The sequence below is a fragment of the Arachis duranensis genome, chromosome 2 (assembly GCF_000817695.3).
Source record: "Arachis duranensis cultivar V14167 chromosome 2, aradu.V14167.gnm2.J7QH, whole genome shotgun sequence".
Lineage (NCBI taxonomy): Eukaryota > Viridiplantae > Streptophyta > Magnoliopsida > Fabales > Fabaceae > Arachis > Arachis duranensis.
Genome location: NC_029773.3, coordinates 80,002,176 through 80,067,073, shown reverse-complemented (window position 1 = coordinate 80,067,073; position 64,898 = coordinate 80,002,176). Strand labels below are relative to the sequence as shown.

Sequence of the window (64,898 nt, the reverse complement as noted above, 5' to 3'; positions counted from 1 at the left end):
ACTAATGGTAACTAACTTCTAAAGTATGAGAGTATGAAAAGTATGTGGATTCCCCTTCAATCCTTGGCTTAAATAGCATCAAAAATGAGTTGGATTGGGCCCACAAGGCTTCTAAAATCGCTGGCCACATTTTGCTTCAAGTGGACTAGGTGGCAGCAACGGCGCGTGCGCGTACTTTGCACGTGCGCGCCACCATACTTGTAGCAACTATAGCAAATCTTATATCGTTTCGAAGCCCCGGATGTTAGCTTTCTAATCCAACTGGAACCGCATCATTTGGACCTCTGTAGCTCAAGTTATGGTCGTTTAAGTGCGAAGAGGTCAGCTTGACAGCTTTCCGGTTCTTTCATTTCTTCATGAGTTCTCCAACTTTTCATGCTTCTTTCTTCATTCTCTTGATATAATCTTTGCCTCCTAAACCTTAAACCACTTAACAAACATATCAAGGCATCTAATGGAATCAAGGAGAATTAGATTTAGTTATTTTAGGACCTAAAAAGCATGTTTTATGTTTTCACTCTTAAGCACAATTAAAGGAGAATGACAAAACCATGCTATTTCATTGAATAAATGTGGGTGAAAGGTGATAAAATCTCCTAAAATCAATACAAGATAAACCCTACAAATGGGGTTTGTCAATTATTGACCCTCTACTCGTGTCATCTGTATATATTTGTTGTTGAGCGTTAGTTTTCTTCTCATGCAAGTAACCATATTTTCTGAGGGTTGCGCTTTTTGATTTTGTGATTTTGTTTTACCTATCTTTTAAGACTCCTAGTATATTATATCTTATTATTATTATTATTATTATTATTATTATTATATATATATTACTTTTAGAGGTCGTAATATCTTGTCACTTCAGCTTTATGATAAAGCATAAGATTCTGTGTGGTAGGGTGTTACATTATGGTATCAGAGCAGTTTATTCCTATAGAGCCTGAGGACGGACTGATTGTACTTCTGTGCATTCTCTGTGTATGTGTCCATGTACTATTAGGATATCTAACTGATATATGTGGCATAAACATTCATGAGCATGTATTTGGGACTTAAAGTACTAAACTTGTGATATTGAGACTGATCAACTTGATATCACTTGTTTGGTGTGTATAGGGACCAGATGTCGACTCACGGACGCGGACACGGGCGAGGTAGAGGAAGAATAGGAAATGCTATGCCAGAAGCAATAGGGAATAATCCTAACCCTGTAGACTTCATAGCTGCCCTAGGGAATATGGCCGCGGCAATGCAAGCGACAGCCGAAGTCCTAGGCAACCAAATAAATAATGGGAATAATGGCAACAACGGCGATGAGGGTCCTATTATGCTTTCTTCCTTCCTGAAAGTTCATCCTCCGACCTTCAGAGGAACCTCGAACCCTACCGATGCGGATAAATGGATTCAAGCCATTGAGAGAGCATTACAGGCTCAGCAGGTTCCTGAAAAATAGTGGGTTGAGTTTGGAACCTACCAGCTGCAGGGTGAGGCTCAGCATTGGTGGCAGGGCATGAGGTGTATTCTGCAGCCTGATGGAGTTGTAATTTTTTGGGACTTGTTCCAAACAGAATTTTATAAGAAGTACTTTCCCAGTTCAGTAAAAAATGCTAAGAAACTTGAACCGCTTCAGTTGAAACAAGGCCAGATGACTGTTACTGAGTACACTAGTAGGTTTGAGGAATTGTGTCATTTTTTACGGATTTGTCAAGGCACTCCTGAAGATTTTGCTGAGTGGAAATGTATCAAGTATAACGGAGGCCTTCGAAGTGATATTCTGAGCTTTGTTGCACCGATGGAGATCAGGGTGTTTTCTGAACTTGTGAACAAGAGTCGAATAGCTGAAGAATGTGTGAGGATCACAGCCGTGGAAAAGAATGATAATCAGGAGTCCCGCCGAAGAGATCACCATCAGAATTTGGCACCAAGGAGTCAAGAATTCAAGAGGACTAAGAACTACCGACCCAATAGGCAGCATAAAAATAAGCAAGGTCTGTGTTACCGGTGCGAATCACCCGGGCATCTAGTTAAGGACTGTCTTAGTCCACGTGGTGGAAACACATGATGCAGATAGATCACAATCACCAGGTTAAGGTAATTGCAATGATTGAATTTAAGGAGCAATGTAGCATTCTAGGGTATCATAATAACTTATAGCCTAGAATAGGAAAAGTGAAATGTCAAGCTTAGTGTAGGACTTAGAACCAAACCAAATCGTTCTGAGTAGGGTATTGCCGTCAAAATTTGCAGAGTTCAGTGAAGTTTTTGGTTGGTGTTGGATGAATGATCAAGACTCCTAAAGATAAGTGAATCAGAGGCATAGGGCGATAGTTTGTCCACGTAAGAGGGTCCAAGGTGACGGTGGGTTACAAGAAGGAAGAGGAAGATAACAACAGAAAGACTTTCGATAATCAACTTAATACCGTTCAATCTAAAAGACAATTACAATATCACTTTTGTCAAATCATTCGTGTACTATGGTTACATCACAAGTCAGTAGCCCAAGCATTCACATACTCATTACTCGAGCTTATTTCAACACTATAGTTGGTTATTTGGTAGCTCTCCCGATTCTACTTCTTAGTTCATAGTTTTGTTTAAATTTGGAAGCCCTGTTAACAATTAGAGTTGATAATTCTTTTAGATTACTCAAGCCCTCCATGCTTTACTACACATTTTAACTTAAATACAACTGTGTGCTTGCTCTCGACTCACACACGGCCAGCTTTCACCACGATCAATCACGAATTCGCCCCTTACAATGCCATAAAACAAACCAGAACCAATCTTATCCCGAGCCTATTCGCTAATTCCCAACCTTATCAGCTTTCGTCATTTAACCATACAAAACAGATATAAGTAACCCCCAAAAATTTAATCATATTATACCAGATGCCCTTTTTCATTCCTTGTAAACGCTGTTTAGGCGGTGTGAACGTTTTTTAGTTGATGTCTTCTCAGAAATTTCCTCGAGCTTGGTAAACATCTAGTATTGTTTCTAAATATAGCCGTCTAGGCGATGACTCATTGAGAGCAAAGCTTTTAAAATACGGAAGATGGAATGTGTAGTATACCACAAGAAGAAGAGATCTGGAACTTTAATTTTGCCTACCATACTGTCTGTGGTTTAATCGACGCGTTAAGATGTACTGATTACTTAGAGGCCCCAATATAACAAGTTTTTGAACTTCGAGAGAAGAAAGCGACCTTTGTGTCGAGGTTCATCATATCTGAACCTAATGATACACTAACCAAGGATTTAGGATGCGGGGGGATGCAACCTTATGGTGCCATGACAACGCCCCGGTAGAAAGACTTTTAGCAGTAATTGAGGGATTTAATACCGTTAGGTAATTGTGAATCAAATGACGAAAATCTATCCACCTTTCACCTATCGGAGGAATAATGACCAGGTTATACATTAAGGTGGCGCGGTACGTTAGTCACTTCGGTATTAACCCAACTCCAAAAGATTTGACAACCTAGGATCTAAATTGAAAACCAAAATAATAGAGAAAAGGTTAGTGAAACTCAAACTACGATTTTAACTACGTGATCCTAACCAAATGATTTAATTGGAAGTGAAGACATAGATAGTTAGAAAAAGAGAAGTTGCACTTTTATAGAAATTATCTCGACGAGGTTAGGAACGGTGAGCAATTGAGACCAAGTGACTAAAACCAAGGAGTATTGATTCGAAAAGAGATGACTACCCACACCTCTTTTCAGATAACTGAATCTGAATTTTGAGGACAAAATTCTTAATTTGGTGGATAGGATGTAAACCTTGCAAAATTGGCAAATAATTAACTAAAAAATTAAATTTTAATTAGAAAATTAAAAATGTAAATCTAATATTAAAATAGGATAGAACTCTTCAAAACGAGAATTTGACACCAATTTCAAAAAATTGGCCCAAGATTGGGCCGAACGGATCGAACCGGTTGAACTGGGCCCAAAATGAGCCCAAGGCCCAATTTAGCCCATTATGCCTTAAAGGAAGACAGCCCCTTCTCTCTTCAACTTCATTCACGCTGAAACATTTCAGCAAAGGGGGAAGAACATGTATTAAGTTCACAAACCATTGGCTTTGATTAAATTCCAATAACTTTTGATTCGGAGCTCTGATCGTCGCAACATTTGTAGCCACGCGTTCGCAGCGACGAGCTCTACAAAGCCCGGTACCTTTCAAGGTAAGGAAATCATAAACTCATCTTCTATTCTCTGTTCTTTAAATCTAAAATGTTAGGGTTTTTGGTGTGGTAAGATTTTGGTTAAATTGATGTTATAAGATCAAATTGACTTGAGGAATTGGTAGGCTTTGGTTTGATTGAGGCACATACAAGGTAAGGTTCATCAACCCTAGCCAATTTCAGTTCTAGTATGTTAGATTGTGAATTTTGAGTATGTATGGTGATATATGTGAAATTAGGTGTATAAGTGTATATGTTGGAGCTTGAATTGTGAGCATTGGAACTTTGTGGAGGTTGGATATTTGAGCTTTGATGATTTTGGGGGCTTGAGGGGCTGTGTTGGTTGTTGTTTCGCTTTGGACAACACGCGAAAATCGGCCAAGGTATGCTTTAGGTTTCGCGTATTTAATATATAATGTTCTGCGAAAACTTAGGCTAGATGACCATAGGATAAGAATGAATGTATGAGGGTGTAAATTGCTTAGTGCCTTGTTGATAACTATGAACCAAGTTGAGTATGAATTTGTTCTTTAATATTGAGAATGAAAATTTGAATGTTAAATGATGATTTAATGATGGTTGATAAAATGATATTAATGAATGTGTATAGATGATGAATTGTTGAAGGTCTTCATGATATAGTTGTGGAATTATGCATGAGAATTATTTAGAATTGAGGTATGATGGATGATGAAAGGATGTAGAGTTGTGTTGTAGTGGTATTACATATGTTGTAACTTGTTGGCTCTGCTGCGAATGTTTCAAAATGAATTTTGAAATGGAAACAATTTTAAATAATTTAGTCCTATTATTTTAACGTCATAAAATTTCAGAGTGGTTGGACTTATGGTTTTAAAGATATGAATTTTTGAAATACGATGCGTTATGCAATAAAAGCCAGATTCTGTTTTCTTAGATCAACAACTTTGAGAGTTTATAACTTCTGATTATGGATGGATATTCAGGTGCAACCAATTGGAGGTGAAAATTAATTATGTTTATCAGATGTGATTTAAATTTCAGGGCTGTCCATATTTTAATGAGTGAGTTATGGGACTTGGAAGAGGACATGTTCATTGGCTTTTAAAATAGAATTCTGCAGAAAGTTACTCAACTTCCAAGTTCCATAACTCCTTCATTAAAAATGGTTTTGACCTGAAACCAATTGGAAAAGAAACCTGGATATGTTAAGTTGAACCATATTAATTTTTAAGGCTATTGAATTTGATTATTTTATATGGAATTTTAGATATCATATGCTGCTGCTGTTTTCTGGTTTCAAAGCACTGCAGAGTAGTTAGCAATTCTCCTCTGTTCTTGAGGCTAGTTAAATCAGAAAATTATGATTTTTGGGTTTTTAGAAATCTTATTCCGAGTTGAACGTCTGGATATAAAGTTTGCCCAATTCCGAGTTCATTTGTTATATTAAAAACAGAAAAGAAAATAGAGTGTCGAGGATGTCTTACTGATAGTCATGGGTCCGAAAGTCAAAGATTAATCTTCGTATTATGTGATTGATTTAATGTTAGAATTGTAAGAACCAAGACTTTTGAAAAGTCTTATTTTGAACTAATCCCAAATTATATATTTATTTATAGTTTTAGTTTTAGAAATTATTCTTATTGAAAATAATTAAAGGCAATTAATTGGATTTGAAACAAATTAAGGTTTTTAGCCAAATTCTATACCTATGAATTATTTTCCTATTTATGATTTAAAGTTCTAGAAATTTAAAAATAATGAGGTTTGGCTATTTAAATTAGAATTTTTTTAATTTTATAATTATTGAATTATTTTCTATATTTAAATTATAAAGTTAGTAGTTAGAAAATAATAAAAATTTTATATGATTCGATTTTAGATACTTTATATTTATATCATTTAATACTTTAAGTTAAAAGTAAAAAAAATTAATTATATTACCATATATTTTCAATTAGAGTAATTGATTGAGAATCAATTAGTATTATTATACAACAAATAATATTTTAAAATAATTTTAAAGATTTAATTGAATTTCAAATTACGACGGTAAGTTTTAATTTAATTAAAATAAACCTAAATTAATCCTAAAATTCCCAAAAAGCCTAACCCTAACCCAATTATACTTAAAATCACTCCCTGCACCCAAATGAAAACCCTAGCCCCTATCATTTTCCTTCCCTTCCGCAAACACAAACACTATACAAAAGCAACCTCAAACAAAAAGAAAGAAAGAAAACGTTGAGGGAGCTCAAGGAAAAATGGAGAACAGAGAGGGAGACAGAGGACGAGGGAGAAGAGAGAGGGAGGAACGGTGCCGCAGGACTTGGTGCCGCCGCTGCCATCACGTCGTTTGGAGAGGAAGAGTCGCGTCTGAGAGAGGGAGAACCAGGAGGAGCGTCGCGCAAGAGGGAGGTGACTCCTTGTTGTCACGGTGCTTCCATGGCCACCGACGCGCCGCCGTTTGAGTCGCGAATAGGGGAACGCGCGCGAAGGAAACCGTCGCGGAGCTGCCATCGCCGCCGTGTTGATGGGCTTGCCGTCATTCAGCTCGTGCGGCTGCTGCGTGTCGGAGCTCCTCGCCGCCGCTGCTAGCGCTGGAAACCACCTTTCAAGCCTGTATCTGTTGGTAAGCCCCAACCCTACTTCAGCTTCTTCATCTATTAAGTTTACCTTATCGTGAGAGTTGTTGCTGCTGTTGGATTTGCCGCAGGGAGGAGTCCGAGCAAGAAAAGGAAGAAGGTGGCGATGGATACCTCCGATGCTGCTGCTGTTACTATCGGTGTTCCGGAGCTTGTAGTTACTGCCGTTTTTAGTGATGAACCTTGTTGTGTCCTTGTTGCTGATTGATTGTAGTGAGAGACGTTTTAGCCATTACTTTTCATCCTGGTAAGTTATGGGTAAGGTCGCTTTGATTCTTCTTTGTGCCATTTTATTTATGCAGCTAGTTTTGATTCGTTTTATTTACCAGAGTCACTATTGTCATATCTCGGTGCTGCTGCCCTTGTTTGGAACTACTGAGTGTTGTCTCCAGTAGCACTATTCTTCCTATTTTGATTTCAACTCCTTTAATTCTGAAATTTATAATGTTTTTGCCTTTATCCTACTGCTATTTGGTTTTCTTGTGCTACCCTTACTCTAATTACAGAAATATGTTTCCATTCTAGCCATCGTTGATTTATCTATTGCAAAGTCATAATTGATAATGGAGCTGCTAAGATCGCTGCTGCTGCCGTGAATTGGGGATAAAGGGGATTATTGAGTTAAATTCTGCGATTGATACATCGAGGTATGGGTTTTTCCTAAAATTTATTTTACATTACAGAGTTGTTATAAATAGATATTAATGTGAGAAACATATACTTGTGATTATGATTGTCTTATAAATGTGGTTGTTTGCTGGACTGAATGACTAATTGCTTGATTGTTTGAGTAGTTTGTGATTGCTGAAAAGAAATTAGTTTGAAAGGTTATTTAGTTGATTATTATGAAAAAATGGCTTTCTTGGTTTTGAAGCTATTTTTGATAATGTAAATGAATCAGCTTTAGAAATGATTTGGAATATGAAACTGAATTAATTTTGGAAACGGTTTAATTTTGAGTTAGTCTGACTTTATAAATGATTTAGTATTTGAGCTGGTTTGACTCTAAAAAGAGATTTATTATTGGCACTGATTCACTTTGAAAACAATTTGATATTGGAACTGGTTGAATCTTGGAAATGAATGAGATTTGGGAATGGTTGAGAAAAAGGTTTGAGAAATGTTTGGATGGGACCCGAAAAGGGGTGGCAGAATCCGAGTTTTAGAGGAGATGTTGCCGAAATTTTATAAAATTAGAAGTTTCATTTGAAGTAGTTATTTTAAAATATTTAATTTTAAGTATTACATGATTTAAGATTACTTCATTTATCAAAGGAAGAGTTATGTTTTGGATTGGGAATTATTAGTGAACGGAATGAAAAGAAGAACGATGAAGATTTTCTTTGAAATATAGTTTTTGAATGAATTTGGAAATGAGATTTGGATTGACGAATGATTATGATGTTGAGAATGTTGAGATACTCTGTTGACCCTACGACGTAAGTGTGACCGAACACTATATAAATTCCCGAGAATGTAACCTCCATTGAGCAATATTGATTATTTGAGAAAAAGCTATGCATAGACTCTTGGGGATGCACGTCGGGGACAGTCTAAGTTCAATTCAGACTTGTCTAGTTGGCTGGATAACCGACGGATGAGCCTCATCAGCTATAGGACAGGCATGCATCATATGCATTTGTATGCTTTGTTTGGGTTTGAACTTGTTTTGGTTTGCCTAATTGCTAAACTGTTCTTAACTGCTACTTGAACTATTTGCTATAACTGCTACCTAAACATGTGCCTTCCTTGTCTGTCTTGCCTGTGTTTGTCCTGGCGTGCCACATTTGAGAATGAACTTTGGTGCTGAATTAATGATTGTGTTGTTTGATTGCGTGGCTTGTTTCTGATTGAGATTTTCTTATAAAGAAGGAAATGTTTCGAATTTCTGAAAGATTAAACATTGTTTCTTTGAAAAGGTTTTGAACGATTACCTATTGGTTTTTAAAAGATTCATAAGGCAATGATAATCACTAAGTTTGAAAACAGTTTTCTTATTAAATATCTTCTTATGAAAACTTTGAAACTCCGTGGTGAGACCGTGTGGTTAGGTTCTCACCCCCTACAGCTTTACCTTTTCAGGAACCGGATGAAGAAGCATTATGAAGAGTTATCATGTGTTTGGTTTATATGTTGTTGTATTAATTAGATTATTTTCTTCCCTCGTCTTTGTTATTACAATTTTATAAGAGGGATAGGAGTTGTATGTTTTATATGTATATATTATATTATAAGATATTATGTAAGGAGTCTTGTATATGAATCTATGCCCGCTTGTTTTTTTTTTAAGATAAAGTATTTATTTTTCGGTTTTAAAAGAAATTAGCGTGTCGAGTCACAGGCTCTTATTTTAATATTAAATATATAAAATAGCCGTAATACTCCTTGCTATCAGAGTGGCACAGCCGAAAGCATGACATTCTGGTAGTGAGGGTGTTACAAGAATTGGTTTGGTCGGGACCTGGAAAGGGTAAACGTGTTGAATTATAAGAGAATGATTTGAAAGCTAAATGAATACATATTGCTATGGCTATAAAGAACGAATGTAAGGAAATGATGATGATAAGTGATGAGATTTGAGAATGATTGTGTGTGACTGAAATGGTCAATATGGCAAGTTGAGGACGGAAGTTCCCTTTCTTGTCGTGATGCAGATGTGGGAAAGGTAGAAAGGCACTCTCCTTCGTATTGTTTCTCCCACATTCTTCCTAGTTGCAAGGTGGAAAGGAACACTCCTTCAATGTGGAAAGGCACTCTCCTTCGTGAAACCTCCAGGAGTAGATGGAAAGGCACTCTCCTTCATTTATGATCCTCCTAGAGATGCGCAACCTAGAGACCAATGTCTGGGTTAGCTACTAGATGTGTCGGGTTCTGGCAAAGTAACCAACACGTGAGCTCACGGCCAATAGGATAGACATTCATCATATGCATATGTGTGCTTTGTTTGCTATGCCTTAATTGGGAATGCCTAATTGATTATATTCTGCTAATTGTTGTAGTTGTTACTTGAACTACTTGTTTTCTACCTGTGCTTGCCTTGTCTGTTTGTTTTGTTTATGCGAATCATCAGAGATGTAGGTACGGAGGAAAGATGGAAATGTTAGAGTTAAGGTTAAAGTTTAAGCTAGGTTTAGAATTCCCTAGAAGACCATCCTTTTTATGATTTTTGTTTAGTAATTTAAGCTTTATAATTTGAGAGTTGGCGTTCTAGGATTGCTTCTGGCATTCTCATGACCTTATATATTATGTGCGTGGCACCTTTACCATGCTGAGAACCTTCAGTTCTCATCCCATACTGTGTTGTTGTTTTCAGATGCAGGTCGAGCGGCATCTCGGTAAGCGTCTGAAGTTTCTGCGACGAAGTGGTTTACTTTGGAATCCCCTTTTGTTACTTTGATATATATATATATATTCTTAATTATGTATTTTGGGTATTTGGGATACTCGTATATGTATATGAATATTCTCCGGCCAGCCATGGCTTCGCAGGCTGAGTTAGAAGCTTGTTATTTTGTATTATTAACCCTCTACTCATTGCAAGTAACCATATTTGTTGTTGAGCTTTAGTTTTCTTCTCATGCAAGTAACCACATTTTCTGAGGGTTGCACTTTTTGATTTTGCGATTTTGTTTTACCTATCTTTCAATACTCCTAGTATATTATCTCTTATTATTATTATTATATATATTTTACTTTTAGAGGTCATAATACCTTGCCACCTCAATTTTATGACTTAAGCATAAGACTCTGTGTGGTAGGGTGTTACAAATTGTAATAACAGAAAATTTTGAATTGTGTAGTAAAAATTTTTTGTACTATATTCATAAGTTTTTATGCTATGTGCAAAAATTTTTATGTTCTATTAATAATTTTTTGTATATTTTAACAAAACTTTTTGTGTTATGTCGACAAAAAGAAACACGGAAGAAAAGAAAATAAGTATACAAATGTTATGTGAATGATTTTTGTTTGACTTGAACCAACTTAATTATACTTAATTATTAAAACTTAATTATACTTAATTATTAAAACTGCTTATACAAGTAGCATCACTGGATTTCTAAAATATGATTTAATCAAAAAAATAATTTTACTATATATAATCCAAATATAACTATCGGTTGTCTTTACCTTTGCAAAAAGTAATTTTACTTAAAAAATCTATACTCAAACTTTTTGCGAAAATGCATCGATCAGAGTTAAATGATTTAATTAATTTAAACCCATATAACGAACATGTTGTTGATATAGTTTGCAAAGTGACATGACTAAGTTTATTTGGAAAGTTTTGATGATAAAAGAGAGAAATTGAGGCACAACTGGAAGAGATTTTGTTGATTCACTTGGTGAGTTTCATGGAATTTCATTTTTGGTTTAACTAAATAGATGTATAAAACATTTTGGTTGTATATTTATGGATATGTAGCTTAGCAAATCATTTTGGTAATGATTACAGGATGACAATAAAAGTAAGAAGGATCTTGTAGAAATTTATGAGGTCTGTATTGCTTTTTGCTATTTTCAATTCTTAATGCCTTGACATAAAAAATTGACCATTAGTTACTGTTTTTGCTTATGAACAGCAAGAGTGTGTTGAGAAGAAAGACTTCACTTCTACACCATTGTCATTTAGAGATGAACAGAACAGTACAACAGGTGAAAGTTTCAATTGCTTTGCATTATTTTCTGCTTCCATTACTTTGTAATTTTTTCTTTTTTTCTGAATTTTGATGTATTCTTTTTTTTTGTTTTCCATGGTATCCCTTGTCACTCTCTTTCTTCTTTTTTCCTTTTTTTTTCAATTAAAAAGCTGCCTTAATTTTTGGTTAAATTACACAGTTAGTTCCTACACTTTCAGTAAAATTGCAAATTAGTCCCTACACTTTAAAAGTTTATAATTGAGTCCCTAAAGAGAATTAAAATTTACAATTTAGTCCCTACCATTCAAAAAGTGTTTGATTTAATAGAATATTCTCAACATATTCTCTATTTTAAACATGTAAGCTGCACATGTTTGATAACAGGGACCAATTTGCAATTTTAGTGAAAGTATGGGGACCAACCGTGTAATTTAACTATTTGAAAATGACCAAAAACTCCCTAGACTATCTGAACCCACCTCGCTCCTCTCCAGCTCTCTGACTCTCACTTTCTCACTTTCCGAATCGATACCCCAACTCCAACACTCTCTGTCTCTTACCTCTATGGGTGTTCAAATCCAAACCGATCTAAATTAAACCGCTCATCCAATCCAATCTAAACTGAAAATCGATTGAAACCGCACTAATTCGGGTTTGGTTGGATTTTAATTTTTGCAAACCGCTAGATCAGATCGGATTTCGGATCTACTTTCACAACCGATCCAATCCAATCCAAACCACACAATGTGTTATAATATTATTGTTTTATTATTATATTTATAATTATACTTATAACATATTCAATCTGTTATACATTTTTATATTTTTCATGTATTATTATTTAATAAATATTTTATGTTCAAAATGTGATTTATTTATTTTAACTAACCTATAATTTTATTTCTATTGTTATGTTATCGTTAGTTTTTTAAGATATTGTTAAGACTTGTTATGTCATTGTTGGTTATTTAAAATTTGATGTTGAGACTTGTTATATACATAATTTTTTTAATTTACAAAACTGCAAATTCAATCCAATCCAAACTGCTCAAAATTGGATAAGATTGGATCAGACTTTTTAAAAAAATCATCCAATCCAAACCGCACCGCGAACACCCCTACTCACCTCGATTCACCGTTGTCATGCCGGATCCACCGCATTTGTGCTCACGGGTCGGGTCTCGCCTCTTTCCTCCAACTCACCTCTCTCATCCAACGACTTTTTCTTCTCTTCCAATCCCGATACTGAACACCGATAAATGAAAGAGAACAATTCCAATCCCAAACATGCTCAAAGCAAACAATTCAATGTCTAAGAAAAAAATAACAACAAATCAACATAAAAATAGTAACTCAATTTATCGGTGAATCCGATGCGCGGCGACGGAAGCGAGAGGCACGTCAATGGTGAGCCGAGGTGATAAAGAGCACTGGGGTTGGGGTTGGGGTACCATTTTGTAAAGTGAGAAAGTGAGAGTGAGAGAGCTGGGGAGGGGCGGGGTGGGTTCAGATAGCTTAGGGAGTTTTTGGTCATTTTCAAATAGTTAAATTACACGGTTGGTCCCTATACTTTCACTAAAATTGCAAATTGGTCCCTATTGTCAAACATGTGCAGCTCATATGTTTAAAATAGGAATATGCTGAGAATATTCTATTAAATCAAATACTTTTTGAGCAGCGGGAACTAAATTACAAATTTTAATTTTCTTTATGGACTCAATTATAAACTTTTAAAGTGTAGGGACTAAGTTGCAATTTCACTAAAGTGTAGGGACCAACTGTATAATTTAACCTTAATTTTTTACTCAATTTTGACTAGTGGAGACTCCTGTAGAAAAATTTAGAATATCTTAATCACTGCATAATTTAATTTCAATTTAGAATATCTAAAAATTTTAATAGTTAGTGACTAGGGAGAGTGACATATTTGATTTATTAACACTGTAAAATGATATCATATTATCTTGTAAGTTGATGCATTTGGCTCTATATTTCTCATATATCTGTGTGGTTTTGATTTTGAAATTTTGTTGTTTCCAGTGCAAGATATGGAGTATGCATTTTGGGCTCACGAGTACTTATCGACGGAAATATTCAAAGGGGAACCAAAGAGGTGTGAAGGGTTCAGATTCAGGAAGACAATACTGACTGAGAAGATAGATATAGGGCCGGACGAAGTGTGAGTGATGATGGAAGAACTTGCAGCTGATTTAGAAAGGGTTTGCATTAAGAATGAAGTTTCAGAGTCATTTTTTAAGATGTTTCACCGATTATAATATCATGCAAATAATTCATGAAAATTAATAAAAAAAATTAATTTTTTTTATATTTTCTTATTTTCTCCATTTTTTATTAATTTGACAAAGGAATAGGCCACGCTTTGAAAGCATGGCAAAAGGTTCTAGCGGGCAAGCCACGCCTTAAAAGTGTGGCCATATCTCTCACTCTTGGCATGCTTTAAAGGCGTGGCCATATCTCTCAATCTTGGCACGCTTTAAACGCGTGACCATATCTCTCTCTCTTGGCACGCTTTAAAAGCGTGGCCATATCTGGCATATATGCTATACATTTACGCGTGGCGATCTTTAAAAGTGTGGCAAAAAATAAAGCGTGGTGATAGGTCAACAAAAGCGTGGCGATAGTGCAACCGATACGCATGCACATGTGAGCCTTTCAAAAGCGTGCCAATAGCTCAAAACGCGTGGCAAAAAGCTATCGCCATGCTTTTTTTAACCTTTCGCCACGCTTTAAAAGTATGGCAAAATCAATATTTTCTTGTAGTGCAAAGAAAATCAGAACCAATAAAGATGTTAGCAAAATGTTGCAGTGAAAAAAAAATTATATCCTAACATTCATTAAAAAAGAGAACAAAAATAGTTATCAAGTACTAAACACATCCCTTGACAAAACACGATTAGAGTAATGACTAATGAGTGATAAGAAAATTACAACTAACACATACACTGTAAGAAAAAATTGCATCTTATTATAAATTATTCAAGTGTATACAGCTGACAAATATCAGAGCTATAACTAACTAAACAAGCACACATGAATAAGTTCAGCAAATTCAAGCAAAACAAAACCAAATGAACCTCAATTAAACTAAGAAATGAACCGAAATTACTTAATAAACCAAAATAACTTCATGAAACGAAACTAAATGAACCTTAATTAAAATGCACCACAACTACTGCAGTTTCATTCGATGTCATAGTTATAGAGAGAGAAAAACAAGAAAAAATTGAATTAGAGAAACTCGATCTATTAAATAAACCAACTCAATCCACTAAATCCTAAACTAAACTAGTAGAAATGCGAGAAATGCAAGAAATGTGAAGGAGAAAACTGAACATAATGAACAAGTAGTTTTATTAGTATCTTAAGGAATCTATATTATTCTATTTTTGTGTTTTTTTTATGATCTCAAACGCAACACTGAATTTTCCTGTAGTTTTTTGAAAGAATTTTTTGAGAGATTTTGAGAGAGATTTCAAATTTCCTTATTATTGCAATTTTGAGTAGAAGATATAAATGATTTTTCATATTAGAATTCGAAGCAAGAGGTAATGTATGTTTGGGGTTTTGGGTACATACTCCACGCTCATTCAGTAAGAACGATTTTCATTGGTATTAGACCTACTTAATTAGATTTAAATGACAATAAAACTTGAATATATAGTAGATCTAAAATTTTATATATGTATGGATCATTCTAATAAAAATTAGAACTTTTGAGTTATCAAATCTTGTTATACTTGTTATATGCGCCACTCTTTTGTTTTTTTCTTCTACGGTATATTGCTTTTATCGTCTTCTTTCTTTTGCGCATTTTTTTTTTGTGTATTGTCGTCTTCTACTCTTGTACCTTTTATTTTTTTATTTCTTTATGTATTTTGAAAATTTTATGAGAAAAAGAATAAATAAGAGCAACAGAAAAAAAAGAAAAAAAAAGAAGAAATGTATTTTTAAAAAAAATTTGTAACGCTACAATTTTTTTTTTAAATAAACACAAATATTTTAAGAGAAACATATAAAACAAACGTATAAATTTATTAGAGATAATAATATATAAAGTTTGTGACGATAAATACATAATTTTTTTAAAGATAAATTTTTAAGAGAAATATAAAAAATAATAAACACATAACTTTTGTCTATAATAAATACAAAACTTTTATGACGATAAATAAATAAAAAATTTAAAAGTAAACGCACAACTTTTTGAAGAGAAATATAAGAAGCAAACGTAGAAATTTATTAATGATAAACGTATAAATTTTTTTACAATAAACATAGAAAATTTTAAAAGTAAACACAACAAATTTTTTTAAAAGAAATATAGGGGAAAAAACACAAACTTTTTGACAATAACTTCAAAAAAATTTTAATGATAAATACAAAATTTTTAAAGCAACCACACAGAAAAACATAAGAAAACACTACAATCTTCAATGTAAACACACAAATCTTTTAAGAGAAAAAGAAATAAATACCGAAATTTATCAGTGATAATCACATAAATTTTTTAAATGTAGACACATAAATCTTTTAAGAGAAACATTGTAAGCAAATACATAATTTTATGACGATAAACACGAAATAGTTTAGGTGTTGTTCAAGCTACGTTTTTGTATTATCCAACTAATGTTTATATGCTTTTTCATTTGATTTTTTTATTTGTGTTATTCAATAATTAAAAAAGCGGCATCATTCAAAATAATTTTTATATTATTTTGCTTATATTTCTATTTCTTAATTAAAATTTAAGTGTTATTTTTCTATAGCATTCAATTAAAAATATGTATAATTTAAATAATTGATGTATTATATTTCTGTACAATTTAATTTCAAAACTTGTTTGCTTGAATGAATTCCTCAATTAATAGCAAATTTCAAAGGAACAAAAAAAATGAAAAAAAGAACATTTGATTATTTGAATGAAACAAGAGAATTTGAGAATAAGAAACAGGAGAAAAAGTAGAGAGAAGGTATTGAGTATTTTAGTTTGTTCTTTATTTGTGTTTTGTACTTTGGTTTGTTTTTTATTTGTGTTGAGTATTTTTGTTTTGTTTTTGTTTCTTTTCCTAGCCTATAATAAATTCTATTTTTGTGTTTTTCAAAAAAAAAAATGGATAAGAAAAATGATATTCTTATTTTTAAAAAATTTGGTGAAATTTGGTTAAGAAAATCATTTGGTCATGTAGTAGTTTTGTGAAAATATATTAGTCATTGTAGCAACGGTTAACTCATGTAATATTAATGCATGGCTGCATACATCTTTGGTCGAGATTTTGATTTCTACTAGCGTTGATGTCCATGCGGTACGCATCAAAATACCTAAATATAATATAATGTACATTAAAAATTATATACATTCAACATCCTTGTGAAAAATTTTTTTGCAGCAGCTCTTTATAACACTAACTTCATCCCCTCTATTATGTATATCGTCCTTTAGTGTTTTACAAAGAAGAGAAGTTATGTTTATTTGAAGCATTGATCTCCATGAGTTTGGATCGATATGCACTTGAGAGGGATTACGCGAAGAGAAAGTCTAGAGAGTTAACACTTTTATTAAAATTTGACCAGCATTTAATCATAAAAAAATTGAGTAATCTTACAGTACTAGATATTATCTTATACCATTAAAAATATTGATAATTGCTAATTAATAATTATATATTACAGATTCTACTAGCTCCTAACACTTCTCGAAAGGAAAAATGGGAGAGAGAATTTAATTCAAAGCCTTCCCAAAAAACAAAATTCTTCAATACAAAATCCTCCATGAGTTTAGACTATTACTTACCTAGAAAAACACACACAACTAAAAATCCGACCATCATTAATAAAATCTAGTAATTATAGAATTTTTTTAAATAAATAAAATAAATATTAAATCTATATATATATAGATGGATGTTGAAAATTTTGAATATGTCTTGAATTTCACCATCCAGAGTTATCAAATGAAGTGAGAGTAAAATAGAGGGTTCTGACATAAGAAGTTGCATCTTTTCATCGCTTAAAGACCCATTTACAAGCTGCCATGAGCATTGTTGATATGTGACAAGATGTATTGAAGCAGATCTTCAGGAGAGATTATAGCTGAGAACAAGGACACGATGAAAACTATCATCACTAAATAAACCTCAAAGCACATGACTCTCTCATAATTCTAACCAAAGCAATTTGCTTCCCCACTTTTTATTATCACAATCTCTTGAGTTGATCCTTGTAGTTTTGAATTATCTCGAAAAACTTTACCATTTTGACTCAATACATTTTGCAACTTTAGATTATATTAACACTATCAACATGTGAGAGGTAAGTGAACAGTGAGCTATCATAATCGAATATCAAAGTAAAAAAAGGTTAAATATTTCACCCGGAGATCTATTTTTGGAGTAATTACAAGAATTCATTTGAGATTTAAGCATTTTATGACGATTGTAAAATTATAACCTACTTGCAACTTTAATGGAGAAATTCAATTCAATTAATTTAGTGACAAAACCTACTCATAACTCAAACCATAAACATCCAAAAAAGTGTTTCATTTTTTCCTTCTTAGTTGAACATAGAGTATGACACGAATAGCTTATATATGATGAGATAGAAAAGACAAAACTTTGGTAATTAAAGTTTAACTATGATGTAGAGAAGCACAGACATTGCACACGATATTTGACCACTGACGCGCAGACACACAAATTTTAAATTCCGGATACTGTATATATAAAAAATATATAGTATTTTTTTAGATAAATTGTATTTATTGATATTAAAATATAGATTAATTTCAACTATTTTATTAATATTTTTTTAATTATATAAAATATTTAAAATATTTTTATTTTAATAAATAATAATATATATTATTTCTAAACTCGTTTTAAAAATACACGTTAAAAATAAGACTGGACACGTTGACACATGATAATATTTAGATGTGTCCAAATATATCCGAAGAAGAATTTTTTATTTTTTCTTAAGACATTGTTGGATATAGAAGACCTATGTATCAACGAATGTGAATGAATATCGTGTCCAAAATATATCAAATACGTAAATATGACAACTCAGCAAAATATCTCTAATTCATAGACACAAATTTGAACATGGGTCTTCGTTACGAAAATTTTTCATAACATAAGAAAAATCATTCAAACTTTCAAAAATGTGACATTTAATATTAGGTTATAAAAATTTGATGAATTTAAACTTAGATTAAGCATAACACGATACAAATCAAGTCGCGTTCTTTAAACAATTCAAAATATAAAAACTCGATAGATATATTGTCGAATTTTATAAGCAACAAATACAAAGAACACTACACTTTTAATCACTATAAGAAAAATGTTGAGTACTATCGAAAAAATGAATAAAATCGGATGGTAAGTTAATTATCGTCGAAAACAATCAGACGGTATAAATCTCGCTGGTAAATATTTACTGTCAGAAATTTTTTGTCCGACAATACTGGCAGATTTTTTCGACAGTTTGATGGCGCAAAAAAATGTTATTTCACGCACTATTACCGTCGGATTATTCTTACGTTGAACGGTAATGTCAATTTTTTTTTAATTTGAAATAAATGGTCAATTTTAATTTTAAATTTAAATTTTTTCACATAATTAGTGGTCAATTCATAAATAATAAAAAAGTTTTATTTAAAATAAATAATACAATTTTCAAATATATTAAAAGTCAAGTACATCAAATAAATACAATGAACCAATAAAACAAAAAAAACTAATAACTACAGATCCAAGTAGTCATCGTCGTTGTCATCAGTCCCGTGGTCCTAAGTCGGCGGCGTAGAAAGCGGTGATGTTCGTATGCCACCAGCAAGGTCGATGCCAGCGGCGCGCATCTGGGCTTTGTACACCTCGATCTGAGCCTCCATACGCTGCATCCAGTCTAGCAACTCCCTCCACTCCAGCTTGAGCTCATCCGTAGACGTCACACAGGTGAGGATCTTCTGATACCTCTCCCGATAATTGTTAAATTCCTGAGCCTGGTGCTGAAGGCTGCGTTGGAGCTCCTGTACCTGCAGCATCAAATCCACGCTTTCCTTGGGCTCGACTGGTGGTGGAGCCTAACGACGGCCTCAACATGGAGGTACGGAGGCTGCTAGCGAAGAACAACCCCATCCTGTATATGTAGTTCTTGTACGGCGCTGAGGCGGTCTCACGCCAATCCGCATCGGAATCAACAATTGAAGCTACAGAGCCATTGGTAAGGTCCTCTCCACTTTGCTGAGACTGTTGAGTCGCGGCCTTTAGTCTATATGTGTAGGACTCCTGTGTAATTAACACAAGTTATTGTGATTAGTACGACAGATATACAATTAATCTCTAATAATTTTTTAGCAGAAGATAATCAGATTTATGTTTACTCACATAATAGTCCTGAGTACTTGAACGTCTCCGCCAATATCGCCTCACAATCTAATGACTTCAACTACACATGTTGCATTGGAATAATATGATTAGGATACCTAGTAATGATATACAAAGGAATATAACTATGTTATTAACAAAATTACAGTCACTTTACATACTAGCCTAGCGTTAGTCTTCATGAAGGTCGCTGAGCCATAGTATACTTGGACGACCTGACCGAAGCTCTGTTAGCTCTGTTGGTGAGTCGTCGATGCCGGAACTCCATTACAAGAAAAACGTTGAGTACCGTTGAAAAACGAATAAATAAAGAGCTGATATGTTGATATGCTGCAGAAATGCAATTTTTTACCAAAACTTTAAATGCACATAAATTTTTCGTTAAAAATCATTTTTCAACCATTTTTGAACCGTTGGAAAGATCAATAAATAAACTTTCATAAAAATATATTTTTGTTAAATTTTTAACTCTGAGGACCGAGTTTTGGCCTGCCAAAATTGACCAAAAATTAGTTTTTGCCCAAAAACAAAATTTACCAATTTTTCCAAAGATTCACAAGCCATATCAATTTCTACTCAATATAATATCCTCAATCATCCCAATTCACTCATTTGATATCAACCAAGTTCAAGCTTACTTAAATTACCTATTACAACTCTAAATTCTCATTTCAACATCTTAACTCAATTCCGCTATTCTAACAAATCATTACCTCATTTCACATATTCGATTCCATAATTACCATTTCAAGCTCATGAATCAACATTCAATACATTCACCAACTTACCTTTTACGGCCTCCAGTCCAAATTTACGGCCTCTGGCCCAACATTCATTAATTCAATTCAAATCAATATTTCAACAATTTAACAGTTCATAATTTCAATCGACAATTCATACCGCATTCTCACAACTCATAACAATCAATCACCAAATCAAAATCAAATCCAACACTTCATCATTATGACACATCAAATCATACAATTCAATCCTATTCCTAGGGACATCTAGCCTAGGACTTCATGTCACATTACATAGTATTTAAATGAAACTTAAACCATACCTTGGTTGATTTCTCCCAAGCTCAAAACACTAAGTCTCAGCCACCAAGCTCACATCTAACTACTCTAATTAGCCAAATCAACTCCAATCAACACCAATTACAATCAAATATCATACATTACTAAAAATCAATATTGGGACTCACAATTTCAACAAACCACAAGGATTTAGAGTTACCTTACCTTGCCCACTGAGATTAGTGATGGAACCCAACAGTAGCTCATAGTAGAGCACTCCTAAACAACCAAAATTACAAGATTTTTTCAAAAACCAAACTAAAAACGCAAAACTAGACAAAATAGGAAATTGGACGAGAAATACAGAGTTTCTTACCACTTTGTTCGGATAGAATCGAAAAAAGTTCTGATACGAATGTTTGGCCACAAACAGCTTGTTAATCGGAGCTCTGAATCAAAAGTTATAGAGGATTAAAGTTTGTAGAATTAAGGTTTGTGTTCTTCTTCTCCTCCCTTCTCTATTTCAGCGTGAATTTCACAAGAAAAGGGATTTGAGTGTTGAAACTTTGCTGAGTTAAGGGATTATATATGCATGTGGGCTTAGGCCCACTTTGGCCCAGTTCACTCTTTTTAGCCCGTTGATCTAATTTTATGCCAAAATATTTAAAATTAGCATATAATTCATATTTTAATTATTTTTATCTCGCCAAATTATAAATTTCAATTTCTTAACTCTCTTCACTTATAATTAATAGTCTTTCTCATAGTGTCGGACAGATTTAAGCCGATATTGCTAGTTAATTTACCAATATGCATTTTACACGTTTATTTTTTTCAAAATATCTACATCTTCCCACTCGAAAAAATTCACTAAATTCAATTATTATCTTTAAATTCTCAAATTCCTAAGTTTTAATTTTTGACCCGTCTAAATGCATTTTAACTATTTTAATTCAATGATTAATTATTTAATTATTTTTTTTATAATTTTATCGAGTTTTACATTTAATAAGGTGGAGGGATACCAAATAGAGTTTGAAGAGCTGACTAACCATGTATGTGAACTCAGCAAGAATTGGATCGTCTCACTCTTCATAGCTGGGCTTAACGATACACTCAAATATGAGTTGCTATTAGCCAAGCCCAATGCCTATATGCAAGCAGTGTCCATAGCCAAGCTCCACAAGCAGAAGAATGCAACATTCTAAGCTCAGACCCGAACCACCTCCAAGCCCGCCTCTTTCTTTACTTCACCAACATTTATAACATGGATGCGAAACATTATTGCTTCATTTATAACATGGTCTGATTTGGAAAGAGAAGTTTTTTTTACTTATATTAACGTAAACAAAATTAATAGTATATACTAACGGAAGCGGTTCTCGTATTCTGTTATATTTAGCGGAATGTGATATTTCATCTATGTTGATCATTTAGATATAATATAAATTATTTGAACGTTTAAGATTTTGGAAGCTTTTTTTAAGTGAACATGAAGAGAAGAAACTTATGGTGGACTTCAAATCGGCTATGTAGTTGAAAAGTATTGAAGTTTATATATTATTTTATTTGACTATGTGCAATAAAGCTTGGTGTCATGGTGTGTTTTTGGCTTTTCGCGTGATCTTGAGCATACAGCCGAGTTGGCAATTTGTTAGAAATAGGCCTAATAGGCATATTTGTGTAATCATGGAAGAAAACAATTTTTGGTAATCATGGAATGAATAAGAAATGATCCTAATTGAATGGAAAGAATAGTATACATGTAATTAGATAATTTGTTTTTTAAAAAATACAGCAATGTTCCAAAAAAATAAGAGATGAATTAAATTATGCAAAATACAGTGATAGATAAAATAATATTTTTGATGAGAGAAAAAATTGAGTGAAATTATCATGAAATCGAACTATTTAAATGCATATAAAATTTGTATTCATTTGTTTATTGTATATTATATGGATGAATTATTTGTGGGGGTAAAGTTGAAATTTTTTTTAATGTATTATAAAATGAATAATTGAAAATAATATAGAGTTCTTTAATATTATGCAATATTTTCGTATTTAGGACAAATTTAATCGATCATCAATAAATGAAAAAAATCACTCTGAATCATTTGAATAAAAAATATATCTCTTCAAACTTTAAATTAAAGTACTATGATTTCTGTTGGTTATATTACTAAAGGAATTATTAAATTGACAAGTTCATATGAAATAATTAGCGTTGATTTATACGGTTTTGAAAATTGTATAATTAAAAGTAGTTTAATTATTTTATTAGTTTCTATAATTTTATCAAATTTATAATTAAATATTTATAATTTATAATTTAGTCTTTATAATGCTTTTAATTTTGTAATTAGATTATTTTTATGTTAAAAATATTAAAATTAATAGAATATTATTTTTAAAAAATATGTAATTAAAGATCTGATTAAGTTCTTAACTATGAATACTTTTAATTTACGAATACCTTTATAACAATCAAATTATAAATACAGAATAATTAAACTATTAAAATTTAAAGAAATATACAATAGAATAAAAGATTTGAGACAACACATACTCTCAATTTATATGGAATTTATGTTTAAAATGAAATTAAGATTTAAAATTTAAATATTTTTAGTCTAATTCAAGAATCGTAATTCAAACCATAAATTTTGTGAAACTCATAATTTAAAATTAAAAATGTAGTTAGTTTTAAATTAAAATAGGGGATATTATTAAAAATTTTTTGTCAGTATTTTCAATTATATTTTATAATGAAGATATAATAATAAAGAAATGTAAATATTTTAAACACAAATTATATTTGTAACAAAACCAAAATTTCAAAGCGAAAATAAGTAAATAACGTATTTCTGAGAATATTTTTTTTGAAATAATGTATGAGTCTATGGTGATCACTTAGCCACAAGCCACACACTAACACCCGTTTTAAGCCACTAGGAATTAGAACTACTCTTTGTTGATATTTTGTCTCTGCAACTAAGGTTATTTTTATCCTCTCAACATCTATGTAAATAGGCTAACTTTTCGTATCATGAATAATACCATATTCCGCTTTTTTCCTCAGGTATATGTGATCATTTTCCTATACTATATTTCATTTACTTGCATATAAATAATTGAAACTTATTACTCATTTTAGTTGAACGACATGCTTTGTCTTCCCGTGATTAAGTTTTTTTTTTCCCTTCAGTACATCAATAAAATTATTCAATGGATTAAAAAAAAAAGCATACGGTTATATAAGGAGTGGAATATCAAAATAGTAATACCTCTTATTTTTGGCATGGGATGTTATGATCGTTGAAGAAAGAAAGAAAGAAGAATGGACTAGATAATATTATGTACTCTCTTAGAGACAAAATTATCCTCAGACAGAAAGTGTATATATTGAAACTTGTCTTCTAGCTGAGTTGCAATGATATTCATTCATTCATAAGCTGACCACCCACATTATTTGGAGGCAACAATCTCTATCCATTTTAAATCAAGTTAAAGAGAAGAGGAGATAATAATTTAAATTTATCTTATATCTTCTTTTAATATACGAGATTCAAATATTGTGGGAGGAAAAAAAGAGAAAAGAATTGCTTTAGCAATGGACTCTTTATTGTCCATTATTCTCCCTTAAAAATCTCTTACATTTATCCTAGTTATTATTTGAGACTAAGCAATAAATACTACTTTAGAATAAATCTTCACATTTAAGTCATGACCTAATTAAGTTTATATTTAATTAATTATTTTAAATTCACGCGTGTATATTTATGGTCATAGTTTCTTTTTTTAAATTTGTGCATACGGATTCTTTTTCTTTCCTTCTTATTTTTCTTCTTCTTCTTTTTCGTTATCTTTTTCTCTTGTTATTGTAATCACCAACAAAATCAATATTTTGCTAACAATTTTATTAGTTCTAATTTTCTTTAATGTCATTATTAAATAATTTCGGTTCATTTCTTAGTTTATTTGAGGTTCATTTGGATCCAAAAATGAATCCAGTGTCTTTTCGTTGATAATTGAATGTTTTTACTACTTGTTCAAATCTGAACTAATTTCGATTCATTTGTGAATTAACTAAGGTTCAATTGATACTACTGTTAAGTATTGACCAAATTTTTTATTCCTTAAGAAATTTCAGTTCATTTCTTTTGCCTCGCTTGAATTTGCTGAACTTGTTCATATGCGATGATTTAGTTAGTTTTTGTTCAAATGAACTAATTTTGGTTCATTTGTGAATTAATTGAGGTTTATTTGATACTACTGTTAAGTATTAATCAAATTTTTTATTCCTTAAGAAAATTTGGTTCATTTGGTTTCGTTTCACTTGAATTTTCTGAACTTGTTTATGTGTGGTTGTTTAATTAGTTTTTGTTCAAATATGAACTAATTTCGGTTCATTTGTAAATTACCTAAGGTTCACTTGATGTTGATGTTAAGTATTGACTAAATTTTTTATTCCTTAAGAAATTTCGGTTTATTTCTTAGTTTAATTTAGGTTCATTTAATTTCATTTTACTTGAATTTGCTGAACTTGTTTATGTGTGGTTGTTTAGTTAGTTTTTGTTCAAATCTGAACTAATTTCAGTTTATTTATGAATTAAGTGAGGTTCAATTGATGCTGCTTTTAAATATTGACTAATTTTTTTATTCTTTAATAAATTTCGGTTCATTTCTTAGTTTAGTTTACGTTCGTTTAGTTTCATTTTACTTGAATTTCTCCTTCTCATTTTCTGCTTCGTCTTCTTCTTTTTCATCTTTTTTTCTCTTCGTCTTCTCCTTATTTTATTTTCTCAAAATTTTTTTTGATTTATTCTTTTGAAAAGAATAAAATCAAGAAGAAGAAATAGAAAAAGAAAAAGAAGGAAGAGAAAATAGGAGAACATTTACATAGTAGGAGCATGTATTCACGCTCCACTAATAAAACTATTTTTTGTTGAGTTTTGACCAACTTAATTGGATTTAGTTGACAAAAAAAAACTTAAATATGTAACATATATACTCATAAAAGATTAATATTTAAAATTAAAAACGAAATGTGAACTGCTTGCCTTTTAATTCAGTAGTCAAAATAAAAGCATTAAATAAATTAAATATCAAAGTTTATGTTGTTTATATTCATTTTTACTAATTTTTTGTATATTAGTACAAGTTCATTTATATAAATTGTAGAAATACAAATATATTTTATTTAATAAACAAGACAAATAAACATAAAATTTTACAGAATATTATTTTGTTAAAAAAAGAATACAATGATAAAAAATAGAATCATCACTTCTATATTTTACTAATCATTTATTCTTTTAAGAACTAATAAACTATATGCATACACTAACAGTGATTAGTTTGAGTAGAAGATACTCATTCTCCTTAACTAGTGATCAATTTGAATTCAGAATAATGTTAACAGTGTAAGTCAAATTCTATGTAATTGGTTTGTCAATGCCTCTATTATACGTTGTCTTCTCCTGCGTCATTTTTAGCGGTGCTATGGTCATCAATTTCATCAGAAGCTTGATCTGTTTGAATAGTACAACCAAATAGCTGAAAAGAAGCAGTCCCAGATTTGGTTGAGTTGCTGTTAGGGGTCAAACTAGACTTGTTATGTGGAGATAAGCTTTCAGGTTTATGAGTGTCAACATAGCATTTAACCTTGGTCTAATGTTATTCTCAAAGGAGTTAGCAATAGACAGAGGAGGATTAATCGGAAAAATGGGACAAGTAGGTGCAGAAAGTAGAGGATGCCTGGCTCCCTGAATGCTAGCAGGAAAAGGGGTGCCATAACTACTCATCAACAATGTTTGATTCAGCACTCCCATTGCTAAATCAGGAATAGCAAGTCTTGTCATGGAAAAGGAGGATTCTTCCACTTCATGACTGAAAATTTTAGAACCGTCTGCAGTTCTGAACTTTTTTGTTGGGGGAAATACTTGAGGAAGTGAAGGTGTGCCAGAAAGAAACTCCACCTGCCATGGACTAACGGGACTTACATTCTTCAAGATTTCAGATTCATCCCATGTAATCTATAATATTATCAGAAAAGGAAAAAATAAAAAAGCTAACATCAGCTTCAAGAAAAGATATTAGGACCGAATTTTCATTCGTTAGATATATTATTTTATCATCTCAAAAGAAATAACATTAAATAGATCTATTTATCATTAAATAATTCTCAATCAAAATCTATTAAAAATATATGACTCACTCGCTCACATAACAGACCAAAACAACTCTCCTTTCTTTTTCTTTTTCTTTTCCCTTCACAAAAGGCCAAGAAACTCTCTCGTATTTTTTTTTTTCTAGTTAGCCACCAAAACAATCTCAGTAAAAATTCATCCATTATGCTATATAGTATATACTCAAGTAACAAACTACAACAACACACAAACAAATTGCTGACACACTATAACAGACCAAGAAAATGGTTCTTTCTTTCCAATTTTTTTGTTATTATTATTTATTATCATTATATAATTACTATTAAACAACTGTCACGTTAAGATTGAGAAATCAAGAACACACCACAAGAACACACCACAAGAAATCATTAGATAAAAATTTGGTATCATCTACCAACTCTTAATTATCAATTTTACGTAAAATTGATTGCAGTTGATTTTCTACCTTATTTCTTTCATTCCATTCTTTTTCTTTTTTCTTTCTTGCAAATTCTCATTCAAAGTCCATATCACGACCGTCCTTAAAATTAACGCGATTATCCATTTTGATTCCCAAATTTAAAATTAGCTATAGTAGTCCTCTAAATTTAAGTATGGACACCAAAACAATTGATTTAGATCTCCATCATTTCTTCTCCTTTCATATACAAAACAACTTGTTTGGATGATAACGACCTCCTTTACTCATTATCCAGCGTGGCAGTAAGGGTGCTATCTCAGCACTCTATTTATCCAGTTATCGCAAAATTAAAGAACTACATTAATGTACGTACTTAAATCTAAAAGACCATTATAAATAATTTTAAATTTAAAAAAAAAATGAATAATCTTGTACAAATGAGGATTTAGTCTCCATATCACTATATAAACACACAAATCAAAATTCACAAAGCGGGCAAATGTTATACCTGAAGCATGCGCCAAGGAGAACCGCTCCATGGTTGAGCTTCACCGGGAATAGTAACACCAGAAACTGTTCCCTGAAACCAAGTCATCCGTGAAGAATCGTAGTTCTCTCTAGCCATCTTCACTCTCATCCCAACACTGCAGAGAATACCGTTCATCTTCACGTCTACATCCTCTGCCTTTACCACAAACTCCCCCCAACCCACGCTTGGATAGTAAACAACTTCGAACGGCTTGTTCTGGGCCGCCAGCTCCATCGCCTCCGCCACTGAAGCCGAACTCACCCTCCCCTTCCCGTTTCTTGCAAACCCTTCCATCATCACCTCTTCATCTTCCTCTTCTTTTTCCTTTTCCCCCTCGTCCATCCCAACGATCTTTGATAACCAATCCAATCCGCCGTCTGAGATACCGTCGTCCGGTGACATATTGCGACGGATTCCGACAAACATCCTGCCATCGGAGTCCTTCATGAAGACCACAGTATCGCCAGAGATAATCTTCTTGCTGTTAACGAACTTGCTCCAGCCAGAAGTGAAGAGGTGCCGTCTCGGCGTCCCTCGGTAGATGTGGCGAAACTCCCAAACGGCGCCGTGGAGGTCGGTTATGCGAAGCGTCTGCACCGGCGGGTCCTCTTCAAAGTTCAACGGCGGGAAGATCAAGTCCGCACAGAATCTCGGCACCGAAAACCCTCCGCCATTGTTCGCATCGGACCGCGTGAGAATCTTGGCGTACGACTCAACCTTTTCATCGTCGCCATTGCCGTTGCCGCTGCCTTCGGCGGCGACGGCAGGTGAAAGAAAATCCTGAGCGGATCCATCGGTGACAGGAAGGAGAAGAATCTTGAGGAAGACCTCGTCGGTGTTAGGGTCCGCGAAAAAGTTGACGGCGGCGACACGGCAAGGGATGACCGGCCTGGAGTAAACTAGAGGTGAAAGGTTAAGCGGTTGCGAAGCAGCTTGGTCGATGTGTCCCTGTGGAAAGTAGTAAACCCTAGAGTTCACTACTGGTGCGTGCGCAGAGATTCCAGCACATGCACGCCAGAATTTGGCCGGAATAGGTGTTGGCCTCGGCGGCGATGATGAGGACGGAGCACTACGGCGAGGCATGGCTGATTGGAAGCAAAAGTTAGTTGCTAAAATGGTATGAGTGTTTGTGAGAGTGATTAGTGTGTGTTTTTTTGAAGCAAACCATGCAGCCTCTAATAGCTACGACCTTGTCATAGTCACTGTGTGTGGTTAGTTAGAAAAACACTCACCAAATCAAATTAAATTGAATTTTGAAAATTAAGTTAAATATTCTTCTGATCTATCTTAGCGTCTCTGTAGTTACGGTTTTGCCCCCTGTCTTGGAATGGGAATGTCTATGGTCATCACTGCTAACTAATCATTGATTACTTCTATCATTTGTATGTGCGTTTTTACGTTTTAGTTAGTAGTAATTAAAAACTCTCTTTTATTTATATCCCTAATGAACATGGCTTAGTTCGTTTGGAAAGACAAGTTTTCATGCAGTTCAATTTGCAAAGCAAGTTGATGATATTAATTAATTGCATTCATTTCAACCTTAATACTACTATGTGTCTATGTTACTACCTTCTTGACTTCCCATAACAATTACTCAATTGTATAATTAGAATTTATATTTTCAATATTTATATAGGAATTGAAAAATAAATTTAATTAGATAAATAATCGGATAATAATGATTGTTACGTTAGCATGGCTGTTAAAGAAAGAGTAATAATACCAGAACAACCATCCTTAATTTTCGTTCCGGAAATCTCTCAAGTCTGAACCAAATTAGTAATAGATAAATAATATTAACGGTAACAAAAAAAAAAATATTAAGAAAAACGTCATCAGACAATCCCAAGCCAGGTCTATGAAGTTATTTTTTATGTATTAATTATTAAATTAATTTGAACTACTTATACTTTAAATCCTAAATAAAATACAAAAAAGTTTTCAAAAGGATAAAAACAAAAAAGAAATTAGACCATAAGAAGGAAATTAGACTTTATCCTAATTTATAGATAGATGCCACAGATTTATAGATAGAGGAAATAACATATTAAAATTTAAATTATTGTCATCCTATGATTCCTATCTTATCATTAATTGTTAAAAAAGTTTTGACTGAATTAATTTTTCATGTATTAAATTAATTTGAACTTAAATTTTTAATCACGTAATAAAGTAATACAAAAATATTACAAAAGGATAAAAACAAAAGAAGTTAGACAACAAAATAGATAATTTTTTTGCCTAATTTAATGATAGATGTAACAGATTTAAGCGTTGCATCCCATGTTGGTGTTGAACCTCGGCTCACAGTTGTCCTCCTTGTCAATTCCTCTGCTTCAACCTCGACAAATGTCTGCAAGTCCTTGTCATTCAATTTTTCTTCCAAGTAGCCATTTTGCGGCTCAATTTTATGGACATGGAAGGTTTAGGTGTGATCTGTTTAAATATAGATTTATGGCGTACAAGATAAAATTGTGGAATAGCTTTTTCTGAGTCTAAGGTAGAACAATTCGGATTATGCGAATTTTTTTGTCATAAAATTTTGCTTCACAAATCACATGATCCGATTTGCAGCTAGAGAAATTTGTAATCTAAAACGTAGAATTCAGACCCTCCATTTTACTTGTTTTGGATAATTTTTTTAACGCTATGGAGGATCAAATCGAACAGTATCATTTGGTTTTTTTATTTTTTTTTGAATCCGGTTAAGCTAATCGAACGGTCCGATTTTATTTTATGGACATATATAAAAGTGTGTAACTTAGAGAAGAGATCTAGTCGCGTATTCTTCTCCTTCTGCAACGTCTTCTTCTCCTTCTTCAACGGCTTCTTTTCCTGATTTTTTCTTGCTGTGTTTCATGAAACCAAGAAATTTATTAGTCAAGTTCATATTTTTTTTAAGTGACTGAAAAAAATGAGTGACAAAGTTTTATTAAAAGTGTATTATTTTGGTCAGATTTTGTTACAAACATCTGAAGGAGTGAAATTTGTTTGTGAAAATCCATTAGATGTTGTTATTCCTTTCACAATCTCCTTTGAAGAACTCAAAGGCGTGATCTATGAAAAGATTGACTGTGAGAGGACAAGAAAAATATCTTGTATTCTGTACAGATATCCCATAACGATGTTTGGTGGAATATTTTATGGGAAGATTATAATAGTGACAGTGAAGAAGAGTTTGAAAGCAACTACGAAGTTGTTGGACCAAACGGAAATGAAGATCAAGGTGACAGAACTATGGCTCCAAATGTGACAGAGGTGGCAAATGCACTCGCAAACGAAGAGCCGTTTGAGGAGCCTTCATTCATGCGAGTTTTGGATTTGGAAGCCATGCATGTAGCGGAGTTTCCGGAATATATGAGTGCAGGTACGTAGTTTCTGGAATATACTCAATTGGTATTTGTTTTTGTGTATATGTTTATTTATTTAAGTTTAAGATAGTAATTTTTTTAGTTAGTTATCGATTTAGTTAAGAATAAATTAGTTTTATTAACCATTATTTAATCATGCGTTGATGTCATAGTTGTCAGAATCGAACCGGTGATCGAACGGTTCAGTTCACTAGGTCACTGGTTCAACCGCTGAGTTAGTGGATGAACCGGCTGACCCAGTCCTATGTAAATAAAAAATAAAATATAGTCAGAAATTTAAAATCAAAATTCAAAATACATTCGTTTACTAGCATTTTAAAAATATCAAGTGACTTTAAACCAATATGGAACATGAACAATAAATATTTTATTATTTTTACCTTGTCATGAATGTTTTTATTTTCTTTTTATATTAAAGTAACTGTTTTTTTTATTTTAATAATTTATTAATTAGTTTATATCTTTTATACTGTTATATATTACAAGTATTTATTAGCAAATAATATTAATAGATATGATATGATTATTAAAAAATAAGTGAGTTTGTAATTATTGTTCGCACTGGTTTGATGCCTTGTACGGTTCATTTACCGGACCGGACCGGTTAGGGTCCGGTTCAATAGGTTAGACGGTCGATCTGGTCGGTCCGATCCGGTCCGGTTTTTACATCTGAGGCTAATGTGATTATTTTGTTTAGAGTGATATAATAACATGATGTAAGGTTTGGATTTATATGATACTTGATGCAGTAAATATTGATTTACCTTTATTTTCGGTGTTTAAATATGTGTGTATTAATTTTTTTTTGTATGGTGGCTGTCCCGTCAGAAATTTCTATTGTCGCAGATGGTGAATTTGCCGTTGGTATGGAATTCAGTCCCAGGGAAGCTGTTATTAAGGCGATAAAAGAGTATACCATACGACGAAGCGTAGACTACCAGGTGTATGAGTATGAGCCGTTGACATTTTATGCCAAGTGTAGACAGTATGGGTCAGGGTGTGATTGGCTTATCAGGGTTAGTATGATCAGTAGAAAGTACTGTTGGGTTATAAGGAGGTATAATGGTAGTCACACCTCCATGCGCCTTGTCCAGATTCTGTTCCTGATGAGGTACTCCCTGAACAAAACCGAACTGTCGCCTATACCTATCGGTAGCATGCCACTCAATACATTCGAATGACACCAACGGCACTGTAGCGCTCTAGACAACTGACTGCATGTAGATTTCGGCAGGAATGATGTTCGGATCCACGCGATCCACATCATAGGCAACCCACACAAACTGGGAAAAATAAAGGAAACTCATGATTACAACCCGCATAATAGTAACAATAACAATGCTTTATAAGATTTACCCATACCCTAAACCCAAAACTAATACTTCTTTAATGAAAACACACCTGGCCTTCCTGAAGTTCATCAAAGGCCTTCCTAAAGTGAGCTAGCGTCAGATATCTATATCGTCGGTCACCACGCTCCCAGTTACGCCACCTAATACAATATATTTAATTAGCTCAACTGAGATTCTAAATATCAAGATACGGGTATATTGTAACATAATATTACCTGTTTGCTAGCGAAAAATTGTGGGATTTCCTAGGAAGCGGCGATAGATATGGTAGTCGGATCCAAGCCCAACCAAGCAAAAGTGTTAGTGGACCATCGATTTTCTTACAGTCAAAATGAGATACCCTGCATAACACCTTGTAGAGGTGTGCTAGGCATGCCGATCCCTAATTGTACTGTCCAATACTGCCAAAATCACGAAGCAATGGTAGAAACTTCCAGTGCACACCTGCCCCAGATTTATCCCCAAACAAGATCGTCCCAATCAGCAACATAATGTGGCACTTCACATACCTCTGTATGCTGTTTTCATCAGTCAATTGTAAATTTTCTTTTAGATCCCGCAACCACGCCAGTTTTATGCAGCTTCCTCTACAGTCCGACTTACGCAGTGCAACTCCAAATTGATGCAAACACTCCACTCCAAGGCTTCAAAACTACTCATTGTCATCCCTGTTACTGGAAGACCGTCCGTTAGAAGACCAAGAATTAGAGCCACATCTTCAAGAGTCACGACACATTAACCAATGGGAAGGTAAAACGTATGTGTGTCTGGGAGCCACTGTTCGATTAGAGCATTCACCAGTACTTTTTGACATTGGACTATCCCAATCTGAGATGCATGATAAAAACCAGTCACTCGTAAATGCTCCTCCACCCTATCGTTGTACCGATCCGAATGAACTGGGTGGTCACATGTCAACATTCTTAATTTCTACAAAAAACTTAACAAATTATTAGTCAACTCATTAACAATTACTAACTTACTACTAAAAGATAATAATTTTTTAACCACAGCAACTAAAATAATAAACTCCTACCAAAATTAAATAACTGTCATGATTACAAAAATTTGCACAACTAACTCAACAAAAAACAAATTACTTGAAACCACACAACTATCATAATTATTTTACTAAATCCTTATAAAACAAATAACTCTAACTTCTAAAATTAATTATTAATCCTTAAAATTATTCATAACTAACTACTAATAATAATAATAACTAATACATAAATTCCTAATCAAAATTCTCAACAATATTACAACATCTAGAATAATATCTAATATTAATTAATTATTTACTATTATTTAAACATATTTGTCTCAATTATAAAAAATAATAATAATAAGTCTCATTATATGTCTAAATTCATTTTCTAACAACAATAATAACAATTAACTTGCTAACAATGATAATTATAATTAAAAAAATTAAAATATTCTCAAAATAAACTAACATGCTTTGAAGATAATACTACTAATCATTCAGTACTAACAATTTCTCACAACAACAATAACATTTAACTTCATTCATAACAATTATAGTTAATAATTTTAAAAGAATTTAAAAAAAATTAACGTTGTTTTCAATAGTAATTATAATAAAAAATATTAAAAAATTTCAACAAAAAAATATTACGTTCTTTATAAAAAATCCCTATCATTCTATTTACATTTTAAAATTCAACAACTAACAAGAATAATAATAGTTAATTTTCTAGCAATAATAATTATAATTAAAAAAAACTTACAAACGTTTAAAAATACTAATAATCACTCTATTTATATTTCTAAATTGCATTTCTAACAATAATCATACTAATTAAATTTCTAACAATAATAATTATAAATATAAAATATTTAAAAATTAAAAAAAACTTACATAACCAGGATGATTAAGATAATGTATAATATGAAGCTTAGGTCGATCTACATCTTTAATTTTGTGTTTCTTTGACATTTTTACTTTGCTTCCACCATGCAAAGCTTCGAAGAATGGAGAAATGAAGAAGAAGAAGCGTGAAAGTGAAGCTCAGAATGAATGGTGAAAATGATAACACGGATGGTGAGTGTGGAGCTATGTTGGGTGCAACACCACCATTTGGGGAGAAGCGTCTGTGCGACACGTGTCCTCCCTGTCACAACACGAACCGTGCGTTTTGCCAAATGCAACTCGGACCGTCCATTTTAAAGAACACAATTTGCAGAGTCCAAATTCTGGTTCCTCTGATCCTATAACGAGGTGAAACACCTCTTCTCCCCATACACGAATCCAACACCTCCTTTGATTCCATATTCAAATTAAAAAGCACCATTTTGCTACCTTAAAGATGGACTTCCCTTAAAGCAATTCCTAAAAAGTTTGTTTGCCGAAATCATTGTAACATATATAATTCCTTCATGGTTTTAATCAGGATGTCAATTGAAAGTTTTTACTGTATAGAAGTAAAAGTACAATTGGAATGAAATATCATGCTTCATTGGAGGAAGTAAAAGAGAAAGTTAACAAAGGAGACAAAAATTCTCATAACATATTCCAAATACTGAGTCCGAGATGAAAAACGAAATGAAATATGCCAAAAATGATAAACATGAACTTTTTCAAAAATAAGTTCTCTAAGACGCACTAGCCAAAAAAAAACACTGGACACCTCCGTTCTGCCATTTTCAAACGCAATTCCAGTTCTCACCTCAGATTTTGATAAAAAGGAATACAAAAGAACTTTTTCATCTAGAATTGGCGTAATCATGAGTTGCGTAAAAATGTGAATGATTAGATTAGTAAAGAAAAATGATTTAACAAACAATTGGTGGCTCCAAACATAAGGCATAAACGTTTAGAAAGGAATTTTCTTTAAATATGGGCATAGTCTATTATATATCTCTAATTTTAGAGTCAAAATATGTCATATATTACTCTTTTATTACAATTGAAATGAAATATTTTTTTTTTTAAATTAAAGAATTTTTCTTTTTTTCTTACTAATTTTACAACCAAAATGTGCTACATGTCACTCTCTCATTATAATTAAAATTAAATCCTTTCTTCTAAAATTAAAGAATTCTTTTCTTCTCCTTACTAATTTTACAACCAAAATGTATCACATGTCACTTCCTCATTACAATTGAAATCAAATATTTTCCTCCAAAATTAAAGAATTCTCCCCTTCTCCCTCTTCCTTTCTCTATTTCTCTCATTCCTTCAACTACTCTATCTATTTTATATATTATTATCAATATCAATGATTAATTACTAATTTGACAATCAAAATGTGTAACATAACATTCTTTAATTGCATTAAAATTAAAATTAAAATATTAAAATTGAAATTGAAATATACCTAATTACCTATATTATGTATTATATATTATTATCTAATTTAATAATCAAATGTGTCACATGACACTCTTATTAAAATTGAGAGAAAATATTTTGATCAAAATTAATAAACTTTCTTCCTAAATTTTCTCATCTACCTCTCTCCATTTTTCTATTACTCTCTATTTTTTACTCTATATATAATTTATATTATATATTAGTAATTTGACAAATAAAAATATGTCATTTGATATTTTTTATAATTAAAATAAAAAATTTTCATTCAAAATTAACAAACTCTCACTCTCACTTTCATTCTTCATCTTTATCTTTCTCTCTCTTTTCTCTCATTCTCTACTTTTCTATCTTTCTTTTCTACACAAACAATTAATAAAATAATATAATTTAAATAAAAAATATCATTGTTATTATATACATAATTTTTTAGTTTTTTGTTTAGTTTTAAATTTTTATCGCTTATCTTTCTAATTTATATTTTTATTTTTTTTAAATATTTATTACATATAATTTTGAGAGAATACTAATATTATAATTAAAACTTAGAATCAAGATTCAATTAGTTTAAAAAAAATTAATTTTGAGTTAATTTTATAATTATTAGTATAATTTTTTATGCTAATATCTAATTATATTTTTATATACATAGAGAAAAAATATTATTTTTAAATAGCAAGTATAAAAATTAATTATTTTTATGTGTGAAACAGACTTAATAATTAACACCTAATTAAATATAAAAGTATACACGTTAAATTATTTTAAATTTTAGATAACAAATATTAAATTTAATTATTAATAAAAAATTAGACTTTTTCATTTAAAAATAGTAACTAAAAATATTAGTATTTAATTTTTTATCTACATATATTTTGGTATTCTTAACTAGAGATTTTTGTCAATTTATGACTTTTTTTATAAAAGTAGTTTGATTTTATAAATCTTTTGTGCTATTTATAATTTATAGTATCAGAACAAAATAGACCATAATTTTATTAAATTTATATTTCCGTAATATTATTACTGATAAAAATACTAGTATTTTATAGTTCTCACAGGGACAAGTGTTATTACTTGCTTAAAAAATCAAACTTGCTTATTTAATTGTTTTCGTATAAATTGTTTCATTTTATATATATAGCTTAGTGCCTTAGAATCTTAGAGAAATATAGATAATGCTATTTGACATACGTCACCCTTGAGATGAAGACTATTAATCATAATTCGGGTAGTTCCAATCAAAACCCATGTTCAAGATAAGGACACAAGAAAAAACAAACTTAATTAACCTCAGACTTATATGCAATCATATTAAACCAATTTGGCTTACAAAATCAAAATAAAGTGGCACCTAAGTGATCTAGTTTAGCAAATTAAATATATAGAATCCAGGCGCAGACAAGGAAAGTTTAATGCACCTCAAGGAGTTTGCGTTGAAACTCTGATACTAGAAATAGAAAAATTATTAATTAATTAGTTAATCAATAAATAAAATAATTAATTAAGAGGCCAAAAGGAAAAGGGAAGAGAGAGAAGGGGTCGTTACTTGGATAGTTGTCCAAATAGTAAGTGCAAGGAGAAGCAAATTGGAGAAAGAAGAAACCCAGCATGCAATGAAGAACAGTAAAGCAAGCAAGAATGGGATCCGAGGCTGAGTCACATGGCTCAGCAAATCGAGTGCAGCCTCTTCCACGTTCATCGGAATCAGTTTTTTCTTGCCACCACTACTAAAGGGGAAGTGCAAGAAATGAATATGAATATTAATATTGAGTAAATAATAAGATTAGTCCCAAAAGATTATTCAAATTTATCACCAGAAATTTAGAGTTGATTTGATCTGATTTTATAAATTTATCATATTAATCGCCAATTATGATTACTAGGTGTGTATTATAGTGTCACTTAACGTGTTACATCAATAAATTTTGATGTTGTTAGCAACAGAAGAAAGGAAAGGAATAAAATGACTAACTTAAAATTTTTTAAAGGACAAATTTAATTAAAAAAATCTTTTAAAGACTAAGATAGGATGAGGTGGCAGCAACTACCTTCAACAATCCTTCCTGGATTCTTTGGCATTCCACACAAGAGATAGAGAAAAATATTTTCTTTCCTTGAGTATTACAAGAAAAACGCTGAATATCGTCGTATTTACTGTCAGAAAAAAATTAAAATCTGATGATAAATAAATTACAGTCGAATTTACCATTGAAATAAATCAGACGGTATAAACCTCGCCGGTAAATAGTTACCGTCGAAATTTTTTTATTCGACGGTAATTACCGTCGGATTCTATGACGGAATATAGTCACTATGAAAACAAAATTTGATGAGCGTTACCGGCGAATTTTTTTCGACGGTAACGTTTGTGCCAAGACATATTTCACCTGTTAACTTATCATCGAATTAATCCAACGGTAATTCTGACGGAAGAAATTTTAAATTTAAAAATAAATGATAGGGCTATTACCGTTGGAATATTCTGGTTGTAGTTCCGGCGGTAGTGTTTTATTTTCTAAAATAATCTTTTTCTATCCATCTATAATATACCCCTAATAATTAATAATTGAAATACTGCGTTAAACCTGATTTGAAATATAAAAAAATTAACTTAAAAATACGAAATGGCTTGGAATTGAATGAAATATCTAAAATAAAGCTAACTATATTACATTCTCCGCAAAATTTCTTAAAAAAAATACATATCACAGAACTATATTTACATTAATTCTATTCAGACTCATCATCTTCTTCCTCTGATTCACCATCCTCATCTACCGAGGTAGTTTCCTAATGTTCATTGAACTCATCTTTCTCTTCTTTGTCACCATTGACCCCGTCTTCTTTTTAAAAATCGTCATCCTCTGGTGGAAGTGTGTTGGCATCTATTCCAATATCAATGATGTCATCACCCATAGTAGCAGACCAAAGGGTGATTGGCTCACCGGTATTAACCACCATTTTCGTAGGTGTTGGGTCGTCAATCTGGTAAGGTTCTTGACCCTCTGTCCTATCATCAGACTCGATGCGGCCTCTTGACTTACTCTTAACCACAACCACCCAACTAGACTTGCATGAACCGAATAAGGCAAATAATATAACGGTCATGCATTTTGAGGTAGAATAAAAGGATCGTGCCTATATTTCCTAGTTACATTAACTTCAGTCATATTGTAGTCCTTGTTCTTTTGTGTTTCTTGTCGCAAACTTGGATTATACCATTCACATTTAAACACGCATAACTTGTATGTAGTATTGTAGTGCCATATAAATACTCTAATTCAATTATGTTGTGCAACACACCAAACCAATCAGAGTGACCCTGCCTGAATCCCCATGAACCCAAACTTTGGTGTTATCTATTTTCTTTCTAATTAACCACTGTAAGGTAAGGAACCAATATCCATTAACAGTGTACATCGGGTAGCTAGTGGCCTTATTCAATGGGTCCCAACTAGATGCAACTAGTTCCGAATCTGTTGTATTAATTAGCTACATGCTGATATATTCTCTAAACCAACGTGAAAAATTGTTTAATGAGGTATCGGAATTTGCCTCTTGGAATAACATATATGATTTAGCATAGGATAAAAAAGTTTTAGTCATATTAAGAAGTTAGTATCTTACTGATTGCAGTATTTACCAAGATTTAAAAAAATTCACATGAGGTATGGTAAAATTTGGTCACAGTTAAGCAACACATGCAAATATGTAGCATCGATTTCTTTCGACTCTAACCAGTAGTCACTGCTCGCACCCATTGCAGCTCCTTCTGGTAAAAAAATTGGGTATATTGTTCTACTTGACGAGGATTCTCCCCTCTCATCGTTCCTTGCAACCCTTGTTCTACGTAACTCAACATGAGACTGAAAATAGAATGAGAAAAATGCAGATGTTTCCTTAATTAGCTAGAATTGCTTCGCAGATGCTACCCCTCAGTCCAAGCTTTGTTCTTTACCGTGCACTTGAATAAACCATCCTCTCAAATAGGTACATCCACCTAAATTGAACCGACCCACATAGTATTGCTTCATACGGTAGGTGGACTGTTAAGTGTTCCATAACGTCAAAAAAGGATCGAGGAAATATCCTTTCTAGCTTATAAAGTATGATGGGAATGTTCTTGTTCATGACTGTGAGGTTGTGTTTGCTAAGTTTCATAGCACATAACTCTCTAAAGAACTCACTTATTTCTGTGAGGGGTTTTCAGATGTTGGTTGGAAATTCTCTAAACGCGACAAGAAGCAAAGACTCCATGAAGACGTGACAATCATGACTCTTTAACCCAGTAAGCTTACTCTGTGGCATGTTTGCACACCTGCCTAAGTTAGAGGCATAACTATAAAGAAATCTTAACCCTCCGATCCACTTACAAACATTTTATCTCTACTCTTTCATTAGAGCTAACACCGCCTTTGGTTTAGCCCACTGCCCGTTATCAAGTCTCTTTATATTTATATCTGGCTACCTGTAAATGTCAATAGTGTCTAACCTAACCTTATCATTATCCTTGTTCGCTCATCGTTTATTATTGTGTGCATGATATTATTAAACACATTCTTTTCAATGTGCATCACATTAAGACAATGTTAAATCAAGTTGTCTTTTCAATAAGGCAACTCCCAAAATATATTATGTTTAGTCGAATTATACTCCCAGCAATATCTCGGAGGTCTCAGACCTGCCCCGTTATTGACGATCCTTGGGATTCTAAGTACATATTGCCAAACTTGCTTACCACCCAACCTCACAGGTGCCTCTTTGTGTTTAGTTATATTCTTTATTTTTTTTTACGAGTCCCTGTTGCGCCAAAAAGAAATCAAAGTTGAGGAATCTTCAATGGCAATCAAACCATGAATTCTTACCACCATTCGGCAATCAAAATATTTTCGTATCCTCCATACAAATGGGACATTCTATTCTGCCCTAAGTGGACCAACCTAACAATATGTTGTATGTAGGAAAGTCGTTAATGGTCCATATCAGTGCAGCTTGTAGTTGAAAGTTTCTCTTCGTCGAAATATCATACGTTTCTATACCATAGATTTATTACTACTTTAACTTATCCACCAAGGGCTGTAAGAAGACATCTATTTTGGCCTTTGGATTGCTGGAACTAAGTATAAGGCAAGTTAGGAACATGTTTGGATCCTTCATGCACATTTCAAGACTCAGGTTATAAGGTGTCACGACTATAGGCCAACAAGAGTACACATTACCGAAATTGGAATTCAGTGCGAACCCGTCAGAGCATAAGGCTAGTCTAATGTTTCTGGGATCACTCGCAAATGTAAAATAGACCCGATCAAACTGCTTCCAAGCTTCTCTGTGTGACGGATGCATCACGATTCTATCATCTCTCTTGTTGTTATTATACGAAGTCATGTGAGGGGCCAAAGGCATCGATGCATACAACCGTTTCAGCCTAGAGATTAAGAGCAAGTAGTGCATCCGTTTTATTGGAAATCTCTTTAACCGCTTTTACCAATATGTTCGCTCTCGACTTGGAACCTCAGTGATCTACAAAATTTGCACTCAGTTAGGTCTGCATCCATCTTATAGTAAAGCTTACAACCATTCAAATAATAATCAATTTTCACCGCATTTAGACCCAACTTTGAAACTAGCTTCTTTGCTTCGTAGTGGTTTTGAAGGATGCCAATGTACTGACAAGTACCAGTTCATTGTAAAGGATGATCCACTTATTAAAGGATTATTTTATATGATTTGACTCAGACTTAATATATATTCATCATCCTAACACATGCAGACAACTTTGAATGAATGCATCCCTTGTACAAAGGTTTCGCAGCAGATTCTAACAGATGATAAAATGTCTTCGCCTTTGAGTTAGGCTCTTCTTCAGCCTCTTCCAATTTTATAACACCTGTTGTATCACACACCATCTCGTTGAATCTCTTTTGGTTAGCCTCCCATGTTATTTCATCCATGTTTAGGTCTCTCACCACCCGGACCCTCCTTGATTGACAACCAAACCTATTCAAATTAGAGGTAGTATGGTTAATTTCCTACTCGTCCACTTCAACTTGTTCCGTCCAAATCTAATACCCATCCTTAAACCCATTACAGTAAAGGTGAAGTGTTATGTCCGCAGGTCCTAACCACTAAGTCAGCCAACACTTTTGACACAGATTCCTAGATACTTCTTCAGACCTAAATGGTTCCACGCTGAAGACATGCGTGACAAACGCGTCAACCCTGTCAAAAAATTCTGGTTTTAAATCCCTGGCCACCGTTATTCCCCTCATATATCCATAGACGATGACTTGGAATCATATCAAAATACTCACCCAAGAATTCAATGAACAACACAAATTATTCAATTTTTTAGAAAAATTGACAGAGTGTACCTTGTAATTAGACTCTTTCGCCGAATAAAATTATCATTTTCTGAAAAACTAAATATGTTTTAAACAATTTAAACAATTTATAATAGTTTTCACATAGAAAACAGCTGGAGGCATAAATTATAACATACACGCATTCAAACAAAACATCAAAACCTAACTGTTCTAGTGCGCAATCCCTTATAAATCCACAATTTTTCAGCAAACAAGGGTTTCGAGAAGGCGCCAACATGCGACCTTCTCCCACTTTTGTCCTAAAACTCTATCTTAGGAAAAGTAAGTCTGACTTAAAATTTAAACGTTCATTATTTTCAGAGATAGAAAACCAAACTGGAATATTACTATATTCACAACAAAGAAAGCAAACTCCTACTGATCTCAGAGAGAATATCATCGTCCTAATAAAATGGACAATGTATCAAGTTCACAAGCTGAAACTAATTTGAAAGAATAAGTAAATTCATTAGTCTAATTAATTATAACCTAATTATAATTTCACCACACTAACAAGAGATATGTCAAAAATAATCGACATAAGTTTAATCCAATTGAAAGAAACTCATTCACTAAACTCCACTAAAATCTTTCAACAACTCAAGTACTCTTAATCTCACCTTATTTAATCTACTCTAACATTATTTAATTTTTATATCCACAATATTGAAATACAACAAACTCTAATTACACACTTCATTAAACAAAGTTTGCCACTGATTTAAACTAAACCCTAACAAAATGCTAAAGTCACAAATTAATATGTAAAAATGAAATAATTATACCAACAATAAATCTGATGATAATGACTGCAGGGTCAGTCTAACGTGGTGGTGACAGAAGCGGCAGTGACGACAACATGAACGGCAACCATGGTGGAGGTGGTCACATAAACAGCAGCAGAATCAACGACGAATATTAAATAATCGAAGATGAAAAACAAAAGCTAAATCAAGAGAAAACAGAAGCCACAATAATAGACACAGAAAAATAGAAAATAAAAATAAGAGAAAAGATATACCTACAATGGAGCAACAATGAAAGGCAATGATCGTATGTTTTCGAGCGATAGACCAATGGCAGTGCAAGTGGCGGAGGTGAAAGTGATAGATCTGGAGATCTGGTAGTGAAAGAGACCGAGTGAGAGTGGTGACTAAGAGTTGGCTGTGAAAATGAGATCGAGACTAAGATCAAAATCAAGATCTGAAAATTGTATGCATGCGCGAGAGCAATGGCGATGGAAGTGCAGCAGTTACAGCTCGACAATGAAAGAAATCGAGCGAGAGTGGAGATTGAGAGGTTCTAGTGTGTTTGAGAGATCGAAACGAGATTGTCATTTGAATAGTTTTTGTGCATGTGAGGTTGGCGGAGACACAAGTGCAGTGAACGATGGTACTCAACAATGAGCTACGGTGAGCGGCAGTGTAAAGTATGAGAGTGAAGTGTGATTGGGATACGATGAAAAAAAATAAAAAAAAATTATGTATACTTGTCAAAAAAATTATTTTAATAAGAACAATAGTGGCAATAGTATTATGATTATTAAAAATTTATCGCTAAAAATTATTTTTTATGTAGTGTGAGACTAAATTAAAAAAGCAAGCAAAATCTAATATCTAATATAAATTAATGCAAAAATTTACGCTGCAATAGAAAAGTGCTTTATGATCTATTTTCTATAATTAGCCTAAAGCTACAACATTACAATTAGGGGGTTTGCGATATGGTTTGAATCGGTTTTGAGTAAAAAATTTATTCGATTCGAAAAATACTAATCAAATGATTTCTTAAAAAAGAATTGATCCAATTCGATCTAATTTTAAGATATTTGGATTAGATTGGATTTGTGATTTTGTAAATTAAAAAAATTAAATATATATAACAAGTCTCAACATTAAATTTTAAATAACTAACAATGACATAATAAATCTCAACGATATTTTAAAAAATCAATGATAACATAACAATAAAAATAAAAATTATAAGTTACTTAAATAAATAAATAAATCACATTTTGAATATAAAATATTTATTAAATAATAATAATAAATGAATAATATAAAAATGTATAATAATTGAACATGATCAATTTTTAATTTAAATTAAATAAAATAAATAATTTAATTTAAATTAGTTTGGATTTAAAATTTTGAACACTCCTAATTACAACCACACTTTCAGTAGTGACTAATGAACGTGATTTAAAATAAGTTGGCGGTAGAAGTCGGTCGTCACTCTATATATATTGCTTTGAATTTTGAACTTATTTGAGTCAATCTTATGGCCCATAATATACATATACGATCGCAACTATGATGAATCATCATGAAATTTCTTGCACTCTACACCGACATCATTATTGCCGACAATGTATCCTTTTAAAATGAAAATTTGGAAGGAAAAAATATCTTGTTTTTAATCGTAAAAAATGTTGTTTTGTAATTAACTTGTGTTAATGCGAAGTCATTTTTATTTTAATTTACTAAATATAGCTGTTATAATTCTTGTGAAGTCAATAAAACTTTATTTAAAATATCTCCAAAAAAGTTAGTTTTAATAAATGATTTTTAAAATGTCAAAACTTTACCAAATCATACCTATATAATTAGCTCATTCTAATAAATATGCTGTCTTTCCTTCATTCCTTCCTCTCTTTTCTCTTTGTTATTTATAACATAACTACATAACTATTTTTAGAGCATATGTTGGCTAAACAAATCATTCATTCCTCTCTTTTCTCTTTTCTTCATTTTGCTTCATATATAGATTCATCAAACCTTAAAAGTTAAAACGATGGAGGCCACTTTGTAGTGTCTCACCAAACTAACAAAGCTTGTATATTAACAAATGACTTCATAGTAGTCGTGCATCGCGTGCAAGTATATTATAGGGCCACAAACACGTACACTCTTGGCGTTTCAGCATTTCAATCGAGTAAACTTGCATTCAAAGTCAAGAATAAAGAACGGTGGGGTAAAGTTACACAAAACTACTCTCAAGGACATCCCTTAGCTAGAAAGAGATTTATGTAATATTTAGAAAAAAAAAATAGATTAATTTTATTTGTCTTAATCAAACTGTTTTATGAAATATGAAAAACATAGGCCACGGCTTCATAAGAATTAAGTAGATACTAATTAATTATTCTTCTTTTATTTTATTTTATTTTATGTTTATATTGATTATGTTTATTGATCAAACATATAGTTACTAAATATAAGAATATAATATAGTAGCTATAGTTTTCTTATTAAAGATATAATTTTATAAAATCAACGTGTCAATATTAATACTAGCTAATGTATAATTTTATTTAAAGATGTTAAGAATTCGATCAACTTTCAGTTTGAGAAATATAAAAGATAATAAGTTAATTTATCCATTGTTCAACCAATCGAGTGTTGATAATCCATCGATTTTTTAGTTTAACTAGTAGTTAACAGTAGCTAGTACTCTCTGTGATAGTATTTGGTGGAGAGACAGATACGAAAAGATTGAGACTGAGATGTAGAGACTAAGAGACAGAAATTAAAATAAATTTTAATACTATAAAGTGAGAGACAGAAACTGAAATAAAAATGAAATTCTAATTTAATTTGCACAAAAGATAAAATTAGAATTAATTAATTGAAATGAAGGTATTTTAGGTATAAAATTTTATTAAAGTTTTAATTTTCATCTCTAAAAATTTTAGTCTCATGTGTTCCTACTTTTTGGAGGTACTGAAATACTGAAATTTTGGGGACAGAAGAGACAGAAATTTTAGTACCAGTCTATAAACCAATAAATATGATATTGAGTCTCAGTCTCTCAATCTCTTCTGTCTCAGTACTTCAAAACAAATACTACCTATAATTCACCTAGGTCCTAATCTAGTGTTCAAACTAGGGGTGTGTAAGATCTGATTCAAAATTCGCTATGGACTCAATTTATTTTGTTAGATTTGGGTTTGTTATTTTTATTTAATTAAATGTATTTTCAGGTAGATCCAATTTGATTCGAACACATATTCTATAATTAAAATACATATTTTATAATAAAATTAGTAATTGATCTTATAGTTATAACTAGATTTAACTATGTCTATAAATTAAAATTCAAACTTAATAATAAACATGGCTTATCTTCAATTAGAGAGAATTTCGCTGATAACAAATTCACTCAGAAATAAACTCAAATGATGATCGAAAGATCAGTAAATATCTCAACCTCTCTGAAAAGGTAACATTCTATAAATACTAAACCCTAACTATATAAAAGGTATGCTATTCACTCTAAGTAATATTATACTCATCTTCTACTCTTACTAATGTGAGTGTTGGAGTGTCTTTGCAGAAGTCCGCTTTGCAGAAGCCCACGCGTCGTCGTTTCTCTTGAAACCGATGTATACCTCATCCATCTCAGGCGAAGGAAATCTCAATCCCTAAACAAGATAAGTTATATATCAAGGCCGGCTTACCACGTAGGAATATTTAGCGCCCACCATAGGTCACCAACAAAAAGAACAAGCCCTTCCAAATTTCCTCGTAATACTATTTAATGGTACACAGTTTTACTTGCATATAGGGCTTGTTTGGATGCCATTTTTAGAAAAGATATTTTTTTTAATGATCTCTTTTCAAAGGATTTTTTACAAAAGTAAAATAAAGTGATTTTATGTTTGGATATCTTATGTAAAAAGATCTTTTATCTATCAATTATGTTTGAGTAAAATAAGATAAAAATATTTTTTTATTCATTTATTATGTGAAAAATATCTTTTTTTTTTCTAAGAAAAAAAGATCTTTTAAAAAAATATATAAATTGTAACTTCTCAAAAAAAATATTTTTTATTTTTCTAGTACTTTTATTTTTACTATTAGAAATTTAGCAAACACACTAAAAGATAAAAAAAATAAAAAAATCTTTTTTTATCGATTTAATGACACCCAAACAAACACATAATGCATCTTTGGCTCCCGAATTTTCATTAGAAATTTTGAATAAGCAAAATTGTGCAAGCATTTGAGTAAATAACGAAATTAATTTTATTATTTGATATATAACTAAGAGACTGATTATATACAATCCAAACAATCTAAACCAACTTACAATAAATTTCTCTCATTTTTGTTTACATTACTATTGCTATAATTACTATCTTGTGCTGATTACTCGGTGTTAATTCATGTTTTTTATTCAAGCTCTTTCTTCATTTTCTTCAATTATTTTACTCCCAAAATAAAGAGATTCAGTTTTAACTTTAACTGATGAATTCAAAACATGTGTTTATTATACAAAATAAAAAATATAAAATTAACTTAAAAGACAATTGAGAGGCAAATAACCTTAACATATTAAATTGACAAGTTATATACTACGGTGAAACAATTTGTAAGCATAACCTAACCAACTTATATAATTCTTTTATTTTAATTTTCAATACGACATGACCTCTTATAAGATATACACTAACCTATATACTTGAACCATTCTACTTTTATGTATCTTACCATTTCATATACCAACCTTGGACATGCTACATTTTATTGTAAATGATCAGTTTGTATTTCATTTTCGATTGACTTTGTTTAAGTATATCTCGTACTATTGTTTCTACCATACATTTCTACGCCAAATTTTATATACAGGATATTATAATCATGCCGACCAAAAGAAAGTTTGGCAGTGGTATAATCAATCTCACCAAAACACAACCCCAGCAACAGTACACCATGCGGACTATAACTCAGACAATTTGCACCTTCTAACGACCGCTCGACACCAAAATTGATATACAAAGACTAGCCTAAAGGTGCATTACAGATAAGCTTATACGTCAAAACACGGTAATGTTCTCTCCTTTCATTAATAATCTTTATTCTTTTACTTTCAATCTTTTCTATTAAATTTCATTTATCATTATTCTTCATTGATCTATAAGTTATCTCATACACAACCAAATCAAATCACTATGTCACAATTTTCAAAATCACATATATGTGATTCAGTCACCGAATCTCTGACCGAGATATACTCCCTCGCAAAATGCTCACGTTACCAAGTTATATATCACCAATTCTTTCCAAACCAAAACAAACTTACAATTCAGATAGTCAAATCCAAAAATAAATTATAAATCCATTAACATTGAGTCAACTTCTCAGGCTTATCTAAAGGGATATCCAAATCCATTATTTAATTCAGTTCTCCTTACCGAATTATAATTCGGGTTTTAAGTAAATTGCAACTTTTATTCCTCTATTATCTGATAAGCAATTTCAGATATTATCCACAAACAAATATTTTAATAACCCAAACAAATATCTAAAACGACTACTAGTCCAATGATCGATTAGTAATAACATTCAAATTGCAACAAACGGCTTAATCAACTAATCAAAATTGAGTTATACTTCGGTTTTCAAAAGCATAAGCTACTAAACTATCTATTATTTCCAACAAACTGACATCTATAAGTTGGAATCATTTTAAATAACCTGACACTTATGAGTCAGAATAATTTTAAACAAACCTATCTATAACTTCGTACAACTCCCATGCATATCGACATCGTCTACGCTATACCCAATCCCAAACCGACTTATTATGTCGGCCCATCAATTTACCAAACAACTCGGCAGGTCAAGCTTGGGGGCTGTGATCTGGTAGTTATAACTCGATCCAACTATGCCTATAAAACGGAATTCAAACCCAATAATAAACGTGGCTTATTTTCAGTTAGAGAGAATCTCCCTGATAACAAACCTACTCAGAAACTAACTCAAATAATGACCGAAAGATCAGCAAATATCTCAACCTCTCTGAAGAGATAACATTCTATAAATACCAAACCCCAACTATGTAAAAGGTACGCTACTCACTTTGAGTAAAATTATATTCATCTTCTACTCTTACTAACTTGAGCATCAGAGTGCCTTTGCAGGTGCTCACCGCTGCCTTTTCTTTTGAAGTCGACATATACCTCATCCGTCTCAGGCAAAGAGAAGCTCAATCTCTAAACAGGACGAGTTATATATCAAGTCCGGCTTACCACACAGGAACATTTGGTGCGTGCCCACCGTGGAGTCGAGTTTTACTTAACTCCAATATCGTCTTTTCTGTCCGATTACCTACCCTCTTTTGCAGATTTTAATTAATGGTAGAAAAGCAAAATAATCCACCTCTTTAACTTCCTACTATAGAATTATTAGTGATCAAGGAATCACTGAAAGCAGAAATTTAAAAAAATAACTGAACTCTTGAACCAATGCAAGGCAAACAAGGTAATAAAAAGGAGAACCAGAAGAACCTTGGTTATGGTGATAACAGTGACGACCATACCTTAAAAATAATGATTGCGGTAGTAGTCACTCCAAGGTCACCAACAAAAAGAATAAATCTTTTTAAATTTTCTAGTAATATCATCTAATGATACACAGTTTTAGTTGCATATAATGAATTTTTGACTCTCGAATTTTCATTAAAAATTTTGAATAAGCACAATTGTACAAGTATTTGAGTATATAATATTTTTAAATTTAACCTTTAAAAATTATATTTTATTAATTTATTTATAAAATTTACAAAAGTATATATATTTAATTATATTTTAGATTCGTTTAGAATTGGATTTAAATTTATAAAATAGATCGGATAAAATATTAAAGTTGGATTCGGTCAAACAAAATTTGGCTTAGTCCGATTATGCACATCCCGAGTTAAATCCTGATATCCGTCATGTTTTTGCTAACACTTTTGGTATGTGTAGTAAGAGATTTATGAAAAACCTTACAAAAAATAATTAAATAAATATACTACTTTCTTCGGATTATTGCACACTCCACTCTAATAATTTTCCGAAAGGAATGAGTACGATGAGCCTGAAAAGTGCACTTTCCAACTGTGACGGCAAAGAAAAGCGAATTTTTCAAGGCCTAAACGTGGTTGGCCGGTGAAGTGTCGAAAAATAATTTCTTTCTAGTATTAATTGGAAATTAAGAACATATTTAATGTTGATTATGATATCTGTTAATATGGTAAATAATTGGTGTTATGATCGCATAAATAGATAGGTATGACTTAAGTATAAATACCGTGGATGATAATTCACCATTTAATTATTTTATTGAGTTTGTGCATGATTTATTTTTTTATAAAAAAAAAATTGGAGACAAATTACAATATAAGTAAGTCAACTTTTTTTATTTTTTTATTTTAAAATTAAAAAATTAGAGTAATAGAATTATTTTTAATTAACAAATCTATTTTTTAACTAATTAACTAAAGTTAGCTTTATTCCTAGTTAATTTTTTTAGCGAAACTATTTTGATAATTTTTCTAATCTTCTATAATACTTTGAGCGTTTGAAATTTATATAGCTCAAAAGAATATATTTTTAAGTTATTCATAATAATTTATTTTTTAATATAATTTTAAAGTATTAAAAATTTATAGTATATAATAGATAATTTTTAGAACAAGCACTAAATATATTATTTTAAATTAAAAATATTATTTACATACAAAAATAAATCAAATTATCATATATTTGTATACACTATACATACTGATTTACACATTTTTTTAACTAAATAATCAATTATTAGAATAATAAAAATGATTTAAAATATCAAATACATAAAGCCATTTATATGCAGTGACTAATTTTTAGTGTATGGGCGGGTATCATGATTGCTTTTAAATTATACAATAATTTCTTTGTCATAATCTTTGAATCTACTCACAAATCACAATCCACCACAACCGAAATATTCCACCAACAAAGTCCTCAACCTCTGTCCCCAAACTCACACTACAAATACCCACACCTCACTCCCCATAACACATGATCACATTTCACAAAACCCCTTAATTAACAAAATTAAGGGCACCCCAACTAGTCACATTAAGAGTAACTAAAATAATTTGATAATAATGGAGGGAAAAGATGAAGATGTGAGAGTTGGAGCAAATAGGTATAGAGAGAGACAAGCAATAGGAACAGCAGCACAAGCAGAAGAAGATGGGAAGGACTATAAGGAACCACCATCAGCACCATTGTTTGAGGCTGGTGAATTGTCATCCTGGTCCTTCTACAGGGCATGCATAGCTGAGTTTGTGGCCACGTTTTTGTTTCTCTACATCACAGTGTTGACAGTTATGGGTGTGGCTAAATCCAGTAGCAAGTGTAACACTGTTGGTGTTCAAGGGATTGCTTGGGCTTTTGGTGGCATGATCTTTGCTCTTGTCTATTGTACTGCTGGAATCTCAGGTCGGTATATATTATTATAGGTTTAATTATCTTGTGGTTCTTATAGTTTATCAAATTTATAATTACGTTTTTTTATATATATTTTTTTAATTAAATTGTATATTATTTTTAATTTTGTAATTAGATCTTTTTAATCTAAAAGATATTAGATTTAAATGAATATTTTTTTATAAATCGAAGTATCTATAATAAAAAATTTAGCTAAAACTTTGACTGCATATTTTTTTAGAGAAATATTTGGTTAATTTTAATGTTTTTTATGTAAAAAAAAGTTAATTATAAAATTAAAAACAATGTAAGAATCTAATTGACAAAAAAAATATAGAGATCTAATTATAAATTTAATAAAACTATAAAGATTAACAGAATAATTAAATTATTATTATATTATATATATCATTTCTAATTAAACCTCATATATTGTTCTATATATATACATGCCTAAATCTACTTCATATTTTGCAAATTTTATGTTACTTCTGACAATAAGTAAGGAAAATGTGTTTTGGAGATTTTTCAAACATTTTAAATCATCATTTTTGCTATTATGTTTTTAGATTATGATTTGCTTTTTCACTCTAAAACATTTCAAATCTTAGTTCTTATATGTTAATTAGACCTTGTTGAGTATCCGTAAACCATAACTCTTAATGTTCAAATGACATTATATTATATTACTCTAGATGAAACTATATGTCATAGTATAAAAAGCCTTATGATGAGTAATGAAAATTATTTTTCTTAGTTTTTAACAAAATTTATGAAGACTTAAGGCATTATTATTTCAATAAATATAAAATGTTTTCTCAACAACTACTCAAACCATTTAAAAAGTAATAAAGTTCGGAAGTGTAAATTTCATATACAACATATTATATACGGTACAAAATATCAAAAATTAATTATGAAATTGGATTGATTTGGATGTAATGTATTAAAGTACTAAAATTAAATTAATCAATTATATGATTTTAGAATTTGAAAAATCATGTCAAATCATTCAATAAAAAAAATTTGACCATGCACGAAGTTCTGATTTTTATTTTTATACCTTTTTATTTGGTATACGAAGTTCTGATTTAAATCTTCTTTATATGTTGTATATCAAATTCGTAATTTATATTAAGTTGAAACTATTTCAAACATATAAAATCAACCTTTTTTCACAAACATAAAACTAGTTCTCTAATAATGGATGAGAATGTTTATTAAAGCATGAGGTATATATATATAATTGGTTGGTGATGCAGGGGGTCACATAAACCCAGCAGTGACATTTGGTCTGTTCTTGGCGCGAAAGCTGTCACTAACAAGAGCAGTGTTCTACATAATGTTTCAGTGTTTGGGGGCCATTTGTGGTGCTCTGGTTGTAAAGGGGTTCCAGCCACACCAATTTGAAAGGCTTGGTGGCGCTGCCAACTCTGTTAGCAGAACCTACTCCAAAGGTGGTGGCCTTGGTGCTGAGATTGTTGGCACTTTTGTTCTTGTTTACACTGTTTTCTCTGCCACTGATGCCAAAAGAAATGCCAGAGACTCCCATGTTCCTGTAAGCATATACTCTTTATAATTAAATTCATTAGTAATACTAATACATATATAGATATTTATATACCTCCTCTTCTCATTTTAAACTTTTACGATAAATAATTTTAGTTTTATGATATGAGATTAAAGGTTCGAGTACCTACAGGTCTATATTTCGATCTTCGTTGACCCAAAAAAGATTTTTCAGTATAAAAATAGTTTAAGTGAGTGTTTGAATTTAAATCTCACCTGTATATATAATTACATATTGGTTAGCAGTATTTATATTTATAATAAATTAGTCATTGATTTAACAGATTAGAAAATACCATAAAAATAAAAGATTACGTAAATTCAAAAAGAAATTTTACGCAAAAGACATAACAGATATACAAGTATTTATGTATATTTTTTTATTAACTTAAACTTTTAGAATACTTAGTTTCATTACTTCTATTTATTTTATTTTGGATTAATTGCATGCATTTTGAAATAATTGGTCAGATTTTGGCACCATTGCCTATTGGTTTTGCTGTATTTTTGGTGCATTTGGCTACAATTCCTGTCACTGGAACTGGCATCAATCCAGCTAGAAGTCTTGGTGCAGCCCTTGTTTATAACAAGGACCAAGCTTGGGATGACCATGTGAGTCTTCTACCTCAATTTTTTTTTATTGATTTTCAAATTCTATCATTTACTAGAAATTTAAAAAATCCGCTTTCAAGGAGTATAATTTTTTCACTTCCATTGGACATTTAGACCATATGTTAAAACTTTTTATATAGTACAAGTGGCAAATAGAAATTTATTGTTGTTATTTTTTTTTAAAAAAAGACAATTCCTCACATTATTAATCATGATGATATTTTGGTGCAGTGGATCTTCTGGGTAGGCCCCTTCATTGGGGCAGCACTTGCAGCTTTGTACCATCAAATTGTGATTAGGGCCATTCCCTTCAAGTCAAAGTAATCCATCATGCAACATTATTAATTGGCCTGAAATAATATTAATAATAGTAATAACAATAATAACTGGTTTAATTAGTCTTAAGCAGGATTATTATATATTCTGATAAAAAAGATATATGTTCAATTCCTACAACTTCCACTATATATATATATATATATATATATGGATTTCCGACCACTTTTATTAAATATAATTTATATGTATGCTCAATACTTATAGTATATGTAAATGGTGCATTCAATCCAAGTTATGGTTGTGGAAATGGTGTCGCATGATTTATATTTTGTTGGCTTAACATAAATCTCTGCACATTGCGGAATTTGATTGGATAAATAATATGCTCAACCGTATTATTGTATAATCAATGTGTTATGGTATTGAATATAACTAGCCCTATATATTATCTCTTTGAAATTTAATTGATTATCTTTGAGATAGCTCAATTGCTAATCTTATAATGACTTAAATAGTATGTATGTATAAACATGATATTAACCGAAGAAATGCAGTATTATTTTACATATACTTAATCTTCTACTCTAGAATTGTTTCAGAACACTTCAAAAGAAAACATATGGACCAATTAGCTATCTAAAGAGTATCACCAATTCGTTGCAAATTATTTGCTAATATGATAACAAATACATCGCTTAATTTGTAACTAATCTGAAACATCATTTGTGGCAATTTCATTGCTACTCCAAAACTATTTTTAATGAGAAAATAAAAGTTTAAAGCAGTCCCTAATTAGCTAAGCACAAAACTAAGCAAATACGACATACGTTCTCGCATAGCAATTAATTTAAGATGCGTGGATGAGAAAGAAAAACTATACAGGATGAGACATAAACATAGAGGAATAAATTCTCATAATGTTTTTTTTTTTTTTTGAAATAGTGATTTTTTAGATAAAATTCTAGGCACTATATATAATGATTTCTGTGTTATTTTCAATACTAAGTCTGTTATCGAAGTGCTGATGTGATCATCTTTTATCACACGCTGAACAATTTTAATAACTAAGTGACGTAGATTCATTTCAATTTAGACTTAATTTAGTCTTTTCCCAATTTATAATTCTAATTCCATTGTACAATGCGTTTTCTCTTGTGTTCTTCATCTTCTTCTATAGTTCATGATTGTTGACCAAAATCCAAATTTTATCAAATATTAAACAAAATTTAAATAAATAAAAAATTAAATGTATACTTTTTTTTCTTAAAGAAAACAGAGAACTGCTAGAACTCAGAGGAAGAAAAAGATAATTGCAAGGAAGAGAAAAAGAAGCAGGGAAAACTAGAAGGAGATGACAGCAAAAAAGAGAATGACAGAAACAACCACTTTGAAAGAAGAGAGGTGGAGGTGGAATCAGAAGAGATAAATTGAGAGAAAAAGAAAAAGATATAGAAGATCTGGAAGGAGGAACTTGGATATAGAAGACATGAAAAAGAGATAGAATGGATCTAAAAGAGGAAGAGCGCAGTAAGGTAGCCTCGACAGCGGTGTTGAGATAGAGTGTGGAGGAATGTGCGTTCATGAATAGACGGAAGAACGCGATGGTGCACGACAAATCGGACTGCGACATTAAAAGGAGAGGAAGAGATGACAATTGAGTTTTCATTGGTGCAGATAAAGGAAGGCAGAGGGAGGAGGATAGTGATTAAAAGGAAGAGTTGGTTGCTAAATTTGAGAGGAAGAAGAAAAAAAAGGTTCAAGAAGATGAGAGGACAAATTTTGAAAATTTAAAAATTAAATAAAGGTAAAAGAGTAAAAAATTAACGTCTCATCATTTATATCACAGTGTCTCAACTATTTAGATGTAAACAAATTTAATGTCTCCGTATCTTTCTATGTCCATAAAAAATATGTATCTCACCAAATCAAATAAGAGACATGTGTTACTATGTCCATATCGACATCAACCAAATGCTACCTACATGAACATTTACTCAAAGAACGATATATTACTCATAAAAGCAAGGAATAATTATTGTATTGGTTCAATGGTTCAACAAATTCAATCATGATTAAACCGAATAACTGTTTTATAATAAAATAATAAATAAACTATACATAAATGTAAAAAATATAATTATATTCTAATATAAATTTTAAAATATCATCCAAATTAAAAAAATTACATCAATTAAAATGTTATAATTTTTTACCTACAAATTCAAAAACCAAATAATAAAAAAATCTAAATATTAAATACTAACATTAAAGTTTGTCATCAATAATTAAAATCTACAAAAAAAATTACCGCATATTTACTTATAACTAAAACTAATTCTAATAACCAATAATAATACAACACCATAATTAAATAATCAAAACACAACACACAAAATACAAAAAATTAAGCTGCACAAAACACAAGAATACAAAATATAGCATAAAAACAACAATAAAACAAACAAATAGCACTGTAAAATTAAAAAATAGCAACAATTAGCCGTAACAATAAAAAACAACAGCCAACAAACTATAGTTTAAATAGCATAATTTTCCTATTTTCACTTAGAAATTTCGGATTCGAATCTTATTCCTAATTTAAAAAAAAAAACAAGAACAAACAACAACAACTAGAACTATCAATAACAGACAACAACAATCAACAACAACAAGAAAATAACACTAAAAATTAAATAAAAAAAAATAACATTTGAACAACAAGAATAGAACCATCAAGAACTAACCAAATGAACTAAAAAAAAAAAGAAAAAAGAAGCGACTATAGAGAACTACCACTACCAGAAACGAGCAACATAGAACTCGATGGAGGAAAAAAAAAGTGATGATGAAAAAGCAGATGCGGACTTGGACAGGTGGTGGGGACCGGAGAAGAAGGTGAGGATGACTGGCCAGCTTAGCAGCTGGAGCGAAGGAGACCGGAGTGGGTGCACAAGTTGAAAGTGGTTATGTCATATTAGTCAGAAAAGAACGAGAAGAAATGAAGGATTTTAGGATTTTTTTTTTCTTTATCACTAAAATAACGTTGTTTTGGAAAATTTTGCAAAAGCTGACAAGGTTATGATTCGGTTCGATTGATTGGTTTCTGACCAATTTTTTATTTTGAAATGATTTTTAATTTTGACGGTTTTTTAAGTTGATTGAACCAAATTTTTATTAATTTTTATTTGATCAGTCTAATTGACTAATTCAAATTTGTATTTTAGAATTATGAAAATTAAAAAGACTATGGATAAAATTTCAAAGATGATTTTTTCTACCGTATATTTCTTAAAAAATTCTCAAAACAAAACCAAAATAAAAAAAAAAAACAATAAATAAAAGAGAACTTAACATTTAAACTAAACACTATAGCCTATTTATTACCAACTTCAGTAGTTGATTTGGGCCCTCCACAGTTTATTTGGCTTATTACGACCACTCAAATCACAGAAGGCAGCTATTACTTGAAATAAAATATCATAAATAATATAGTAAGCATTAAGTGTAATTTATGAACCTTTTTTGAAATAGATGTCATAGTTAAGACTTTGGGGGCGAACTAATCTATATCTCTACATGTACACTGCATATTTCTTTTAGGAGTTTCATGAGGGGCCCAAGGGTCTCCCCACACTACGATAGAATTTAACATCCATTCAATTTTTTTACATGCAAATGGACCAGCCCAGCTACACATTAATGAATGATGATCGTTGTTGGTCCATTTCCGAGGCCCAGCAGAGTTTGGCGACCATTCATATAGTTAATTAGGTTGGAGGGAAATAAAGATTTTTCTTCTATTAAGCTAAACTCCAAAAATTTATACGCCGGGAAACTGAAATCCACAAAAATGATAATCATAAAAACAAAGTTTCTTAAAAGATAGTATTAATTCGATAAAAATGACTAAATATAGGAAAAATACTCTTGAAAAAGGTTTAAAAGTTAAATTTTGACAAATTTTTGGGTACATGGTTAGAAAATTAATATATTTTCATCTTTAAAATTTAATGATTTCGTTCCAAATGAATTTTATTTAGAGGATGCATTCAAAGAAACAGTGTAATATTCAATATATATCTAGACTATTTTTTCAATTTTATTGTTTTATGTTCTTTGCATATAAATAAAAGAGTAAATAACTATTTTTAATTATAAAAAATTCAGACCTTTACAAAATTAGTCAGAAAAAAAATCTAAACTAATATTATATTTATAAATAATGAATTATATTTGACAAAAATATTCGATCGTTAATTTTTTATTAATTTCATTAAAAGTGATATTAACTTTTTAAATTATTCCTATCATCTTCTTCAACATCTTGAAACATTATTTTTTTCTAACTAGATTTAAAAGATCAAAATTTATTTGTGCCCACAACACAATTACCACTATCCGGAACATTATATAATTGTTTTCGCTAACTCCACCACCACGCCTCCCTTCACAGAAAAAGATAGCACTTGTAGATGAAAGTGTATATTTTTCATTAATACAGTGGTATTCGCTATGACTTTTCTCTTTTAACTTTTATCAAATTCAAACTCAAAACCAATGTTTCAGTTCATAGAGAGATGATAAGAAAACATAAGATCTGTGAAGTTTGATGCTTAGGCATCTTTAGTCATTTTTATATGTCTTTTCGAATAAATTACTTAAGTTTAAATCATAATTCTTATGTTTTTAGTGAAGTTTCTATGACTAATCATATATTTGGAGTTGTTTTAGAATGATTGTGTTTTTAGGATTAGTTTAAAGTAATCAGGAGAAAAATAAACAAACAAGGAAACACAAGAGTGCATTCCCAGGAGAGGAAGAGAAGTTGGCACCAGGCTTCATGAATCTTAATTCCAGCGCCAGCCAATCAAGTCCAGCGCGCCAAGTAGAGTGTCCAACTTGGAGCATGCAAATCCAATGCCAGAAACTAGCGCCCAACTCCAAGGCACCAAGCCCAGTGCCCAAACCTCCAAGCCCAGCACCTTCGAAGGTGCTCAAGGGCTGGCGCCCTATTTCCATGACTCAAGCCTGACGCCCGATGAGGGCCACAACATGGGCACCTAGCGCCAACTCTCAGAGTCTGCCTTCAAGTGATTTTTCATTCCCAATGGTCCAAAATTGCATTCAAGTTAAGCGCCAATCATTCAAGTCCAGTGCCAAGTCTAGTATCTTGTCTCAGAAAGTTCCAATTCAACTCAAAAGATTCAAGATTTGAATGATTAGTTAGCATTAACTTCTTCTAAAAAGATAAGATTTGGCTATTAAGATTTAGTTTTAGATTAAATTTGAATTGTTATTTTTATATATCTTATCCTTCAAAAATAAAATTAGATTTAGTTTTTGAATTTGAATTCTAGGTTAGAAGTAGAATATAAATAAGTGAATACATGGTTCACAAGGATCATCTATCATCCATCAACGAATCATTACTAGATCTATCTAACATCTCATTAGTTTTAGGATTTTTTTTTATCACGAGTAAGTAAACCTCTCTTGTTAAGGGTTAGGAACTCTGTTTAATTTTATGGATTGGTAATGTAAGTGTTTTCTTTATTTTGATTAATGTATTAATACTTTTTCAATATTGAGTCTCGTTCTTCATCTTTAATGGTTAGAAGTATTGAAAATTATTTTAATTCTATTTTAGATTCTATTATTATTTTGAAAAATTTAATATTGGGATTAGCTTGAAACGCTTTCTCATAATTTTCAATTTGGCTAGGAATAGTATTTTGAAAGTTGTGCAGTATTAAATTGAAACCGTGCTTAACTTTTTTTTAATTAATTGACCAAGAAATTGACGATTGAATAAGTTAAAGAGAAATTAAATTAAGGAATTAGAATTTGGTTATATATACATGATTTGCCATGAAAGTATTTTTGCACGAGTCAAAGTAAGAAAACATAAGCACTATTTTTTCTAAAAGTTAAACATCTCTTAAACTTTTAACATCTCATTTACTGATTACTTTTCCAAATCGATAAGCATTCTCTCATTGACAACTAAACACTCTACTTCACTGTTTTTTATTATTTCAAGATTCTATTTCCAAGATTTGCATCTTCTTACAAAAGTTTGATCGATCTAATTAGAGGTTCAACTAGAAGTTGCTTGATTCAATCCTTTAATCCTCGTGGGAACGATATCTGATCCACTCACTATGGTATTACTTAGAGCAATTTGGTGCACTTGCCAATATTCGAACATATCAAATTTTTGAGTCATCAATTTTTTAGCGTCGTTGTTGGGGATTAACTAAGATTGACAACATACATCCAGTTGAATTACTAAATTAGATCTTGTTTTATTTTATTTTTGGGGATTAACTAAGATTGACAACATACATCCAGTTGAATTACTAAATTAGATCTTGTTTTATTTTATTTTTTATTATTCTGTTTATTGTTCTTTTTGTCCTTTCTTCTTCTTTATTCTACACATGCATTTTATTTATTTTTGTTTTTGTACATATAAGAAAAAAAAGATTGCAGTCTCTTCAACCCTGAAATAGAGAAGACACTTGCACAACTAAAGAAGAAATCAAGGGCTAGGAGAGAAGATATAGAGAGAATGACAGAGGATAACAACAATTTGAAAAGGACCCTTGGTGATTATACCACACCCACCACTGATAGATGTAGAAGTAGCATAATGAGGCCCACGGTTCAAGAAAATAACTTTCAACTAAAACCCTCACTAATCCAATTGGTACAGCGAGACCAATTCGGTAGTATCCCTCAAAAGGATCCTAATATCCACATAGCTAGTTTTCTGTAGTAATGTGACATAATAAAGAGTAATGGAGTTAGCCTTGAAACCATCCATCTAAGGCTATTTCTATTATCTTTGAGAGATAGAAGCATACAATGGCTCCAAACTCAATCTTTAGGTAGCATTACATCATGGGATGATTTAGTTAGCGAATTTCTAACTAAATACTTTTCACCCCAAAAGTTAACCCAGTTGAGAAATGACATCATGTTTTTTTCAAAAAGAGGGCGAGTCACTCTATGAAGCTTGAAAAAGGTACACAGAGATGCTCCGAAAATGCCCACACCATGCCTTTTCCAGATGGTTCCAAATCTAAAAATTTTCTATAATGGAGTCTCCCAAGCCTCAAGAACCATGATCGACTCATCAATAACAGGTTTCTTACATAGGAAGACACCTGAGGAAGCATTGGATCTAATCAAAACAGTGGCGGCTAATAATTTCATGTATTCATTTGAAAGGACCACTAAAAAGGGTGTGATGACATTAGACACCATGAATGCAATTCTAGCACAAAATAGACCCTTAACAACTTTTTTAACTCACAAAGCAACTAGAATAGAGGCAAGTTTTAGCCATTGAAACCCAAGCCTCGTGTGACTTGTGTGGAGGAACAAATCCGAGTGAAGGGTGTGAATTGTGCAAGGAAGTCCATTTATATACTGAGCAAGTAAGTTTCATGGGACATTCTTTAAGCGTAGAGAACGACCCATTCTCAAAAACTTATAATCCTGGCTGGAGGAATCACCCTAATTGTGGTTGAAAAAATCAAGCACAAAGGAATGTCCTATATCAACAGCAAGCCAACCCTCAGAAACTATCACCGCTCAAGTTCGCTATAGAGAAATGTTCTCAATCCACTGCCACCTTTATGCAAGAAACCCAAATCTTCATACAAAAAACAAGAGCAAACTTCAAAAATCAAGAAGCTTATATTAGAAACCTAGAGGTGCAAGTGGGACAAATTGTCAAGCAATAGGCAGAGTAGCCAGTTAATTCCTTTCCAAGTGACAAATTCCAAACCTTATAGAGGAATTCAAGGCTATTTCCCTAAGGAGCGGAACGGTGGTTAACAAGGAGGTTCTTAAGGAAGATGAGAAGAAAATCGAAGAGCTGTTAGAAGAGAAAAAGGAGGAGAAACTAGAGTTAGAAAAAATTAATGATATATACTCTAAATTTAATTTTTATCGTAATTTTCTATTTGGTTTTCAGAGTTTAAGATTATTGGAATCCAGACATTTGAACGTCTTAGAACTATTGATCCAATTGCTACTGATTTTTTGAATGAGACTGAATTTGGACACATATCTCGTATTGGAAGAGTGTAAAGGCATTCAACAATGTTGACATCCTTGATTGAAAAATAGCATCCAAATACACACACCTTCCATCTTCCGACTAGTGAATGCACGATAACATTGGAGGATGTAGCAATAATTCTTGGCCTTCGGTCTGATGGCATGCCAATTTTAAGGTTAACGATAAACAGTCAAAGCCTCCTAATGGATGAGTGCATGGATCAGAGCCTCATATAAGGTCTCCCAACCACAAAAAATTTTCTCCAATATTCTTTGTTTTACCAACTATGCTTTGTGATAGTTCATGGTGTAATTGAACTTTGCTTGCACATCTCCAATTACATATCGCACTTTCAAAGATAGGTCAGCTTCAACTAATGACTTTATCGCTTCTGCAATTGTATTTGAGTCCAGCTTGCAGTGGTCTTAAGAAATGGTAGATTTGGTGCAAGTGTGGCTACCGTTATAATATCTTATTTCCCAACAATATTTCTTTCGGATCAAACTTACCCTGATAAGCCAATTACAATTGTTGCCATATTGTACATATTTGGCATAAAATGCCGTTGGTTTAGACTCGTATACCTAGTAGTCAACTCCTCTATGAATTGTATAACCTTTGATGGCTACAACTACAACTTCTCTGGAACTGAATTCTATCCCAATTACAAATTTGTCGTTTGTAACAATAGGTGGGTCTGCAACAATACCACAAAAAGCAATTATACAATATAATTTACCAAACCACGGTAGAATAATCAATTCATAGTACAAAAAAATATCTACTTTCTTAATATCATATTCACATACAAGCAGTCAAATACTCAAAAAACTCTTATGCATTCAATGCCACAAGGTCCAAAGTGCGCATAAAAGACGGCTTCTCAAATGGATGTTGTCTTGTTAGGACATTTGCCACTTCTTCTACATCTAGCTCATTAATGTAATCAACATCGTCTCCACCTATGTTTGGATCATCTATTTTATAGTTGCCTTCAAATTCATCTTCGCTTTCACTACTGTAGCCTTTTCAATCCATGTCTCCATCGGCTTCTTCAACACTATAAGTCAAGTGTTCAAACTCAATGTATAGTTTGATGACAAAGTCTTGTTGTCGACTTTCATGATCTATTGAAAATATTTCTTGCATCGTTGCTTTATCAGTAACATACTTCATCTCGAATAGTATGAATCCTCCAAATACTATTACAGGATATCTGTACACAACACTAGTAATTCTTTTCAATATATGAGGATCTATCTTCTCACACATCAATTTTACACCTTCAGATGTCTAAAATAAAATTGGCCATTATAATACACTCTCAAATAAACTCTATCACCCATTTTTTTCAATATTTTTTTTTAAAAAATTAGATACAACAGCAACAAATTTACCAAAATGAAAAAAAAAACAGAGACGTAGAGTAGGAAGAAGAACAACAAGACGAGGAAATGAATGCGAAACCTGGCTAAGACCTTATTGCCACTGCAATTCATTTTTTTTTTCTAGACAAATTGTCCCTTTCATATGTCAAATCACTACAAGAAAAATACCCATTCAGGTACACTTGAAAAGTGTAGCCAAAAGTGAAAAAAATGATGTCTTAGGCTACGGCTACGCTTTCTGGGCTACGGCTACGTTTTTTGGGGTGATTCTTATTCGGCCGTTGCCTATTCTCAAAGGCTACGCTTTTCTGCACCAAGGGCTACGCTTTTGGGGTTTGGGAATATGGTGCGATTTTCAAGTGATGCTGTTCAGGACCAAAGGCTACGCTTTTCAGCCTCTATTTTTACCAGAATACTGCATCACCTGAAAAGCGTAGCCACATTGTATACCATGGCTACCGTTTATAAGTGTAGCCTTAGGTTCCTCTTTTTTTTTTTTGGTATACCGATCTTCTATTTAGGAATAATACAATTTATTTCTCTAAAAATAAATTACTTCAAAATCAATTGCACATGTACAGGGCGAGGTGGTTGTCTTTATTTTTGTAGATCAGATGTTGGTACTGCCTGCTCCGATTGAGGCCTGGCTAACTGACGTTGGCGCATTTCCTTGTTTGAGAGTATGCTGCTAATAATCCTTGCACTACCTTCATGCCTCTAATTCTGCTTCAGAGGTGTTGAGCCAACAATTGTTTTGGCTGAAGATGTTACATTATTCTACTTTAATAAACTATCTAAATCAGACCGCTGCACAATAAGAAACCATCAAAATATGAAGTGATAGCATGATCATACATGATAAGTTCATAAATCACAATAAAAGAAACCAAAGAACAATCCATGCCAGAACTTATAGTGGATTCCTAATTCATCATATTCCATGTCATGAGCAATAAGGCAGTATATTAGAGGAAAATAATCCTCAAAGTCACTTTAGTATGAACCATTATGCCAGTAAAATGATATGCATCATAATAGCATCTATAAGTAGTACTTTCTCTATAGTACATTGACCTTTTTATCATTAACTGACAAGTAATAAACAAGTGCCATCCTTAATAAGCTGACTTTCAATATAATGCATAGTCAATGAACTAGATAAGAAAGACTGAATTAACTTGACTTGGATAAGCGTAAATTCCAGGTACAACACTTGATTCCATTCTTTATTTAGTATTCAATTCAATTTCCTGTCTTTATTATGCTTTACCAATAAAATGTGTTTATTTGGCCTCTTTAAGTTTTTTTT

The 64,898-nt window shown here is 31.8% G+C and overlaps 3 protein-coding genes and 1 long non-coding RNA gene across 5 annotated transcripts; 3 read left to right on the top strand and 1 right to left on the bottom strand.

Moving 5' to 3' along the window:
- Positions 1-1,123: 1,123 nt before the first annotated feature.
- Positions 1,124-2,062, top strand: LOC107475252 (uncharacterized). The gene is made up of 2 exons (XM_016094884.1): positions 1,124-1,438; positions 1,484-2,062. The coding sequence occupies exons 1-2, from the start codon at positions 1,124-1,126 to the stop codon at positions 2,060-2,062; spliced, it is 894 nt and encodes a 297-aa protein (XP_015950370.1).
- A 4,285-nt stretch (positions 2,063-6,347) lies between these two features.
- Positions 6,348-9,082, top strand: LOC107475184 (uncharacterized). Of its 2 annotated transcripts, XR_001589451.3 has the most exons (4): positions 6,348-6,801; positions 6,886-7,061; positions 7,340-7,461; positions 8,897-9,082. It is a non-coding gene; the product is annotated as an uncharacterized LOC107475184 (long non-coding RNA). The 2 variants fall into 2 exon arrangements; XR_008005971.1 differs by having other exon boundaries at positions 6,886-7,461.
- A 10,384-nt stretch (positions 9,083-19,466) lies between these two features.
- On the bottom strand, positions 19,467-29,016 carry LOC107475253 (auxin response factor 17-like). Its single transcript, XM_052257892.1, has 4 exons — positions 28,989-29,016; positions 27,987-28,906; positions 26,494-26,922; positions 19,467-19,766 (listed from the first exon to the last, which is right to left on the bottom strand). Exons 1-4 carry the CDS (start codon positions 29,014-29,016, stop codon positions 19,467-19,469), a joined length of 1,677 nt encoding a protein of 558 aa, XP_052113852.1.
- Positions 29,017-51,219: 22,203 nt separating this feature from the next.
- On the top strand, positions 51,220-54,437 carry LOC107475185 (aquaporin PIP1-1). The gene is made up of 4 exons (XM_016094804.3): positions 51,220-51,682; positions 52,933-53,228; positions 53,711-53,851; positions 54,083-54,437. Exons 1-4 carry the CDS (start codon positions 51,346-51,348, stop codon positions 54,173-54,175), a joined length of 867 nt encoding a protein of 288 aa, XP_015950290.1. The 5' UTR covers positions 51,220-51,345; the 3' UTR covers positions 54,176-54,437.
- The last annotated feature ends 10,461 nt before the right edge of the window (positions 54,438-64,898 follow it).

Excerpts from the sequence above, each read along its gene's own strand:
- LOC107475252 (XM_016094884.1), top strand. The coding sequence starts at position 1,124 with ATGTCGACTCACGGACGCGGACACGGGCGAGGTAGAGGAAGAATAGGA. Across the intron at positions 1,439-1,483 it reads GAGCATTACAGGCTCAGCAG|GGTGAGGCTCAGCATTGGTG; the intron begins GTTCCTGAAAAA and ends TACCAGCTGCAG.
- LOC107475253 (XM_052257892.1), bottom strand. The coding sequence starts at position 29,016 with ATGTGCTGGAATCTCTGCGCACGCACCA. Across the intron at positions 28,907-28,988 it reads GAATCTCTGCGCACGCACCA|TTTACTCCAGGCCGGTCATC; the intron begins GTAGTGAACTCT and ends TTTCACCTCTAG. Across the intron at positions 26,923-27,986 it reads CTCCTTGGCGCATGCTTCAG|ATTACATGGGATGAATCTGA; the intron begins GTATAACATTTG and ends ATAATATTATAG.
- LOC107475185 (XM_016094804.3), top strand. The coding sequence starts at position 51,346 with ATGGAGGGAAAAGATGAAGATGTGAGAGTTGGAGCAAATAGGTATAGA. Across the intron at positions 51,683-52,932 it reads TTGTACTGCTGGAATCTCAG|GGGGTCACATAAACCCAGCA; the intron begins GTCGGTATATAT and ends TTGGTGATGCAG. Across the intron at positions 53,229-53,710 it reads CCAGAGACTCCCATGTTCCT|ATTTTGGCACCATTGCCTAT; the intron begins GTAAGCATATAC and ends ATAATTGGTCAG.